Source organism: Musa acuminata, chromosome BXJ1-11 (assembly GCF_036884655.1).
Source record: "Musa acuminata AAA Group cultivar baxijiao chromosome BXJ1-11, Cavendish_Baxijiao_AAA, whole genome shotgun sequence".
Lineage (NCBI taxonomy): Eukaryota > Viridiplantae > Streptophyta > Magnoliopsida > Zingiberales > Musaceae > Musa > Musa acuminata.
The window spans coordinates 20,075,839-20,147,927 of record NC_088337.1 but is presented as its reverse complement, the minus strand read 5'-3'; the positions used below and the strand labels follow the sequence as shown (position 1 = coordinate 20,147,927).

At 36.0% G+C, this 72,089-nt stretch overlaps 4 protein-coding genes and 2 pseudogenes across 7 annotated transcripts in view; 2 read left to right on the top strand and 4 right to left on the bottom strand.

Annotated features, from left to right (window-relative positions):
* LOC135597251 (transcription initiation factor IIF subunit alpha-like) overlaps positions 1 to 9,132 on the bottom strand; it is a 10,378-nt gene extending 1,246 nt beyond the window's left edge. Inside the window, exons 1-8 of the mRNA XM_065089960.1 lie at positions 8,848 to 9,132; positions 6,541 to 6,696; positions 4,770 to 4,921; positions 4,080 to 4,450; positions 3,540 to 3,655; positions 1,673 to 1,798; positions 554 to 769; positions 218 to 421 (exon numbers count right to left, since the gene is read on the bottom strand). Of these exons, the coding sequence (XP_064946032.1) occupies positions 218 to 421; positions 554 to 769; positions 1,673 to 1,798; positions 3,540 to 3,655; positions 4,080 to 4,450; positions 4,770 to 4,921; positions 6,541 to 6,696; positions 8,848 to 9,018 (1,512 nt within the window). The 5' untranslated portion in view covers positions 9,019 to 9,132. The remainder of the gene's footprint in view (positions 1 to 217; positions 422 to 553; positions 770 to 1,672; positions 1,799 to 3,539; positions 3,656 to 4,079; positions 4,451 to 4,769; positions 4,922 to 6,540; positions 6,697 to 8,847) is intronic.
* Positions 9,133 to 18,327: 9,195 nt separating this feature from the next.
* LOC103971316 (eukaryotic translation initiation factor 3 subunit I-like) lies at positions 18,328 to 25,311 on the bottom strand (annotated as a pseudogene).
* Positions 25,312 to 26,208: 897 nt separating this feature from the next.
* Positions 26,209 to 27,003, top strand: LOC135596440 (NDR1/HIN1-like protein 13). The gene has a single exon (XM_065088485.1). The coding sequence runs from the start codon at positions 26,209 to 26,211 to the stop codon at positions 27,001 to 27,003; it is 795 nt and encodes a 264-aa protein (XP_064944557.1).
* Positions 27,004 to 36,061: 9,058 nt separating this feature from the next.
* LOC135597249 (uncharacterized) lies at positions 36,062 to 40,885 on the bottom strand. Of its 4 annotated transcripts, none has more exons than XM_065089957.1 (6): positions 38,800 to 40,885; positions 38,505 to 38,582; positions 38,397 to 38,419; positions 38,202 to 38,266; positions 37,273 to 37,479; positions 36,062 to 37,024 (listed from the first exon to the last, which is right to left on the bottom strand). In XM_065089957.1, exons 1-6 carry the CDS (start codon positions 39,785 to 39,787, stop codon positions 36,376 to 36,378), a joined length of 2,010 nt encoding a protein of 669 aa, XP_064946029.1. In that variant the 5' UTR covers positions 39,788 to 40,885; the 3' UTR covers positions 36,062 to 36,375. The 4 variants fall into 4 exon arrangements, with proteins under 4 accessions (XP_064946029.1, XP_064946026.1, XP_064946027.1 ...); XM_065089954.1 differs by having other exon boundaries at positions 37,273 to 37,496; positions 38,202 to 38,419; positions 38,800 to 40,266; positions 40,350 to 40,879; XM_065089955.1 differs by having other exon boundaries at positions 37,273 to 37,496; positions 38,202 to 38,419; positions 38,800 to 40,203; positions 40,350 to 40,879.
* Positions 40,886 to 41,323: 438 nt separating this feature from the next.
* On the bottom strand, positions 41,324 to 43,245 carry LOC135597250 (pollen-specific protein C13-like). Its single transcript, XM_065089958.1, has 2 exons — positions 43,004 to 43,245; positions 41,324 to 41,803 (listed from the first exon to the last, which is right to left on the bottom strand). Exons 1-2 carry the CDS (start codon positions 43,182 to 43,184, stop codon positions 41,475 to 41,477), a joined length of 510 nt encoding a protein of 169 aa, XP_064946030.1. The 5' UTR covers positions 43,185 to 43,245; the 3' UTR covers positions 41,324 to 41,474.
* Positions 43,246 to 47,673: 4,428 nt separating this feature from the next.
* LOC135596439 (uncharacterized) lies at positions 47,674 to 57,776 on the top strand (annotated as a pseudogene).
* Positions 57,777 to 72,089: the final 14,313 nt, after the last annotated feature.

The window sequence follows — 72,089 nt, the reverse complement described above, 5'->3', positions numbered from 1 at the left end:
ACAAATTACTGGGGCAAAGTACGTAACTATGCTAAGTTATAGATGTTGAGAAATCAAAGAACTTCAGAAACATGAAAACTGAAAGAGTGGCTTCCTTTGGTTGCACCTTTACCCTGAAAAATCTGGTGTTTGATTTAGGGACTAGAAAACTATATGCCAGAAACTGTGCAGCATTATCAACCTCAGAGAAAGTAAAACAATAACAATATCAACAAACCTCTTGAGATTTTAGCCTGGCTTTGAATTTTGCAACCAAGTCCTGTGTTGTCAAAGGAGTGGCAGAAAGGAGTACAGTTCGAATTTCATCCTCTGTTACTGGAGCTGTAGAAGGTGTTGACCCAGGTCTGGAAGTTGTAGCAGGAGATGATTTTGGAAGTACATTAGATTTAGATGAAGTGGGAAGCTCATCCTTAGCACTTGGCTGAAACAGAGAAAATTGATTTATCATAAATGCAAGACTGAATAACAGCAGTGCACTTGCTTCAGTATGCCATTGACAACAACAAGACTTATAAACCAAAGAATCCTAAGAATCATATAATGGAGTACATACATTATCCTTCATCTTCTTCACAGGTAAACCATTATTGCTCTTCACATCATCACTCCCAGGTTTCCTCTTTGCTTTAGATGATTTTGATGTAGTTGGAGTAGAACGGGCAGGTCCAGAGGGAGGTGCTGCTTTTGAGGGAGTGTTTTCTGTTGGTTCGTCTTTGGGGGCATCCTTTTGTTTTGGAGCCAGCACAGGAGACATGCCAATTTCTTCATCCTAGACATGAAATACAGAATATTAAGATTTATAGAAACAATCCAGTTTGATGATTTATAGAATATCTTGACAGCCCAATAAACTTGGTAACATGTCATAAATCCTAGCAACAGCTGGTAGTAAGATAATATAATAGAAAAGTACACATTCAGATTGTGAAGGTTCCAATATTCCAATTGTTGGAGACCTTCAGTACAACAGCATAGAAGAATCTCAGCTTCAACTTGGTGCCCAAATGGTCAAAACAATTCAAAAAATGTACTTTTAGCAAAAGCGAGGTGGCTCAAGGTTCATGACATGAGAAATTTAAACAATGAAAAGCTGAAAAGCTTAATCTGCAGTGAAGTAATTAGTGTATGCAAAAACACTAAATGTTATGCATATATATGTTGCAGCAACCATTTGAAATCATATATATACAGTGAAGAATATATTCATATACCGTTCTCAGTTTTATTGCAAGAATTTAGCATTTCAATGATTGTGGATATGATCTTTGATGGAGACACATATGACCAAAAATTTTAATGGAGTCTATGTGTGTCTTAAAAGAAAATATAGCTACAACATGAACATCTTAACAACTTGTGTTGTTGTAAATAAATAAATCCAAACACATATAAGCCAAATAATCTGTGAATAACATAATTATATATGTATATGTATTGCATTACCACACAATCTAGCAATTACTGACTCATACAGTCCAAAGGAAAGAAAGATGCTTGTCAAAAAGGCAATGCAAAATAAAAAAGGATCCTACATGTAATTATTACAGCATGCACAACCAGACTACCAGACTAATTATTACAGCATGCACATCCTATGATCCAGAGGACATGGAGAAACAACGAGAAAGAGTAGACAAACTCACAGATTGTGAAATGCCAAATAAACACTTACATCGTCATCATCATCTTCTTCTTCACCATCAGATTCGTTTAATCCAGCAGCTCGTCCAAGCAGTTTTTTCAACTCCTTTCCAGATTTACTCAACCCACCATCTTCTTCGTCTTCCTCCTCATCATCCTGTGCACATTACAAATAGTAAACCAGCATTATTGGCCAAGAAAACTTCCTAGAAGACCAAGTTAACATATAGACAACATATTAATCAAGTTTGATGAACAGAAAATGAATAAAGGCACAGCTTCTTAATTTTATAAACTAATTTAAAATATCAGAAACTGTTTTTTATAATTAGCAATAACTTCAATATTTACTAAAATTTGCATCATTATTAAATGTTGGAGAACAATGAAGGCTTCTCTGATATAGATAAGCAACTACTAGATGACGACAAGTTCTCAGCATCTATAACCGCTCAAAAATAAATCAATCAAAACACCAGCATCTATATAGATACAGTGCAGACAGTAGTACAAATAGAATGCATATGCATATTTATTTGCTTTATACATATAGATATAGCATCGCCATATCTAGACTTTGGGTGTTTGCCCTGTCGATCATATCCATGTCAACAAGTCTCTCAAGCCCATGACAATAATACTACGTGCTTTCTTCATATCTCAAGTTTCCATAAATTATGAAAGTCTTCTGAAAAAAGTAAATCAAAGAACCACTGATCATAGATGTGATGCAAGCAAAGCACCAAATCTCAGACCACATGGTGGTGCCTTCCATCATGAATATCTCAACTAATCAATTTGATCTCATCTTAAGATCTATGATCAGGACAGCAAATAGAATGCACATTAGAAGGTAGGGATCAAGGATAGTAGGAAGAAAATACTGCAGGGAAAGAAAGGGTTACTATAAGTGAGAAGAGAGCAACCAGGGCATGTCTGGCATACGAGGGATTCCTTTATTCCTTCATTCATAAAATGTAGACCATAGTACCATACATCATTATTTAAGGGCACGACTTTTCGGCTTAAATATATTAAAGCGACACAGTCAGAATGAGTCTCATAGGATGTAATAATCATTGTAAATAGCAATTATAAATTTCTTTCCAAGCACTGGATCCCAATTATATTTCTTCCAGGATTTAAAGAAAATTTGTGTTCTGTAGAAACCAGAAGGCAATTTCAGTTTCCAATCTGTTAAGTCGGTTCAAGAAAACCTATGACATTCGAACCAAAGAATATAATAAATTACCACCTACTTGAGTCCAAACAAGATTCTTAAAACACATATATGGTTGGTTGTTTAAGGGCCTAGCTGCCCACTCCTTTAGCGGTATGTCTCGTGGCCCTTTCCCAAATAATGATAATTTAAAACCAATTAGAAAAGGGACATGAACTGATCCAGAACTGAGACTGAATCCTACGAAGAATAACTATAAAATTGATTCAAACTATATCAAGAAACCTAAGCTCACTGGATCTGATCTTAATAAGTAACAAGCCTAAATGATTAACAACTCAACCCAAACCATGGATGCAACAAGATGTGAGGGTGACTAGTGAATTTATGCTCAGTAGCAGCAGAAGCGATCCACAAACTGATACAAAAGGATATAATGATTCAGAGTGCATCATGTCAGTATGCAGTTGATGAAATCAACTTATTGAATAATCTGAAGGCAGTTATACAAAGATGAAAGACCCAAAATCCCTAAAGAAACAATTAATCCTTTGTCCCTCAGAAACTATGTTTTGACAAAATCTAAGGCAGTGTCAAATCTTATGCAAAAAAAAGAAGAAAAAAAATCCAACAAATCAAATCTCATCCTAGCATTGCTGGAAGATGTAGTTGCCATAAGCCTAAAAAGTTTCATGCCATAAACTTCTGCAAAAGATACCTGTTTAATTTCAGGGGGAGCAGGAATCTCAGGAGCTAAATCTTCTCTTTCCTCTGGATCATTACCAACAGCTTCATCATCATCAGTAAAAGTTTCTTCATGCTCCCAGTCATCACCTAAAAGATGTAAAAAAATATGAACCGATCAGCAGATAAAAACACACATCAGATAGGTACTAAATTTGTTTAGTACAAATAAGGATGATAATAATCCCAATCAGATTTATGGCAGATATAGTGGTGAGTTTACATGGAATCAGATATCATCCACAAATAATTAACACATGTATGGTGTATCAATCCCCTAATCAGAATTCAACTTAGACCAACTCAGTTCATGTGTTCCTTTATCTCAGACAAACCTGAGCGCATGGTGACTTGGTTTAGCTTATTCAATGAACATCTGTAACTGGATATTCTATGATCATGAACTTATAGACAACTAGACAACACTATACATGATTTATTATACCACTATTGGAAGAGATATTCTGAAATTACAGGTATTAAAAACATCAACAACAGTAACACTGGGACCCACCTTTTTCAATGTCATCATCATCAAGATCAAATTCACCCCCTTTTGCACCTTCTTCATCATCATCAACACCCTTTTTGCTCAGTCCAAGCCTATTCTTTCTTGCCTCCTCTTCATCCTCATTTTCTTCACCCTTGTCAGAATGCTCTCCATCATCACTGTTCTTTCCTTTCTTAAGGCGACTGCTTCCATCAGCCTCACCTTTGCTTGCTTCCTCATTCTTCTTTACTTCACCAAAAGCAGCAGCCCCGTTAGTTGCTGCCTTCATCATCCACCTTTCATATCCAGTTGCATTATGTCTCCTCTTGTTCATTTTCTCTTCAGCCTCTTCCAAAGTTAATTGCTTGTATTGTGCAATTTTGCTAAAATTGTACCTGTAAAGCAACTTGGAATTATGAGACATAAGACCTCTTCACGATTGAGTATTGGCCAACAATTATGAGATGTAAAGCAACTTGGAATACATAGTATAGGCATCACGACAATAAATATGGATATAATTTATAACCTCATCTCATATAAATTTGCAACAATCCTCAAAAGGAGCAAACCAAGCAAATCAACAATCTTTTGTTATTTAGCCCACGAAAGATGGGGGAACAAAACAGAAACCAAGAGAAAACAAAAGGACAGCAAGGAGATTTCAGAAGTGACAAGGAAACAATACACATAACTCCACAAACAAACTTGTACCAGGAACCAGCAGGAAAAGCAAGGAACTCCTTCCCATGCATCATTAGCAAATAATAAGTAGCAGTTGTAGATTGTGAGCCCTCAATTTGACCTTGATACTGATGCTGGCCAGTCTCATCTTCCAATATCCATGGTTTATTCTTGTACTTCTCCTGCACCATTCCATTAAGTACATCTAAATTCAAGAAAGGTATACCAATACCAATAAGGGCAAACAGCCATACTGGCTAGACATTGATATTTAAATAAAAACATATGCAAAAAAACTAGCGTTGAGAGACTTCCACATAAATAACCTCAAGTCCTTTAAAATCTAAAACATGCAAAATCATCCAGAATGCTCATGTTCACAAAATCATATGTTGTTACAACAACTATCAGATTCCTGTTATGTTCCTATTAAGTACAGATTCTCGAAGAACAATGCATAATGCAGATGCAAGTCAAACTCATACATTGTCTCAAATAAGAACATGGGAGCCTTTGCTCCAATTTGATCATAGAGCTCCCACATTCTAAATATAGCAAATATATTTTTTAAAAAAACTAACTATACTGTTTGACAAGACAAAGATATTGTCATTTCTCAGTTACAAGAATGAGAAACAATAATTTCTTCAATTTCCTCCCAAAGACCTGCATGGAGCCATGGAGATCTATCCTTCCTCTTGTCTATGATTCTACTTAAACCATGAACTATTACAACGAATCCTCTTGTTTATCATTCTATTTTAAGCCATGAACTATTGCAACAAATCCTCTTGTTTATCATTCTACTTAAGGCATGAAATACTGCAACAAACAATAAAGGAACAACTTTGGAACCCTTAAGGTGATTAAGACACCTAAATAAATTAGATTGACAAATCAATTCAATAATTCTAAAGCCAAAGAACTATTCTATTGGTTGTCCTGTCCATGGATTGCAATTTCATGTCGGGTACTTCCTTGGTCAGACCAGTATGTACTGTCAGTACCGGTGGACTGACAAATGGTACACCAATATATACTGAGAGAAGAAGATGAGGAGGAGAAGAAGAGGAGGAAGAAGAGAAGGTGGTGGAGGAAGAGAGGAGGAAGAAGAAGAGAGAGGAAGGAGGAAAGGAAGGAAGAAAAGGAGGCAGTTGAGTAAAAGGAGGAAGGAGGAAAACGAAGAAGACAAGAAGGCGATGGAGGAAGCAGTGGAGGAAGGAGGAAGGCGAAGAAGAAGAGGAGGGGATGGAGGAAGTGGTGGAGGAAAGAGGAACAGGAAGGAAAAGGAGGAGAATGAGGCGGTGAAGGAGGAGGAAGAAGAGGAGAGAAGGATGCATACCTGAGATCAGCAGCGTCTGATGTGTGGCATGGAGGTTGGTGGCGAAAGGTGGTAAGTGACAGAAAAAACAGGGCGCAAAGTCCGTGCATACAGAGAGGGCTTGTGCTCACGAGCCCTAACTGAAAGAGTTCATTTTTGTTGATAGGTTGGACAGAATTGCTTGAAATAGGAGCAGTCCACATCTCGGTTTAGGCTCGGACCGTTAATATTCGTATGAACAAACCAAACAGATTATACTTGACTTCCTTGCATCTTGTCTATAGTTTATTGAACTAGCCTAACCAAAATTATACCTAAAATACACTACCTTGCATCATGTCCTTTTACTAATAAGCCATAATTCGTATTTGTAACCTTTTGCAAGAACACAATAGATAACCGGCCCAATCTTATATAAACTAATCATAAAGGAAACAAATACAAAGAAAGATCATAGAGCATGGTGATGATTGTGCATACCTTCAAAGTGTCAGTGAGTTGGCGTCCTTGAAGGCCTTCTTTGTGAAGAGACCACCTGTTCTCTGAACTCTTCTTCGAAAAAGGTGGCAAGCCAGTTACAAACCTACCGATATAGAAAGCTTTGTCTATGTTGGCACTTGCCCGTACATTATATTCCTATATAGGAAAGAAGAAGCAAAGTTACAACTAGATCAAGTAGACGCAACCATGAATTTTGTAAGTTCCAATGACAAGCTCTACCATTTTCTAATAGGAATCCATCTAGAGAATCTTCCATGGACAATACATATATGCAAGTATATAACAACAGAATGTAAATAACACACTAAAGAATATAACCATTTGGTGATTTGAAAAGGCAGTCTAGATAACAAATGTCAAAAAAAAATTTTGTTCTACTATGATAATACATGTCTACCGTAACATGCTGTGTATAGTAGCAAGTCATTCAGAGTTGTTCTGCATTGTTATCACAAATGCAGTTTTTTGTTGCAAGTAAATAATTAAAGAAAATATATTCTCTGAAAAGCCTCACTGGCTTTGGGACGTCGGGAGTTCGATTTGTTCGGAGTTTTTGACAGCTGTTGAATATAATCTAAACAGTAGCACAATAATAATTGTCTTAACAGCCACTGAATAATGAATTATAAACTATGGTTAGTTCTCAAAAGACTACATTCGATGGACCATTACAGAAATACCAAGAAGACAACTCTGACAACTCAAGAAATAATACTATGTATCCTCGTGCACATAGAACAACAAATTTCAGCAAATTCTGAATATAGCTTCATCCAGAGAGTATGAATCTTACAGAAATAAATAGAAAGTATGAGACAGTAGGCATATAATTGATATTGGCCTATAGATGCAAAATATTGAACATAAAATTGTATATTCTGTATATAAGAAAAGGAAAGCTAGAGATGACTAGTCAAAAACTCCACAATATGATATTAGAATTACAAAGTTTTAAGTGAACACTTTGAGTTAGGGAAAATAAAAAAATATCCGAGAAAAAAAATGAAAAATATCCAGTATCCTACTAGCTATTTTACAGGAAAAAAAATACTTAAATAATGTATTAAACAATCATCAATATCCCACACGTATGGATATCACTATTCACCAACTCTTTACTTGAATATCTATATCATGATCCTACACAACTCTTTACTTGAGTATATATATCATGATCCTATACAACTCTTTAACTTTGTTGAACCTGAACCACTAGCTCAAAATGCTTAAGTCAGAAGTAAACTTTACTGGTTAATTAAAAACTAAGCCACAGTAAGTTCATCTGCATTACAAAAAAGGAGATCCCAGATATATACCAAAGACAGCTAGTCTACCAAAGAGCTCTCTAGGAAGGTGAAGAGTGTTTGAAGCTGAAAATTGCTTTAAAACAGAAGCAATATTGGAGAAAATGGCTTCCAAAAACCAAGGAACAGGAGATGTGCCTTTGACAATCTAAGTCAAAGGAACAATAATAAACCCATTAGACCTTATGAATTAATCCAAGTCTTAACCTATTTCCGATGTGGAACTAAACTGGGATGTTATAATCTAATTATATTATCTATACCATTAAAATCTACATCCATCGTGAACCATTAAATACAATTCAAATATCAACTGATCAAACTATACACTCAAAGCGAATACATGATAATGCTTGGACAGAGTGCGTCTTGGCACGAGATCACATGTCATACACTTGGAAAGGCAACAAAGCAACCCGTTCTGGACCAGGAGAACAAAATTTGTGGTTTCCATTGGGTAGATTCTACGTCTCCTGCCTCAATTGTCCAAACACCAAATTTCACACACATCCGAATTAAGTAACCATAGAAGAGTCCTATAAATTTACCCACCACAAGTCCACCACAAATTAAGAAGGGAAATCGGACAACATCAAAAGAAACACTAATCTTCCGATGCAAAGAAAACCCTAACCTGAAAAAAAATAGAAATAGCATCTAGGATAAGGCATGTTGAGGAACAATTCTAGAGGTTATATGGTGACAAAGAAAGGAGGGAAAACCCCCTTCTGATCAGGAGAATTAAAAATCTTGCATCGAATTTGAACGAAATGTCTACTCCAGATCCTGCTCTTTACCAAAATACAAATCCATCGATATCAGAAAAGAAAAAAGAAATACCCCGATTCAGATCGACGAAACCCTAACCTTGAAACGTCTGCGAAAACCGACAAAATCCTAAAGAAGGAAAGGGAAAGAAAGCCCGAGGTCTGAACTGCAAGACTCGGATCCGATTGGGTTGACAGGGGGATCAAGCGCTCACCCGGATCAGTTTGGTGATGAAGGCGCCGCAGAGGTGGCAGCGGCCGCGATTGGCCGCCATGGTCTTGCCGCAGGAGAGGCAGAGCGTGGTGTGCTTGCAATTGCTCCCGTAGAGGTCGGACGTCGACCCGCACCCATCGCAGCACGGCTTCAGCACCAAGTCGAAGCTCATGGCGGCACACGATACGGTGGAGAGCGGTGAAGGAGGAGACGAAGAGCTGGAGGGCGAAGAAACGACGCCGTTGTCTTTTAACGGCAACAGTTTGGTTTTACACGTCTAACCTTCCGAGGTTTCAAAATAGGGGTATTTAACCCTATAAATTTTAAGAATATATATACACCGCCGTATCTGACGTCACTAAATTCCATCGAAAATACTGAAAATTTTATGAAACTAAAAATTTATCTGATGATAGTGTCGTAAATCCACTTACAAAATTTTAAGTTACATTTCGGTAAATTTATATCTACAATATCGATCTCACTCAGTCGAGAATTTGAATCCTGATAATTTTTTTTTATATCTATAATTAGACTATGAAGATGATGGATTACTGAAACATATAATTTGTAATCTTACTATATACATATAATCTTTATATACCTATATATATATATATATATATATATATATATATATATATATATGGACACTTATTTATTCTAACAACTGATTGCAGAGTCATGTTCCCTAATACTCATGAAGAAAAGAGGAATTGACTTGGACAAAAACAAACGAAATGAATTATCAAAAATAACTTTAATTTTTAAAAAAAAATAAATTATGATTTTTAATTAGAAATAAATATAAATTTAATATAATTTTAGTTAAAATAATTTAAAGTGGGAAAGAATAGTGACTTTTTTTTTGGATTTTATGGAGTAATTTTGTAGTATGTTTAGGATTTTTTTTCATTAATATTGAATTATCTACGAACAAATAATTTTAATTATTATATTATTTTTTAAATAACTTGATTTTAAATTTTAAATAATCAATCGATGAATATATATGATTCTACTAGTAAAAAATAATAATGGGACTCCATGTGCAATCGATTAAGGTTCTCGATTTTATATATATGTATATCAATTTGATATATTTGTCGAACACAATCCTTAAAATGATCACATGATATAATATATTGATACATTGTATGTCTTTAGTGTATCAATATATTGATTATCATAGTGTAATCATTGTGAATCACATGTGCCTGAGGTAGCTTATAAGGCAAGAACAATTGTGGCATATATTAGCATGGGGTATGGAGAATGTTAAAGCTTCTACTTTTATTATTCATTTATTGCTTCCTATTATAAGATTAATTATTATACTACTACTTAGAGAAGTATGACTAACTATAACTGTACTGTTGTTGGTCATAAGATTTTCTATAATACGATGGCTTTGAATACAATGAGCTTGTGTTTATGTCGTATAGGCTCTATTGCATCTACTCAAAATCATCAATTGTCTTTCCCTTTCCTTTTCATGTATAAACTTGATCAATATCTCGTTGACCTCATAATCTGAATCTCGAGTGACATATATAAAATACTATTTCTCGATCCATGCACCACCATCCAATTACGTAGATAGGACCATCGACTCTTCCACATTATCACTATTATCGGTCAAGGCACTACTATCCATGTTATTGTTATGTCTTTGGACCAAGTGGGTTATTGAATGTAATTGAGAAAACAATAGCAACTGTCGCATTATTGGAATGCGACTGTTGCTATTGTCTTCCCTTTGTCTTTGCACACTGAGCGAACAATTATGGTGGAGGAAATGGTTTAAAAATCTTTTTCTATAGTTCAAACGATCAAATTGATCATTTAAAATATGAAAATTTAAGTTTTTGATCGGTAATGATCGAAATTCGATCGTTATCGATAGATACAAATCCCATATAGCTCATTATATGATCATATAATATGTATTACCTGATAGAGGATGATCCGTATACTGATCCTCCTATCAGATCGATATGTATCGTCTTGTATTGAGCGATACAACTCGGTGCGATAAACCTTGCTTATAATGACAAAAAATATAACATATTATATTCCATGATCGAATATATCTATTGGTTTAATCTTGACTTACATTATTAGGAGTACTCATTAAATTTTTTTTTGAACTAATTAATTGGAAGTACAAATGAAAAATAATTATAATTAATTTATATAATTAACAATAAATAAATAAATAATTTAACACTGTTAATTTAACTAAAAACAACTTTTACAGCATTTCATCTCAAATAATTGAAACAGTACAACTTATTGTTGTTACACAAGCAAAAATAATAGATACTCGGTACAATACCCATCATTATTCCTGCCAATTATACAAGTAACAAAAGGTACGATGATGACAAAACCAATGAAGAAGCAATGTGATTGACACGTTAATCTAATTTCATTCCCATCAACTAGGATGGTAACCATTGATAACTTAGAACTCGTACAAAGTTACTTTTGATGACTTTGTTCTGTTTCCGAACCGCCGGATATAGAGCTCCTTGACATTATATTCTGCCTAATTACGTATTATCTTTAATATTTTAATTTTCATATTTTTAAAAATTATATTAAACTCTTTATACTTATGAAAATAAAATATTTAATATTATTTTTCCTCAGGCCATCAACTCTATTAACGAAAATCCGTTACATGTGAAAAATGACGTTAAAATAAGGTAAAAAGATAATTACATAAGTTATATCGATTAATTCCTCTCGCTTGCGATTCTGCTCATGGCTAACATTTATCCATCTTTGGCTCCTTAAGAAGAGAGCACAAGGCTTTGAACCTCGCTTCTCGTGAGCGCATTGCCATGTAGCATATGTCGCAACCACAACAACAACAACAATAGGGTGGGTCCCAGTTCAGTATTGATATGGACCCATACGTGTCATCCGGGGTCAGTCCCCAGCTCACGTGCTCCAAATCCTTGGCGTTAGGCCCCTCCATCTGTCGTAGTTGGTGGAGTTTGCACTAGTGTTTATTAGTCATTGGCCCTCAGCACCGATAGATGTAGCCAATTCCGATGAGTTGGATGAGGCCCTCACCGTCAGCTACGAGGCCGAGCATGGTAGCATGCTCGAGAGCTACTGGTTGTGGCAAGAGACACTTGTGTTGCTCAAGATCCACTTTGAGATGGACGTCACCTTTCGAGACGTCAGAGAGGGCCCTTAAAGGTGGCATCTATCTCAAAGTGGATCTTGAGCAGCGAGAGCGTCTCTTGGCATAACCAACGACTCTTGGGCCTCATCCAACTCATCGAAATTGGTTACATTTGTGAGTGTCAAGGGTTGATAACTGACGGGCACCGATGTGAACTCCACCAACTACAACGATGATTGCTATGACGGAAGGAGGGGATCGACGCCAGGGATGTGGAGCACGTGAGCTGGGGGACTAGCTTCGGAAGATGCGAATGGGGCTATATCAGCATCGAATTAGGACCTGCCCTACTGTTGCAATTGTAATGACAGCCCCGCCACAAAGCTCGCAACACTCAAGACGAAGCTCGCGAAGGAGGACAACATAAACGATGACTTAATTCCACGTGCTCCGCTCACGAGGAACACTTCTTCAAAGTTCAAAGTCTTGTGCTTCTTGAGAGGCCGAACAGAAGTGCAAACAAGAGAAATTAATCAAAATAACTTACAAAATTATCTTTTTAATCCTATTTTAATATCAATATGATATTTTCGTGAACAAGTACAACAACATGTGATAAAACAAGATTAAATATTGTTGGGTCCAGTCCATATGTGGGCTTAGATAATTTGGGCCATAAGCCCAAATCAACTAATTGGAGATTAGAGAGAACGAAATTAGGGTGAGATTAGAGTAAGAACATGCGGCGACGTGCAGAGAAAAGAGGAGAGAGAAATAGAAAGAGAAAGTAAGGTTTCTGAGTTTTTCTGCTTGACGATCGGTGGCCAAACGTTGTCAGTTTCGGCCCAAATTTTATGTGGAGAATCCTTGCAGCAAACTCTACAATCCTAACGGTGTTGATCTGCAGTTTACCCTCTCTAAGGTACTTTCCTGCGATATCCACTCTGTGAGACTTAGAATTCTCTTTTGAGGAGATCCATCCTATCCTATGTGATGAAGATATGCTATCCTTGAGCCAAGATCTATGATCTTGATGTTATTCTGATCCTCTAGTTATTCTAGAGAAGACCTACTGTAAACCTGTTATCATTATTATTGATAGTGGAAGTTTGAGGTGGACTACGGTCCCGTGGTTTTTCTCACATTGGGTTTTTCACGTTAAAAAGATTTGGTCTCACTATGTGATTGATTTATTGCTCTATTGTTTATGTTGTGCTGATTGATATTAGCATTTTGATATCAAGTTGGTATTTTGATGAGGAACCTATTTTGATACACAAAGAGGGAAAAAAATTATTCCGCATTAACAGGTTTCTTCCCAACAAGTGGTATCAGAGCATCAGGTTGTTTGGTGCTAGTTTTCTTGTGTGATTGAAATGGAGCAGTCAGATGGTATGATTAAATTGAACTCATCAAATTATTCCACTTGGAGGCGTCTGATGGAAGATTTGCTCTATTGCAAAGATTTGTATAAGCCTATCAAGATTAAAGATAAACCTTCTATTATGGACGATGAAGAATGAGAAGTTCAACATAGAAAAGCTATTGCCTATATTAGAAGATGGATGGATATAAACTTGCATGAGCATATTTCAGATGAAATCAGAGCTGATGTTGTTTGGCAAAGGTTAGAAAATCTCTTTGCGAAAAAGACAGTGGGAAATAGAATTTCTCTCCTCAGAAGGCTTGTAAATTTGAAGTATAAAGATGATGGTAACATTATTGAGCACATAAGCCTATTTCAGAGTCTTGCAAACAAGTTGGTTGCTATGAAAATGAATATAGATGATGAGATGCAGGGATTATTACTTCTCAGCTCTTTACCAGAAAGTTGGGAAACATATGTGGTGACTATTTGTAACTCCACGCCAGAGGGGATTCTAACCATAGATATGGTTAAAGATAGTTTGCTAAATGAAGATGCTAGAAGGAAAGAACAGGGTGAATCTTCTTCTGGTGTATTTGTTACTGAAAAACAAGAAAGACGTGGAAGAAGTCATAGCAGAAATCCACATGGTTATAGAGGAAGATCTAAGTCTAGAAGAGATATCAAATGTTTTCACTGTAATAGGCCAGGTCACATGAAGAGTGTAGGTTTTGGAAGCGAGAACAGAATGAAATAAAGAAAAATGAGAAAGAGACCAATACAATTGCTGCTGAAGGTAATATCACTATTGTCTGTGATGAAGGTTGTGTTAGCCTTGTAGCTCAGGACAGTAATTGGGTAATTGACTCTGGTGCTTCATTTCATGTCACTTCTCATGGTGATTTCTTTAGATCTTACACTGCTGGTGATTTTGGTAATGTCAGAATGGGAAACAACGGTACATCTAAGATTGTGGGTATTGGAGATATTTGCTTGGAGACCAGTATTTGGAGCAAATTGATACTCAAAGATGTAAGGCATGTTCCAGATATTCGTCTTAACTTGATATCTACAGGTAGACTTGATGATGAGGGCTTTGCACATTATTTTGATGAAAGTAAATGGAAACTCACTAAAGGTTCTCTAATTGTGGCAAAAGGAAAGAAGATTAACTCTTTTTATGTCATGGAAGCTAAGCTACACAAAGGAGAGATTAATGCAATTCGAAAAGGTGAAAGTATAGATCTTTGGCATAAGAGGCTTGGACATATCAGCGAGAAGGGACTTCAAACTCTTGCTAGAAAGCAGTTCTTACCAGAGTTGCAAGGTACATCTCTTAAATCTTGTGATCATTGCTTAGCTGGAAAAACACATAGAGTTGCATTTCAGACATATCCATCATCTAGAAGATCTGATGTTATTGATTTAGTTCATACTGATGTGTGTACTATGCAAACTAGAACTCTTGGAGGTGCTCTTTATTTTGTTACTTTTATTGACGACTATTCTAGAAAAGTTTGGGCTTTTGCTTTGAAATCTAAAGACCAGGTACTCGATGCTTTCAAGGAGTTTCATGTCAATGTTGAAAGAGAAACTGGCAGAAAGCTAAAGTGTGTTCGATCAGATAATGATGGCGAGTACAGGGGTCCTTTTGAGAATTATTGCAGGTTCCATGGTATCAGGCTTGAGAAAACAGTTCCTAAAACTCCTCAGCAGAATGGTGTGGCAGAAAGGATGAACAGAACCATTGAAGAAAGGATTAGGTGTATGCTTTCCCACGCCAAGTTACCAAAGTCATTTTGGGGGGAGGCTATGAGAACTACAGTTGACCTAATAAATCTTTCTCCATCAGTTCCTCTGCAATGTGATGTTCCAGAGAGAGTATGGAGAGGAAAAGATATATCTTATAATCATTTGAGAGTCTTTGGGTGTAAAGCATTTGTTCATATTCCCAAAGATGAGAGGTCCAAGCTTGATAATAAGGCAAAAGCATGTATCTTCTTGGGATATGGTCATGAAGAGTTTGGGTACAGATTATGAGATCCAGTGAACAAGAAGATTATTAGAAGCAGAGATGTTGTGTTTCTTGAAGACCAATTGTTTGATGATGGTGATAATGTTGAGAAGCCAGAAACCTCTGTTTATATTCCTTGGAGTTTGGGTCCAGTTCCTTCACCTGTAATTCATGATGATCATGGGGGAGATGAACAAGAAGATTATGGTGAGAATACTAGTGATGATACACCTACAGTTGATGATGCTGAACCAACTGAACAGGCACCTCCACCACCAGTTGAGATTCCATTGAGAAGATCCACTAGAGAGCGACAACCCTCTACCAGATATCCTCCACATGAGTATGTTATGCTTATTGACGGGGGAGAGCCAGAAACTTACCAAGAAGCTATTCTACATGAGAATAAGAGTGAGTGGGTTAAAGCCATGCAAGAAGAGATGAGATCCTTGCTTGAGAACCATACCTATGACTTGGTAAAGTTGCCCAAAGAGAAGAAAGCTCTCAAGAATAAGTGGGTTTATAAATTGAAGACTGAAAACAATAGCTCACAACAGAGATACAAGACACGACTAGTTGTGAAAGGATTCAGTCAGAAGAAAGGTATTGACTTTGAAGAAATATTTTCTCCGGTTGTGAAAATGTCCTCTATCCGAGTTGTTCTTGGTTTGGCTGCCCGCTTGAATTTAGAAGTTGAACAACTTGATGTAAAAACAGCATTTCTTCATGGTGACTTAGAAGAAGAAATTTACATGGAGCAACCAGAAGGTTTCAAAGTCAAGGGAAAAGAAAATCTGGTATGTAAGCTTAGGAAAAGCTTATATGGACTCAAACAGGCACCTAGACAGTGGTACAAGAAGTTTGATTCCTTTATGATGAGCCAAGGGAATGATAGAACCACATCTGATCATTGCGTGTTTATGAAGAAATTTTCAAATGATGATTTTATTATTTTACTACTATATGTTGATGATATGTTGATTGTTGGTCATGATGTTGGAAAAATTGAAAAGCTTAAAAGAGAGCTAAGTAAGTCTTTTGCCATGAAAGACTTAGGATCGGTGAGACAAATACTTGGCATGAAGATTCTTCGTGATAGGAAGAAAAGGAAGATTTGGCTATCTCAGGAGACTTACATTGAAAAGGTTCTTGAAAGATTCAACATGAGTAAAGCCAAAGCAGTTTGTTCTCCACTTGCAGGTCATTTCAAGCTGAGTTCAAAACAATGTCCTACGAGTGAGAAAGAAAAAGAAGAAATATCCAGAGTGCCTTACTCATCTGCAGTAGGCAGTTTGATGTATGCTATGGTTTGTACTAGGCCAGATATAGCTCATGCAGTTGGAGTTGTTAGCCGATTTCTCTCAAATCCTGGAAAGGAACATTGGGCAGTAGTGAAATGGATATTAAGATATCTAAGAGGTACTTCCAGGTTGTGTTTATGTTTTGGTGATGATGAACCTGTGTTAGAAGGTTACACAGATGCAGACATGACAGGTGATACTGATTCCAGGAAGTCCACTTCGGGATTCTTGATGACATTTGCAGGAGGAGCAGTCTCTTGGCAGTCTAAGTTACAGAAGCGTGTTGCTCTATCAACCATAGAAGCAGAATACATAGCAGTTACTAAAGCCTGCAAGGAAGCTTTATGGATGAAAAAGTTTCTAGAGGAATTGGGCTTGAAACATGAAGTATACACTGTTTACTATGACAGTCAGAGCGCCATTCACCTCTCTAAGAATTCAACATACCATTCTAGATCCAAGCATATTGATGTGAGATATCACTAGATTCGTGGTGTGCTTGAGATGAAAGAATTACAGTTGGAAAATGTATATACCAATGAGAATGGTTCAAATATGTTGACAAAGTCTTTGCCTAAGGAAAAGCTTGAAGCATGTAGGCGAAGAGCGGGCTTGGTACAACCCATCATATGAGCTAGAGGGGGAGAATTGTTGGTTCCAGTCCATATATGGGCTTGGACAATTTGGGCCATAAGCCCAAATCAACTAATTGGAGATTAGAGAGAACGAAATTAGGGTGAGATTAGAGTAAGAGCATGCGGCGTGCAGAGAAAAGAGGAGAGAGAAATAGAGAGAGAAAGTAAGGTTTCTGAGTTTTTCTGCTTGACGATCGGTGGCCAAACGTTGTCAGTTTCGGCCCAAATTTTATGTGGAGAATCCTTGCAGCAAACTCTACAATCCTAACGGTGTTGATCTGCAATTTACCCTCTCTAAGGTACTTTCCTGCGATATCCACTCTATGAGACCTAGAATTCTCTTTTGAGGAGATCCATCCTATGTGATGAAGATATGCTATCCTTGAGCCAAGATCTATGATCTTGATGTTATTCTGATCCTCTAGTTATTCTAGAGAAGACATACTGTAAACCTGTTATCATTATTATTGATAGTGAAAGTTTGAGGTGAACTACGGTCCCGTGGTTTTTCCCACATTAGGTTTTCCACGTTAAAAAGATTTGGTCTCACTGTGTGATTGATTTATTGCTCTATTGTTTATGCTGTGCTGATTGATATTAGCATTTTGATATCAAGTTGGTATTTTGATGAGAAACCTATTTTGATATACAAAGAGGGAAAAGAATTATTCCGCATTAACAGGTTTCTTCCCAACAAATATTTCACGAGATGAAACAAGATTAAATATTTCACTTTCGTAAATATACGAATCCCAATGTAATTTTTAAAAATATAAAGACCAAACTAGTAAAGATAATTAATTAAAAAGATAACCTATAACTAACCCCCCGTTCATTTTCCATCTGAATAGTAAACAAGACAAACCAGATTGAGAACCTAACACAATAAGTCCACTGCAAACGATCACAATGCATGCGATAAACCCACAAGGTTGCCCTGATGGAATAGCAGCAGTACTACGAAATGCCTTTGTAGCCAAAATGTCTGATGATGAAAGCAGTTGCAGATATAGATGCGCTAACTCGTTGAAAACTCGGTATAAACAAAATTTATTTGTTGATTAAACAGTAGTACCTACAGAAGCAACTCGTTGTCCCAAAAAAAGTCTTGATACTGTTATGATATTAGTAGTGCAAAACAAATGTCAGGGTCAATCCAAGGTTACAATGCACCATATAGAGTTACCAACAACAGAAGTCCCCACTCTTCATCATTCATACAAGTCACAAAGTCTGAAATCCCCCTCGCACGGTTGCATGACACCAAATCTGAAAGATAGAACATACCAATTGATGCAACAACAATGATATCTTTATCCTTTTTCACTTCATCCTTTCTATAAACAAAAACAGGGCAAGGGCAATAAGAGAGTACCTCATAATTCCATGTTCACATCTTAATGCTGAAGTAGTCTGGATCGAAGTGATGCAGTCTTACATAGCCATCTTCACCACCACTCGAGAAACTATTAAAAGCAATGGAATTGTAGAAGAAATAAGCTTGAGAACTTATAGATATTTATATGACTAGGAAGCACGTACAGAATGGACCAATTATCCAATCCCAAAAGGTATGGGTCCAAGGAAAATAAATCAGAAAATGAAATTGATTGAAGCCCACATGCTCGATTTAACAATGTTCATTACATTATGTAGAAGCAAAAAAGAAACATGGTAAAATCTGGGATATAAATTGCACAGCCAAGTCTGCTAAAAACCATCACAAATTCACTACCCTGTTCTAAAGGCCTCTGTAAGGAAGGCTCCTTTTCCCTTTTTCATGCTTCCATAATTCCACCAAATACAATACATTTAGGTCTATTATCAACCAATTACTGGCAGGCCATGATTATAGAACCTCTCCCTCCAATATTGGGTGCCAATTTCATTATTTCATATTCCATGTAGACAACAATTTGGAATAAAGAAAACAAACTCCAAGAGATCATATATATTTGACTGTACTGCAAGTAATTTGTCCTTAACACAAAGTGCATCAGGAGAACAAATAGAACTATTGGTTCTTTATGCAAAATTTTGCAAAGAACCAGAAGAGACATGGTTTCTCGTTCATTAAACATATTGCTCCCTTATATCTTCCCATATCTAAACTATGAGAACCTCCATGGATCCAATGGTACCAATAAAGTATCTAAAATTCATCACAAAAATTACATACAGAATGCTGTCAACAAAGTTCCAGGACAGCAGTTCCAGTATCCTCTCTTCTACTATCATCACCTATTCAACTGCATTACAAAAATTAGAAATGCAGCAAGATGGGAAAATTGAAGGGTGAAACAAAATGAATATTTTTTTGAAAAAAAAGAGAATTTATTAATGCTTAGGAACAGGAACAAGCAGATTTAGAGACATCAGAGCTCAAAATAGGCCTTAGTGAGGCACAGGGGAAATCCATGTCCCATGTAAAGCAAAGCAGAATTTCTTCCCTCATTGAGCAGCCAATCAGCCATCTGAGCATCCTCCCCTAAAATATAACTTTGCAGCTCTTGAAACAGAAACATAATCAAAGTCTATTCATAGATTATGGAACCGCTACCTATCTGATTGCCAAACCAATGTTTGGAACAACCAGGTCAACAGAAAAAGTATATTGAAAAAAGGAACATATAAGTGAATTTTGACAGGGACAGTGAATTTGCCACATTACATGTGCAGCCACATGGATACACTTGCAAATGCATGCACCTACACTATAGGCTAGGATCAAAGTAGATGGACCAAGGAAGAGTTAGATAACTCAATATAATCAACATACAATATCAATGGTTAGACCAGAAAATTCATTTAATCGCTCCTGATCTTTTCAAGAATAACAAATATATGTCCATTTTGAAATGCAACATGAGATGGAAAACTAACCTTCTCCCATCAGGGCTGAAAGCCAGAGCATTGATAGGTTCCAAAATGCCCTTTCACGCCCCGATTTCTTCTTGAAGAATCTATTCCAAAAACAACTATAGGATAAATAAACTCATGAAGAATTTAGTCAAATACAAACACTAAGATTCTTATCAATACAATGAAAATGAACTAGTTCACCTTGTGAAAGAATTTTGCCTCAAATTTTCCAGCACGATGATCAGTAGTCGTGACATGTACTGCCTCTTGCCCCGCAAAAGAAATTGGCAGATAACAAAAAAGCTATTGAGACCTGACGCCACGGTTTCAAATACCAGTCGGATCAGTACCTTCTGATCAGTATTCACTTAATACAACCAGAATGGTGCCAGTCCAACTGGTTGCCAAAACTAGTATTGGATCAAGAATAAAACCTTACATTAGCTAACCACTATGGTGTAAAATAAGATAAAGGACTATGGTATGCAACCAACTTTTACCACTGCATTAGAAATATCGCTTAGCAAACCCCAACTAGTTCCAAATATTTGGTTGAAATCCCAAAAGAACCCATTCATAGTACGGTTCCAACTCCAACTTGAGAAGCTGAAACAAAGCATCACACTATAGATACAAGCATTCCCTAGTTCATTATAAATTAAATGTTGTGGCTGTCAGTTAAAACTGTCCGCACATGGTCAACCATAGAAGCTCCAATGTCATGAGAAACATAATTGATATCAGTCAATTACAATATTCAAGGTTTGAGATACTATATCTAGTGTGGACTTTAGCCTATCCCTCAAAGTTACAGCAGTTTCTTTTTGTTTTGAACAAAACATTAGGTGACAAAGACAATGATTAAAATCTAAATAAGGTTAAAAAAACACTTTTTTTTTTGGAAAGTCGGTTAAAAAAACACTAGCTATACAACTATAAAAAGTGTCTTCTAAGAGACCGGTGTTAAGTTTTAGTTAGTACTACATCCATCCTATACTTACCAGCTAGTGGAATACGAGCCAAGAAAATGTCAACCAAACATACAATTTACTTGTTCGTCATCATCATATATTGTGAAGTTGTATCATTAGCTGCAAACAACCTCTTTTTAGAAACAAGTAGCAATAAGTTTATTTGCAGGAGAAATCAAGAATCTCAACAAAATATGATAAATGATTTAAGAATCATCTACACTGAAGAACACTTCTTATGGAAAACCATCAAGATAAGACTTAGATGAAACACATGCAAGGAACACGCAAGATAATGTACAACACAGACCTTCAGAACATCATAGATATATAAATAGAAAACATATGCAAAACTCTAACAATTGTGGGCCAGCTTCTTTGTCAATGTCAAATAACTAGAGAATTTCACACAGAATGCCATGCATGCTTTGGCTCACAAGTGAAAGCATAACTTAATGACAATGACAAGTAGAAGGCAGCTTTGCAAAGCAAAAAGTAAATTTACAGAGAATTGTTTACATACATGATCAAGAAGTGGAGAAATCGCGCAAGAATTGACAGGACGCTCCGTCACATATGTTTTGACAAGTGTCAGAGTTCTTATATCCCAGACTTAGAAAACAAGAAATCAGGAAAAATAAGAGATAGATAAATAAATCCTAGACTGAACATAATGGTGAGCATCATAGAGCAGCATTAAGGATAATGGTTGGCACCTTGGCAGATTTATCCAAGGAACCAGTCAAGAAATGGGAACCATCTGCAGATTTTGAGAGTGAGCTAATTGTTTTCTGATGACCAGTTTCTTTGTCAGATTCCTTCAAGAGCTGACCAGTCTGTAAAATTTACATACAAATGCACTGATAAATATAAAAGAAATAGGATGCAGAAAACAAAGGGATATATGCCAATGATTAACAGCAAGATTTATAAAGTCGATGTGTAAGTCAGGTATAGTAAGTTAAATTACATGATATTTCGTTGCTGTTACCTTTATTTTGATATATCTTGACAATACTCTAAGCCAATGCAATCCATAAGGTTAATGGATGAGTTACCAAACGGAAATCCTCAGTCAGATAAATGGGGAAACAATACATTACATGTAACTTAAGGTTGTCAACCATGGTTTGTTGCATCATCTACATCTTCCCATGGGCCAGCTACTTACTTTTGATATCCGACTCATGGTAACAGCATTGCCAAAACAGAAAAATGTTTCTAAAGAGGAAAACAAAAGACCCAACATGGACTGTCACATTCTGTGTAATGAAACTATGTTGTTCCAAGTATCATAGTTGACACTATGCAAAAAATATTTCTTAACATTAGAAGATGAATTTCCATATAATAATGTAAGCATCTAACTCCCTATCCATCACTTCCGCATAGTATAGCCAAAATAATCTACGATCAAAGTATACTTCACCTCCTGTACTACATTATGCTCAATAGAGGAAGCCAAAAACAAAAAGTTTAAAACAAAATCATTTCATGTGAATATCAACATGAATGTTATAAAATATGTGACCAAATAAAAGCATATGAAAGGAATGATGCAACCCACCTCAGTATCCCATACTCGGATTACTGCATCTTCACCAGCACTTATAATAGTCTTGTTTAGTGGTCCCCAAACAGCCCTATTTATAGGTCCCTGAGGCCCCTTGATTGTAAGGACTGATTCACTAGTCTCTGCATAAAAAAACATTTCACAAGTGAATAATTGACAATGTTAGAGAATAATCAGAAATGAAAAAATCAGGCATTATTAAGTAATAATAATACACATATAACATGAGAAAGAGGGTGAGCCTTGGAGCCAGTCATGCTACAGTAAATTTATTCATTTGTGACCTTGGATGACAGAGTTGAAGTCATAGCAACAACCTACTGAAAGCTACATATATCAACCCCTTACCAGATCGATCCTGCACACATGGGAGCCTCGTGCGCTGTGACGGTGCCATTGTTATACTTTCCAATTTCAGATGGCCATTGCAAGTGGAAAAATAAAATTAATGTGACAAGCCAACAGAGGAAGGATAGTGCTCAGTTGAGGAAAGGTGGAACAGTCAACGTCATTAATACTGTAACAGAGTTGGGATGAGCCCAATGATCTGAAAAGTTGTACCAACAGAACATGCTAAACAATTATCACTAAGAAGGTTCTAAATTCAAAATTTTGCTTATTTATCACTTTGTCATTCATACTTCAATCAACTAAAAGTTTATAGAAAACACTAAACAAGGTGTACCCAATACATGAAGCTCTTGCCAATGCAGGATCGGGAGAGGAGAGGGTCAATGTACACAGCCTTGCTTCTAAATATAGAATATAGAGAGGTTGTTTCCATGATAATACTATTAATGAAAAACACTCGCAGAAAATAAATTAATGGTATTATCAGTTTGTTGGTGAGCATCTAATAATGATAATATTAAAAAAGAGCACAAATCACAGTCAATTATAGAACATGGAAGGCTAATAGGTCTGAATATATAAGGATAAGATGGGACAGATCTTGATCTTTCTTTCTCTGCTTTCGTCGAAAAATTTTCTTGTTCTATATGTGTACTAACATAACCAAACATGCAACTTAACCATTGGTTCTCAAAGAAGTGTAAGAACTACAACTTGGTCATGTTCGGATCCAAACCTCTAATAATAAAAGTTTTAAAGTCTTATTGAACTTCGAGTTGATCAGAAGAGTCATAACAAAGAGCCATATAGGCGAGCTGTAGCGGCTATATCCTTTTAGGATTGTGTATCAGAGAAAGGCACGATGCATTTGTGATAAATTATTGGTATCTAAGAATAGAATCAGCTAATATTTGCAGGTTTCTTGTATCTTGCCTAGGTCTCTCTATAATATTAAATTCTGATAGTTCTACTTCTATCTTCTATTTTCTGGTCTACCTTAATACTGCATAGGATGTCAATAATATTTAGCTATATAGACAACAAAGAAGACTTCCTTCAGGGTGCGTATCAATTGTAGAACGAGATAATGTTAGACAGTCCCTACATTCATTAGGATCTCTGGAAATTCATTTCACTTGGATGGTGGATGGCAACCCCATAAACGGATCAATTGTGATTACAGCAAGTTTATCAGCAACAGAGAAATCCACAGATTTAGCAGGAGAATCAAAGTTGAAAGAGAAGAGTTGAGTTCCTGTCTGGACATTCCACAGCTTTACGGTCTGATCTGCACTTCCTGTAATTAGGCGCATAGAATCACCTAGATACATCACCAAAAGAATGTCAATTACACAATCATAAATACATAATCTCCAACGATAAAAGACTTGATCTCAAGTAGATAGTTATCCCAGACAACCATTCTGCTAATTTAATAATTCCTGTAGAAACAGACACAAACAATACATTGAGGCAGAATCAAACGCACCAAGATATATTTGTTCCTCAAATTTTCAATGGACATAAACCATTGGATATTTTTCTGACTTCAAAATGGAATATTGTCACAATTTTTTGCTTTCGGATGAAATATTAGATTTCTCACAAAGAAGCAAATCTTAAACAATTTACTTTAGCGATAGGAATACCAACTGCAAAGACAGCATGTGCAGCACAAGAACAATAGAGTTTCAAGAAAACAAGCAAACAAACACTAATTAGGTCCCACGAGTGGAAATGCAACCATCAAAAACATAATTTTCTTCCAAAACTCGATTAAATGACAACAGACCGACAACCATGATAGTTATCAAGTTCAAACAATGAAACAAAAGCAACAAAATCGAAACCTTTACATATATAAACCAGGAAAAAGAAACATTGGCAACATCCAAAACATTTCTTCAGAAGGCATCGCAGCCAAACAAAGAGAAAGCATGTCCCACGCAGAAGAACTCACGGGAGACGTCGCAGCACCATACGGCGCCATTGTGTCCACGGTAGGTGCCGAGCCTCTCGCCGTTATCGGCAAACCAGACGGTCGGCGTGTGGTCGGTCCTTGGCACGGGAGAAGAGCAAATCTCCCTCCCTGTTGTACTTGAGGAACGTCAGCGGCCGCTCATGGCCCTTCATCAAGATGGGCGTCATGGCTTCTCTCTCTCGACCTCTTCACTTAGCGTGGAAGAGAAACCCTTGTAATTCTCGATTTAAGAGGTCTGTCGGCCGGAGAAAATGGGGTTCACGTGGAGCCGAGCAGATATTATCTGTTGGGTTGCAATGATGAACATGCTATATATAAATCGGACCGAGTAGATGGGGTTCATGTCGAGCCGAACCAAACTGAACCAGTTCGGTTAGACCTGGCTGAACGCTGATTGGGTTCATGTTGAACCGAGCCAAACGAATCCGATTTCTATAATGGGCACGCCAATCCGGCTTACTATCCCATGCGCCGATATCAATGTGTGGCCCGGTTCTTATTAATTCAACAAAGTAAGAAGACTCGAGCAATATAGAAGAACAATAACAATATAACGGTAATGTATCAATTATCTTAGCGATATCTCAACACAATATCCTAGTAATTAATGTCTTATAATAGTATAGGTTATATAGGTTTGAGGTTCCAATGCATGTATAAAACATCTTATATATCATTTAATATAATAAAAATTTTAAATATTATATATAATGATGTAACAATTCATTTCACATTATCATTTTTTTATTTTTAATTAAAAAAAATAAGTAACAAAGATGATATTTAAATATTATATATATATATATATGTATTAATTATTACCTTGTCTTGTTTATGTCCTGGCCTCCACCCGGAATCCGGTTCAAGACAGTTAGGCCCGGTTGGTTGATGTTTGACCATTGAACAGGTCAATGGGTTGACAACAATAGGCTCTGTCGGTACCTGGGCTGGAGCTGTCGGCTACGTGTGCGGGTGTTCCTCACCTCCTCTCTCTCCTCCCTCCCAACCTCCCCCGTGCAACCCCCTCGCCTCCACCACTACCACCACCTCCTCCACCTCTTCTTCCTCCTCTTTTCTCTCCACCTACCGTCATCGCACCTCCCCCTTCCCCCTAACCCCCACCCCCCCGCCACCCACTCTGCGTCCCTCCCTTCGCTACCCACCCTCCCATGGCGGAGCGGGCGCCGCCCAGCACACCGCCTCAGCCGGCCGCCGATGCTCCCCCTGACCCTGCCACCGCCGCGGACCCCCCCGCCGATCCCAATCCCCATCCAGAATCCTATCCCCAGCTCGGCACCTACGTCGTCCAAGTCCCCAAGGACCAAGTCTACCGCGTGCCGCCGCCCGAGAACGCCTACCTGGCCGAGCGGTACCGCAACAAGGACAAAACCCGGCGAAAAAGCCCCTGCGTCGGCTTGCTGAAATGGATCCTCGGCGCCGCCCTCCTCATCTTTTTCCTCCTCATAGTGATCGTGGTCGTCTTCTTCGTCACTGTGAAACCTGCGACGCCCACGTTCGCCGTCGAACGCCTCTCCGTGAAGAGCTCCGGCACATCCGACCGGAAGCCGGAGTATGATCTCACGATGAGAGTCCACAACCCGAGCCAGAAGATGGGCTACGCCTACGAGGCCGGAGGGACGGCGGTCATGGCCCACAGCAACGTCGACATCGCAGCGGGGAAGACGCCGGGGCTCCACCAAGGCTACCAGAACACCACCACCTTCCGACTGGTTCTTCATGGCTCCAACACCGACGGGCTACCGAAGACGATCGATCGGAGTCTGAATGGATCGAAGGACGTTGTCCCGCTCGAGGTCACAGCTAGGTTCGTGGTGACGCCAAGAGCCATGGGGCTGGATCTGTGGACGACGAGCTTGGACTTGGCGTGTGCTGTTCGAGCAAGTGGACTGGGCAAAGAAGCTCGTATCGTATCTCAAGAATGTAAGTCCAACCTTAAGCTGTGACCGAGGTGATGATGGAAGGATGAACTGAAAAGAAATAAGCTATCCTCGAGCTTTTTGTTCTTGAAGGTGTTCCCTTTTTTTTTTTTTTTTGTTGTTGTTGTTTTACTGAAGGACTCGACCAATTTAGAGGTCGTTTGTAATATTGGTGTGTTAAGGGTTGTAAGATAGACATAATTGATTTGTTTTGGTGATTCATGCAGGGATGGATGGATCTCTGCAGTCAAGAAATAAAAATAATCTGTACTCAAATCTTTTCTTATAAAACCTCGTTTATTTATTATGTTATAATTTGTCGGTTTCTACCTATTACATTTCATTTCGAAGGTCAATTAACATAGATTAGGCATAAATTGTTCTTGCCATAGACTATATATATATATATATATATATATATATATATATATATATATATATATATATATATATATATATATATATGCATCCTGTAATTTTGATTTTTTTCTTTTTAGAACATCTTTACTTGAAAAATATACAAACAACATTCCTTGGTGAACTGTTTTATCCCTTGATAGCTAAGTCACTGTTTTTCATCCAAAATAGTGGTTTTTAGTTCTTGATGATATTGATAGACATACGAGACATCTAAGTTTGAATTTAAATCTTTTCTTCAATAACTTAAGTTTTGGGACTCTTTTTATAGATTTGAATGATCCATTTTATTATAATAAGGATGATGCTAGTGGTGATATTTTCAAAATTAAATTGACTGAAAAAAGATTAGAAATCAAAGGTAATACAACTCAAATATTTATGATGCATTAAATGTTATAGGTCAAGGAATTATTTTAAGTGAGGATATGCATAGTAATATTGAATAAGTACTTACGATTTTAGTTAAGATGATAGTCTGTTGTTAAACACACCAGTTCTTCCTGATTATCATTCATACAATATTCTATTTGTTGGTTGGTATGATATTTGAATAATATTAAAGTTATTTTATTATATTTTTTATATATATTATTTTTTAACTTAAATAATATTTTTGTATAGTTGTTTAGGGGATAGGGCTCAATTTTAAAAAGTGTTAAAAACTATGCTATTCATAGAAATTTTGAGATTAAACATGTTGTAAGTAGAAATTATAAGATAAAAATAAAATGTAAAGTTTTTTTTTATTACCAATGGATGATAGTAGCTCGTGGTAGAACCGATAGTTTTATAAAGAGTTTTAATTGTAATTGTAATTTATTAAGTTTCATAAAGAGTATAATTGTAATGTATCAAAATTGAATGGGGATCATAAGAAATGTAACAATACCTTTGTTACAGATTAAATTAAAATATCAAGTTTTAACAAATGTTGATTATACTTCAAAGATGGTTATTCCTAATATTAAAAAAAGATTTAAAGTTATTGTTTCAAGACTTATTTTGCATGAAAGATTATACTTAATAGGTTCGTGATGACTTTGATTAGTTAAATATTGATATGATTTTATTTTTAAGAGAGTTAAAAATATATAATTATGAGACTCGTGTCCAAATGATAGTTTCATCATAAAATCATTTTTAAATAATATGTTGAGCTTTAGAAGCTTAGCTTACTAAGTTTCAAATTACATATGCAATATGTTATTGGCATCGATATTGTATATCTCTCAAGCAAATCTCTCGGTGCTTTGATGATGGCTACAACTTTTAATAGATTGTTTTTAATTATATTTGTTTTGATGGAAATTGAGTGTAAGGATTCATGAGAGTAATTCTTGCATCAATTAAGAATATATATTATGAGATGCGGAAATTTGATTATTGTAAGTGATTGAAATCTAAAAATTATTTTAGCTATGAAAGAAATCTTCCCAGCATATCATCCTTATTGCATGGTTCATCTATTTAAAAATTTTACGAGCAATGTGTGAGATAGAGAGGCTATAAAATTATTTTAGGTTACTGTTAGATCTCCTATTATGTATAAGTTTAATGAATGCATACAAAAATTTAAAAAAAAGTTTCATATGGATATATGAAATTAAGGAGAAATGAGCTTTTGCATATTTTTTTAGCCGTTGTTATATAATGCTTACCACAAATACATCAGAAAGTATGAATTCATTATCGAAGAATGTTCGTACCTTGTATATTACTTTTATGATTGAAATGATTAAAAGGAAGGTCGCTTAATGTTCTACATCCGAAATAGCTAATAATTTAAAATCAATTTTTATAAGTATTATCAAGGATTAACTTGTCAAGGTGAAGAACCAGGGTCGATATTATGATGTTTTTCCTTATACTCGTATTGAATTATAACCATACACATCTTCTGAGATAAGATAGTCATAATGGATTTAGAGAAAAAAAATTTCTCATGTGAACATTTTAATATTTTAATATTTTAATATTTTCATATTCTCATACTATGCTTGCAATTTGGTATATGAATGATAATCCATATTCTTTTGGTAAAGATTATTATAGAGCTAACACATATAAAAACATCTAAAATGATAAAAATATTTCGTATGAGAAATGAACAATATTGAATACCATAAGAATATATATATATATATATATATATATATATATATATATATATATATATATATATGTATGTATATAAATTAAAATATCTTCTAGTTAATGCCTCTTCAGAATTATAATATTGGTAGTAGTTTAAATAAGTCCAAAGACTGCTGCTAACTACTAAGGCGATAGGAAGGTAATTTCAGAGTCTAGTGGGTCTTTGTTCATAAGAAATACGAACTTGACATACTGAGATGACAGCCATTGATTTAAGATAGTCAACTTTCAGAATCCAGTTACTAACTTGCAATGATTTATTAGATCTTCTCTGTCAGACAAAGTCGAGATATGCAGCCTAAGCAGACAAAGTATGTTCATGTAAACTTCCTTACTGTGTTATTGATTCATAGATCATGAAATGTGCAACTACGTACAAAGATCACCATCATGATCTATACAAGGAGGAGCAAAGAGCAACGAGACCAATCGGTAAGCCAAGCATAACCAGATTCAGATGCATCCTTTCGAGAAGGAGATGGCTGCAGAGGTTAGAACAACTTCATGGCTAATAAGGATTTGGAAAGAAAATGGGGAGAAAAGAATGAAGTGGAACAACGAGCGTTATGGCAACCAGTTTGATCTAAAACATTTGTTAGAGCTGGTCCCAGAAAATTTACCAAAGAGTAATTTTGACAATCCAACAAAGATAATAAAGCGGAGAGAATAAAAGTGACAAGAACACCATATTTATGTGGTTCGATCAATTAACCTACATCCACGGACGAAGGAGGAGAAGCAAATCACTACTATAATAAAGAGAGACTATTACAAATACCTTAGGAAGATGTTCCTAGGCCATAAAACACCCGAATCTATTAAACAAAAAAAATCTAAACTATAAGCCCATACTATTTAACTGAGTGTGGACTTAAACCCAAAGCAAACACTTAGGTTTTTCTTGTGGTGCATCTGACTTCAAAGCCCATACCCTTATTTATAATTCCAATAGGAGATAATAAGTCTGATTTTCCCGATGTGGGACTATGAGACTTGCCAAACTAACAAATCTTCACCTTAGCATGTCCCAACAAAACTTGTTTCACCTTCTTCATAAAAGCCCCAACGGGCAATCACCAACAATGAACACCAACCAAGTCTAAGCACTGCTTGAATTTGTAAATCGGAAGAGGCTTCGTAAGCATATCAATTGGATTGTCTTTCGTATGAATTTTCTGAACAAGGACCTTTCCCTCAGCAATGATATCTCATTTGCATCCAACAATTTTCTTACCCGAAGGCGGCTTCACAAGATCCCAAGTTCTATTCTGATGGAGAGATTCAATTTCTTCATTCATCGCGATCAACCACTTAGCGGAATTATCACAAGAAACTGTATCTGAGTAGGAAGTAGGCTCACCAACTTCACTTGTTTCTTTTGCAACAGACAAAGCATATGTAACCAAATTTGCATATCTTTGTGGTGGTCGAATATTTCTCCATGGTCTATCCTTGGCTATGGAATATTGCTCTTTCTCTAGATCATCTTCATTAGTAGACTCGGGACCATCTACCGACATTCTTTGAATAGAAGAGTTAGATTGAAAAGAATTAGAACTACCAATCTCAAGCTCCACATGCTTCTGCGCACTATCATTTGTACAACTAGTAGATTCCTCTTTGGAAGATAACATAGATAATTCATCAAAAGTAATATCTCTATTGATTACAAATTTTGGGAATTTGGGATCAGAACACCATAATCTATATCCTTTCACCCTAGAAGCATACCTAAAGAAAATATATTTTTTAGCTCGAGGCTCTAATTTTCCTTCATTTATATGCATGTATGTTGGATACCCAAAAAATTTTAAATCAGAGTAACCAGCAGGAGTACCTGACCAAACTTCATCTGGAGTTTTAAAGTTAAGTGCTGCAGACGGAACGCGGTTGATAACGTAACAGGCCATATTAATCGCCTTTGCCCAAAAGTCCTTTGTCAACCCTGCATTTGAGATCATACACCTTGCTCTCTCCAAGAGTGTTCTATTCATACGTTCGGCCACACCATTTTGTTGAGGCGTCATCCTAATAGTGTGATGCCGAACGATTCCTTCATTTTTGCATAATTCATCAAAGTCACCTTCACAAAATTCCATGCCATTATCTATTCGAAGTTGCTTAATCTGTTTACCTGTTTGCTTCTTAATCAAAGCCTTCTATTGTTTAAAGGTTAGAAAAACATCATTTTTATGCTTCAAAAAATAAACCCAAACTTTCTTGGAATAATCGTCAATGAAAGTCAACATATACCTAGCACCACCCTTAGACTGAACATGAGCTGGACCCCAAAGGTCTGAATGAATATAGTCAAGAGTACCTTTCGTTTTGTGAACTATCGGAGAATTGAAGCTAACTCTTTTCTGCTTTCTAAAAATGCAATGTTCACAAAAATCCAGTGGCCCAGTGCTCTGTCTGTAAAGTAGACCCCTTTTGCTCAATATGCTCAAACATTTTTCGCTCATATGATCTAAACGCATATGTCATAATTTGGTGATGTTAGAATTAGACAATGATGATGATAAGACTGCAACCGAGCCTGTGATAGTAGTTCCCTGCAAAATATATAAGCTACCAGACCTACAAGCTTTCATAACAACAAAAGCACTTCTAGAAACTTTCATAACTCCACCTTCAACTGTGTATTTATACCTAAGGGCCTCTAGGGTGCCTAAAGAGATGAGATTCTTTTTAAAATCAGGAACATGTCTAACATTAGTGAGCGTCCTTATAATACCATCATGCATTTTAATTCGGATTGTTCCTCTACCAACAACATCACATGTTGCATTATTGTCCATCAAAACAATTCCACCATTACAAGATTCATACGTGGAAAACAAATCTCTATTAGGACACATGTGATAAGAACAACCTGAATTTAAAATCCATTTATTTTTAGACCTCTTCCTGTCATAAGTAGCAAAGAAAATATTTTCATCATTCTCATCAGCTGCTACACTAGCTTCAGTAGACTCAGTAGTTTTCTCGATAATTTTTTCCTTTTGCTTTAATTTATTTTTCAATTTAAAGCAATCAGTCTTAACGTGCCCGACAATAACTACATTCCAAATTTCTATGTCTGGATTTAGATCTAGATTTAGATCTACTACTATTAAATTCTCTTTTATCCATTCTACCCCTGACAACTATATCCTCAGCCTGATTCCCTCTACTTTCCCTAGTGATATCCCTATCTATCTACTCTTTAGATTTTAGTGTAGATTTAATTTTCTAATACGAAATTATTTCTTTTCCATAAATTATAGTATCACGGAAATGCTTAAAAGATTGGGGAAGAGAACATAAAAATAATAGGGGCTTATCCTCATCATCAATTTTTGCATCTATATTCTCCGAATACATAACCAATGAGTCAAATTTATCAAGATATGAGAGTATAGATGTATCTTCAGTCATCCGAAGCATATACAAACTCTATTTTAAGTAGAGACGATTCTCTACTGTCCTCTTCATATACAAGGCTTTAAGCATATCCCACATACTCTTAGCCATAGTCTCCGTAACTACCTCCCGTAAAACCTCATCAGAGAGATTTAGAATAATGCTCGATCGGGCCTTCTTATCCATACCCGTAAGATCTTCCTTTGACGTACCATCTGGAATGTAGCTAGCTAGAAAATTTACCAAAGGATAATTTTGGCAACCCAACAAAGACAATAAAGCAGAAAGAATAAAAGCGACAAGAACACCAGATTTACGTGGTTCGATCAATTGACCTACATCCACGGACGAAGGAGGAGCAAATCACTACTATAAAAGAGGGACTATTACAAATGTTTTAGGAAGATGTTCCTAGGCCATAAGATACTCGAATCTATTAAACAAGAAAAATTTAAACTATAAGTCCAAACTATTTAACTGAGCGTGGATTTAAACCCAAAGCAAACACTTAGATTTTTCTTATGGTGTATCCGACTTATTTATAGTTTCAATAGGAGATAATAAGCTCGGGTAGCAAATAATAAATACACTTCCATATTTACTTACAAAACCTTGCTATTAGAAAGTGTTAAGAATCCAGTGGTTATAAATTAGCCAAACCATGAACTAGAACAGTCATTTTACTTTCATTCTTCCACGAGTGCTTTTTAAGTCCAGTAGCCACCCAAATTCACTTTGACACATGTAATGAACACATTTGTCCCATGAAGTCCAATCCTTTTTTGTTTTTATCCAAGTTCTGCTGCTGCCTGCAAGTATAAGTCAACCCACATGAGATCTTGCGTTACATTTCTGGCACTTGATTGACTTTTATAAACTCTCTGATAGGTTTGATGAAGACAAGACAGTTTCCCAGTAAGAAATGGATGTACTCTTTCTGATCTGTAAGCAACATCAACCGACTCAGCTATGGCTTATTTCCATTGCTGTAAAAAAAAAAAAAAATATATATATATATATATATATATATATATATATATATATATATATATTGAGGTAATTGCTACCGCCACTAACTAAAACATCTTGGAATGTTTGTATGTTCACAGAAAGCAGGATATGATAATTCAAAGGATGTGGGGTAAACATGGAGAGCACTTCTTCCACATGAAAATATTACACATTCAAGAACTGGATTTTATTTTATTTTATTTTTAGTTATTTTCATGTAATATTTATTACACATGAAAATATTATCGATCGGAAATGGAGAGCGATTTTCCAAAAAATGCCTTAGGTTAAAATGAGACCAATGAATTTTTGTTTTACTTTTAAAATAATAAAAATATCCTCATTGACAATTGTTGATTTTAATTTTGAATTTTCTGTCGAAACCTAACTAGACTATAGTAATTGATATTAAGTCGAATCAATTACGATATTTTTGAATAGGGTTATAGTGTTTTTTGTTCCACAATTATAATGTTTTTCTTAAATAGAGTTATCATGTTATTTTTGTTACTGAACCAAAAATACTCTTAACTTAGTCTTAATTGATTTAAATTCTCACAAACATTAATTATTAACCTTATTGTATGTATTAAGATTTCATAAAAAAATTTTATTTAAGAGTTCTTAAGTGATTTTGAATGACAATTCAAAATATTTTGACATATTTCAAAACAAAGGATGACAAGTTATTTTTTTTTATGTAACCAAAAAGTTAAGCCTATGATTTTTAAAAATCATATAAATTTTATTTTATTTAATAATACATAATTATGAATATATCTCAAATAAACTATGATAATTCTATTTTCTATTTTCTCTTTGTCTTAGATTTAGGCCTAAATATTTTTAGAAAACTTTATAATGTTGATAATTGTTTATTATGATGGAATGATAATAAAAAAATAATGAGACATTATCCAAGATTTTCAATGGACTTAAAAGTGTTTTTAGCTTAGTAATAAAAAAACACTGTAAACTAAAAACATTGTAATACTAAATCAGTTTAGGTAACATTGGATTATGATGAAAAACCATTTTTAAAGGGTATTTTGATCTTTTTATAAAGAAAATTAACTCTTTTTGATAATATAAAAATCAGAGGAGGCATGATCTGAGAAAAACCCAAAACCTAAATCTTTTCTTAGAAAATCTCCCTTATAAGAATTTAACAGATTAAATAATTATAAAAAAGACCTTACTACGATGACAATGATGTGTCTTTACGATTATGAAAATTAAGGTTTAGGTTTGAGTCAAAAAGTCTCAAAAGATAAGACCAATATATTTGTCAATTATCATACTCTCTGTATTAGCGGAAGCCTCCTACTTTTTTTTTTTTTCTTCTAATTAGAAGAAAACCTTTTTAGTAATAGGAATGCAACATAAAGTTCATCATCCATTTTTCGGTAAAACAAAGCGGACAAAAATGACTAGTCAACTTTGTTGACTAACAAAAAGAATTCAAGTTTTTGGCTTGGAAAAATCTTAATTGAAATAATAATAATAATAATAATAATAATAATCATTGATTTGATGCTATGTGAAGGTCCTGTCAAATATTAGAAGACAAGAAGGTTGTTAAGTTCACCATAGTTTAAAAGCCGAACGCAACATGGATCAAAGTACATGAGATGAGCTTATGTTTTTTCCTGCACAGATCTTCATGAATCAGGTGTTAGAACCCTTGCAGATTTTAAACTTGGGGTTGATCTCTTTAGAGAATCGGCCTCTTTGGAACTTTATAGGGGTTCCTCTCTCCAAGTTGATGCTCAAAGGCTGCAGAAAAAAATTCATCTATTGCTTAACAGAAAAAGATGAATACATGACTATTTATAGGGCTTCTAAACCCTAACTCATAATAGGACTTATACTCAAGACTCATACTAACAAACTCCTAATATGACTCATACTCAAGACTCCTATTCCTTTACAACTCTTAATTGTTCTTTAACAAACAACCTCCTAATCCTAGTCGATCTCTTCACCTCTTTAATAGGGATCGACATTGATAGATTTTACATGAATATCATTCTCTATTAGGACTCTCCTAGCTAGAATCATCCTAACACCATGCACAAGATGTAAAGCAACAAGATAACATATTAATCTCCATCTTTATTTAGTCAAATCAATGTCACATAGATCGAGCTGCACGAGATGACCGACACTGCAAGTTGTCAAATCTCTTCTGCAACACAAGAACTGCCTCTAACATAAACCCGCAATAAGATATTTCAGCTGATAACTCAGGTTAATTTGAAGCTTCCAAAGAAACAAGATTAGCTACCAGTAGGAGAATGCACCATCAAGTCATTCATCCTGCAATTGCTTTAGATCAAGTTTTATATGGCTCTGGCATACACAGTCATGACACATCTACAAAGCAGTGACTATGTAACATTTTACCAGCTAAACTACTATGTTTGCATAAGCAATGGAAGCTATCTCAATCCCCTGCTTCACATCTTCATGGACCTTCAGCGATGTCTCGGAGAACTTTGTCAGCCGATCAAAAAGCCTTGTCAATCCTGTCTTCAACTCATCCAAGTTCGAAGGTCTTCCACAGTCTCGCACTTGCTTGCCGTCAAATCCTCTGCTATTTTCTGGCTCGTCCGCCATTTTTCCAGCTTGTTCAGCTTCTGTTGGCTGCTCAAAGGAGTCATGTAGGATTGACATGATCTCTTCAATAGAATCACAGAGATCCTTGGAAGGAAGGGACTTGAGTCCAAGAAGCCAACCATTGCAGAGCACAAATATAGGCGGAGATAATGCTTGATGAGGAGGAAAGATGACCCGCCTTCCCTTCCTGCGTTCTTGGGGGTGCAAGACACACTTCTGAAGCCAGGTACTGAGAGCCTCTACATAGGATTTATAAGCACTGACCCAAATCGAAAAGGTATGGCTGAAGTAGCCCATCTCATTTATGAGGTGGCTTAAAGCCTGCCGATAGGGTTCGCCAAGTGCTGCTGCGGTTGAGCTCTTTGTTAGATATGCTAACGTTATCGTGATGAATTGTGCATGGTGGCATTCAAGCATAGCTTTCCACATCCTGATCAACCTACAGATAATCCAAATTGAAACATCACATCAAATTAAAAACTCGACATGAAACATGCAGTATGATGATAATAAATGCCTCATTTTTTTTAACAGAAACATGCAACAAAAAGTATTCAATGTAACTTCATCGATCTAAGTCAGTGTTGTTAAAATAACTTAAATATCATTCAAATTTGGGTTTGTGAATATCTTCGAAACATGAATTTTCTCAAGTAAACAAAATCAGAACAAGATTCATCAACATACCCTTGCATCAGTTCCACAAGTTGAGGCTGCAACTCATCGTCCCTCAACTTCTCAATTCTTTTCGAAATTGATTCAACTGACCAAATAGCCACTCCTAATCGAGAATGAAGATCCTTTACAACAGCCCGAGTTTTGTCAATCAATCCTGCATCTAGATCTCTTGCACATTGATGTCCGAGTTGCTTACATTTCTGATCATACACCTTCCTGATATACTCAATAGACTGTATGTCAGAAAAAAGGAACATTCAGATATACTGTGGCAGAGTGCAAGAACAATAAGTTTAACCAGAAAAGAAAATATCAATAAGTATTTCTCTTGTGCATATTTTGCTAGATTGCATAAGAGCAAACATTGTTAATAAGATTGTAAAATCATTAGACTAATTCAGGTAATTTTCGGTAGCGTGGAACTACAATAAGCTTGACAAGCAAAGAATCAAATAAATATTTTTCTTATGTTTATTTTGCTGGATTACATAAGAGCAAACACTGTTAATACAGGTTGCAAAAATTGTGTAGCACTCACTACATATCCAAGGATCAGGTTGAGCCTTGGCATCATGGTAGCTCCTTTACAACTTGGACAGATCTCGAGCCATGGAACTAGCTTTTCAAGATAAGACCACATACGTTAATCGTTCTTAAACAAAGCACTGATAGGAGCCTTGTGCACTGGGTCATCTTTTCTTTATTATAGATTCACTGCAAACATTATATAACAATACCTCTTCTATGATATCATGAAGATTTTATTATCAATCAAACTAAAGTTATGTAACCTATACATGTGTGAATGGAAAGAAAAGAAAAGAGAATATGAATAGGTAGCATGTCTCTTTACTAAGATTCATACTTTCATAACATGGAAGCCTATTTACTTGAATATGAAATTGTTTGTCATGCATGGAGTGATTAGATTAAACTACCTTGATGTCATCATATAGTTTGCGTTCCCATGCATATAGCCTGTCCAATGTGGATGAATGACTTCCTGAAATCATACAAAATTCTTCAGTAAAATCACTTTGCGTATTTTCCTCATCGTGTTTTGTTGCTGAGGTAAGAGGGATTTTTGATGATGATGATGACAGAGATGAGACTGAATGGTTCCATGTGATAACCTTTCTCAGATTCTGCATAGAATCTACAACCACAATTATCATCAGATATGAAAGCCAATAGTGATTCATCGGCTAAACTAATTTCTCATATATAGTTCTTATACCAACCTCCATGCTTTCGGAGAGGCTCTCCCTTGCACCAGATCCGATTAAAGACTGAAGTAATTTGAGAAGATGGTGATTTACCTGTGGAACAAATAATTCATTTGGCAAAAGTTTAACCAAAATTTCAATGTTCAAGGATCATGCCAAAGACACAAGATATATATATATATATATATATATATATATATATATATATATATATATATATATATATATATATATATGCATGTGTGTATATATATGTGTGTGTGTGTATACATATATATATACATATATATATATAATGTTATTAAACTACCTCTTCTGTCAGCATAGATGCCAAGCCTGATCTTATCTGTCTCCAGCATCCTAGACATCTCAGTGCCTGCTTCTGCTGCACGTAGAAATCGGTGCTCGATGTCCCTCATGCTGGACAAGAAGCATTTTGCTCGGTGTGTGATGAACTCAGATGTGTCCTCCCTTTCAGCATATATCTCTCTCTGCAGATCACTATTCTCCATATTTGATCCAGAAATATCAGATGAGGCAATTTTAATCATAGTTTTAATTGATCCTTTAACACTAAGGGACCCAGAATGCATACATCTGATGTTATCTATTTTATGTGCCAAGATTATAGATTTAACTTCCACATCGAATCCCTCCAAACAGACCTTGTTTCCTATTAATTGCTTCTCCTCGCATGATATCATCACTTGCTCTTCGCTCAAAGGAACCACTTCTGCTTCCTTTAACTGTCTCCTGCAAAAATTTATGCTTCCACTAGGTTCACCTTTATGCAATTCACAGTTAGCCACTGCATTAGCGGGATCAAAGTAGTCCCATGATGATCCAATTTCCAGGAGTGGTGGTGGTGGCAGAAGGGAAGAAGTAAGAGAATCTTCTGAGACAAAATGTGTTGCTGATGAATCAATTGTGACAGTCATAGCACTAGCCCCTGTTGCCCTCATGTAACTCATATTTGACAGTCGAGGCGACGACAATGGACTCCCACTTTGTGATGGTGAACTGACATGCTCAGCAAATTGGGAAGGCGATGGAGTAACACAAAAAGAATGCGATGGGGACTTGTTAACTTCGGAGGTAGAATATGATGGCTCTATCAAGAGCGCAGCCTCCACGAACTGCCTCAAAGCAGTTCCTATGCTACAAAGAGATTGGATGTAAGAGAGATGAGCTGCAGATAAAGCATATCTCGAATCAATAGCTTGACTAATGCATTTTACGCGCTCTCTCGATAGAAGCAAAGCATCCCCATTGGAAGGCTTGGAGCCTGAAGAACCCATCAAGCTCCTGAAACAACTGCTTCTCTACTGCAATATGATCACAACCCCTCAGTAATCATGCACTTTAAAGAAGTTTCTTTCCAAGAAACAGATACTGTTCCTAAATCTTCAGGATGACTAAAAAAGGTCTCTTGAAGGACATCCATGCCTGCTGCACCTCAATTCCAAATCACAAACTAAATCAAATGATGACCTTTTCACAGATGATCACAGGTCCTCAGTAATCATGCACTTCAAAAAAGGTTTCTTTTTTTTTGTTCTTCTTCCAAGCAACAGATACTGCTCCTAGATCTCCAGAATGACAAAAGAAGGTTTCTTCATGGACATCCAAACGTGATGCACCTCAACACCAAATCTTGAGCCAACCCTCCAAGATCTTTGTCTACTTGGACAACACCAATGCCAAAAAAGCAGCTCTATTTTGATCAATTAGGCAATTGGAAAACCAATAATTCAGTTCAAAGAAGAACAAAGAGAACCTATAGCGAACGAAGTTTAACAACAATTAAACTTCCCAAAGAACGAAGTTTAACAATAAGAAAATGGCAATGACAGGCCTGACCTTTTTGACTGCCCGAAACCAAAAGACTCGCACAAGATGACCAACACAGTCTTGGAACTGCAACAACTGATCGAGTTCTTCCCGCAAACCCAACTTCCCTCCGCCAAGCTAAAATCTTGTTCTGCCAAAACCCTCGCTTCCCTCAAACACCGGGAGCTCACATCAAAATCCAGGGTCCTTTAGCTAAAAAAGGGGACCAAAAAGATAGCTTTTCTACCCATGAAACCTTCTATAATCCGTCAACACCTCTTCTTTTCTCTCCTTAGTGGGAGCAGTTGGGTGGCGCCACAAGAACAGAGCCGAGTGCGCCGATGCAATGAAGCAAAGAAGACTCCTTTCCGAGAGAAAACGGAGGAGGTAACGCTGAGGGAAGATTAAGACAGGAAAAAGCGAGGATTCCGTCCTCGAGTCACGTGAAGTCGTAAAAGGAGGAGAGGAAGACAACAAAATTACAAAGAACGGCACAGAGATTTGCTGACCCCTCTGTGTTCTGCTGCCTTGTCTTTTGTTTAGATTAATGGTCTTGCGAGCTTGGAGGATTCTACTTGAGGCATGTGAATGGCAAGCATTTAATGGGCCACAGTTTGGAGCTCATACTTGACTGCTGTTGAAAACAACATTAGGAGGTAATGTTCAGTATCCATCAGTAGCAATGATTCATAAATCTTCATTGTTATTAGACTCTCTAGTAAACTTTAGATTTTAATGTTCATTATCCATCAACTTAAAAAAGACTCTCTTTAGTTCACTTAAGATTTTATTGTTCATTATCTATCAACTAAAAAAGGAAAAAAGAAGAAGAAGAAAATATCCTGTTTGTGAGGCATATCAAAACTTTTATTTCAGGGTGAGGATTTGTTTATCTATTTGCCTCCAGAAATACCTTCAAACACTAAATCAATGGATGAACTGAAGTACTGATTGCTATAATCAAGCAGCATATCAACCATCAGAAAGCAAAGCAGAAAGCACGCTGAGCAGAGTTGTAGCAGATATTAATCACCAGCAGTGACACGGCTAATACAGAATGTCACATAGATCCAATAGAGTACCATGAGAATTCAAATTCTTAAGGAACCATTAGCGCACCAAACGAAGTAGCACAGAGGTAAGCTAGATTTTCTATTAAACTTCGTATTGCTCATACTTCTTAAGCAGCTGGGTGCAGATCGACAAGGGAGTGTCCTTGGTGAAACCGAGCGAGTTTGCAAATCTGGTGTCTGATGCAATGCCATTGTTGCGGCTGAGGAACACGCGAGCCCTCTCACGACCTCGGAGGACAGTCTTGCATCCACTTTCTGGGCTGCTAACGAGCACAGATTCACAGATCTCATGGTCATCATACTCGTCTGCTATGAGGATGTTGTAGGTGCCAGTGTGATCGGTTGTGCCGTCGAAACTGCATGTCTTTGCACCGGTGATTCTCGATCGGCACTCAACGCTCACCTTTGCACCTGCAGAACCAATTAGTTTGACATCAGGAGTAAAAGGATTGACTGTGATAGTTTAGAAGGCTATCCAACACTACTATATGGTAAATAAACTTTCAAGTTATCGGGTCATTATTCCTATCAATGACCACGGCTAGTCTTGGCACAAACGAGGAACATTTCCAGCTCCAAAGCAAGTGTATAAAAATCTTAAATAAATTTCATATCATTATAAATTAGCAACATCAACAATAACCAAAATACTAAACCATCAAGAATATATTGACATTTCCTGCATGTTCATCAACACTAACCAAATACTCAGCCATCAAGAATATGTCGGCATTTCCTGCATGTTCATCATGTAACAGACTAAAGGAAGTTTTGAATGTCCAGATAAACATTTTGATCATTAACTAGAGTTTAAGCACCATTGTAGTGGTTTATAAGGCTTAAGCTTAAACATTTTAGGTCATATGTGGTTATAGACCTTCAAGATATTAGATCAGTACTCCTATCTGTGACAAGCACTGTGGCCAATCTTGGCACCAGTGAGTGACATTTGGTTCCCATCCCAAAGTTAATATGCAATAATCTTAAACAAAATCCATACTATTACACATATGATCAGCAACATCAAGAGTGACCAAATAAATAATCAACCATCAAGAATGTTGACTTTCCTGCATGTTGATCAACATGTAACATTCTAAATAAAGTTTTATATGCTCAGCTTAACATATTTTATTATTTGATTTGTATTGGATCAGGGACACTAAAATAACTTAATTTCATCGACGTTGTAGAAATTGGATTCTAAAACTACATGGTCTTCCCTATGTTTAACACACTTGTATTGCTTCCACCCAAGAAAAGGGACAAATAAGAAAAATGCATTTCTTTTCCTTTTTCCTTTTTCTTTTGTTATAGGCATTTTATGTACTAATATGAAACTTATTCACATTTTACCTAAAAATCGCATTTCGATCAAAAGAACTACACGTTGTCAAGCGGATTAAACAAAAGAATAACAGTAATCAGACCAAGCATGATCTGATTACCAAAAACAAGCAACAAGATCACAAAGTTCAGATGCCTCTCGCAGACTCCCGATCCTACGGGCGCAGATGCATCTGCATCCGGACCAGAGCAAGATCCGACGGCCTAAAATACAACAGAGGAGACAGATGGATAGGCTAGAACGCAGTGCGGGGAAACCCTCACCTCTGATGTAGGTCGACGCCGGCGTCTCGAACCCAGCGCGGCAAGTGTCGCAGAAGACGCGGCCCTGGACGACGAATCCCCGCTTGATGCCGGCGACGTCGCGCGCGGCAAGCGCGATGGCCGGGAGGATGAACGCCACGGCCAAGATGGCGGCGACCGCGTACGTCGAATGGTTCGCCATGACAGGAGCGGTGGGATGATAGCGAGCAGAAGTGTGTGAGTGAGTTCAGTGAGGAAAGGGACGGGTGGCTCTATAGCTGTCGCCGTGGTTATCGTCACACGCGGTGGAAATGGGAGTCCCCTTGCGAGCCCGTGAAGGGTGAGATATTGAAAATGTTGAACGTCGGTGGAACGCCGGTAACTTTAAGAGAAGGTGATGGGGATCCGAAGAAGATGTATGCTATACAACTGGCGTCGGTGGGTAAATCACATGGCAAGGTCGGAGATTCGAGTCGTGGGAGGTCGGACCTTTGGTTGAACCGAGAGTCCAAGACTCGGAGCTGAACTATTGATCCGATGAATTCTAAAGCTGAACTATTTGTTATTTCTCAAGAATAATAGAAAATATTCCTATCAGTATCCATTTTGATTGTCAATCCAACATATCAAACTCTCAATGCATCAAAATTAATCTAACTTGCATACTTTTTTGAATAGGAGATGAGAAATCTGGGTGATCCTCATCGATTCACGATAACTTTTTAACTTTGATCGAGTTATTCTGAGACTTTTTATCACGAGCGTGTACTGTTTATTATAAATGTATCCAGATGACCATAAAGACTTGTACTAGGAACATGCTTGAAAACTTGTACTATGAACTTGTCCAATGAATCACCTCTGAGATGATAAGAGAGTTAAAAAACACAAATAGAATCATAGACTATTTAATGTCCCAAGAGATCTCCATCTCGACCATAAACCATCAAATTAAATATTTTTCATTAGAATTAAAATTTATGTCCGTGTGGGGATCTATGCTCCATACTTGTTGATGTTTTCTTGATATCCATTCACAGGTCGGATGTTTTTACGCTACTATCTTTCTTTGTTTTTTTTTTTTTTTCTCTACTTCCTTTTGTTGGTACTTTTCATCGTCGTTACATATTCTTAAAATCATTCAATATCCTCTCCTCCAATATGTCTTATATATCTCTCAGGAGAAAGTAATCAAGGAGGTCGATCACATCGAAGCGATCAGTATCATTCCCCTTTCTCCCCTTTCTTCCACGATAAGACCTTAGGGTCTTATCAATTGGTATCAGAGCGACGATAAGACTTTAGGGTCTTATCATTTGATATCAGAGCGATGATAAGATTTTAGGATCTTATCACATCCGAAGATGAAGAATAAACCAACAAAAGCGAGGTGGTAAACTATACTTTAACGACTTTCGATGACGAGGTAATCAAAATCCTTTTGTCTCATTTCAAAATTACTTGATATTTTTTCATGAGTTATTTTTAAATTAGTTAGTAACTAAAAATATAGATATCATGCTTCTTTTTCTAGCTATTTTGAAAAAAGAAAATGATCATGACAATTACATGTTTTATGATAAAGGAACAAAATGTTAAATTTAAATCTAATGCTTGTATACCAAATAAGATTAATCCTATAAATGTTCTTAAGAAGCAATAATGTGCATTTTTTATGATCTCCATATAGCTTTTCGATTTTGATTAAAGATGTCTTATGTTCAATGAAACCATGCTTAATGAGTTTATAGCTTGAAATTATGCATGCTATGCCTTTAAAACTTGAAACTATGTTTTGATGTCATGCCTAATGTAATGATTCATAATGATCATGCTTAATAAGTTTATATTTTGAAATTATGTATGTTGATCTTTGTGATGTATGGCTTATTGATCTTATCGTAAAGAAAGTTTTTTTTCGATTTTAAACGTTGATGCATGTTTTTATTTGGCATAAAAATTTAGGCCTGCTTACATGAAATCAATCATATGAATTGAAACACTAAAAAGAGGAAAGCTTTCTCCTTTAAAAAAAAAATTTCTCTACTTTATCAATTTTTTAAAAAGAGATTAATGAATCTATTTATGAATTTCTTCAAAAGTGATTTTGATGATTTGATGATTTGAAATTGAATGAGGAATATTTTGATTTCATTAGAAGAGAATTAGGCATGCTAAATCTTCCAAATGTATGAATTCCTTTCTCGGATTTCTTGGTTTTTCATAACTTGAATTTTCTTTTTAAATCGAGATCATCTTTCTACTTGCAAAAGGAGAGCCTTGATTCATAAAATTTTTATCCTTCATTTAATGATAATTTCTCATGGTTTTTTCCTCAATCTTCTCAGGAAAGAAGAATTTTTATTCATGGACTTTTAGTATTTGATGATCATTTACGAGAATAAGGATTTGATTTTGTATGGACATCTTGATCCTTTTAATGAATCTTTTCTCTTTGCTAAAATAGAAGCTTGATTCAATGAAACTCATTTATTATAGATTTGACTTGGTTCAATTCTTTTTATGAAATTGGTTCTTGATTCTTTTTGGAGAATGAATTTCTCCCATACTCATCTTTCTCTTCTTTTTATCTTTTTATGACAAAGGAAGAAAGAAACTTGCTAAGAAGAACCAAAAAGCTTTTAAGCAAAAATGCTAGCTTCTCATTTTTCATGCAAAGTTTTTGCTTAACTTCTCATTTTTGCTAGCTTGGATAAATTAGTGTAAAACTTACTTGACATACTTTCAAACACTTGCATTGTTGAATGATTCTCCTTTTTGTAGATGACAAAGGGAGAGAAAATAAATAATGAATGTTTGGTACCAACAATCATAAAGTGATAAATGCTTAAAAAATATTGTTTTAATATTTGGTATCATAAATGCTTTAGTATCATATATGATATGTCTATAGTGATGATTGATTTGTATCATGCAAGGATGAAACGTAATGGTTTGAAATTATGCATGTTATATATTGAAGACTTGAAACCATGTTTTAGTATCATGTATACCCAAGTAATATTGATTTGAAAATTTATTAATTTAGTATCATGCACTTGACATTTCTTACAAGAAAACTTTATGGGGTAAGATTTATTTTTATTTATCCAAATCATGATCTTAATTTCTCGATATTTGATACATGAGATTTTTTTATGAATCAAGATGTTATTTTTGAACTCCTATGTTTCTTACTAAAAGGGTAAAGAATTATAACATTGTATTCTTCCCTTCTATTTGACAATGAAATAGGGGAAGAAGTTATATTGATAATCATGCATGGAATGATGAAAAAATTCTGCCAACTTTCATGTGTAAAATTTGCTAGCTTGCATATTTTAAAATTATGTAAAACTTACTAAATTTGCTAGCTTGCAAATTGTACCAAGAAAGAATTGCTAGAAACGTAAAAATGCTAGCTTGCATGTTTCAAGTAGATGCAAAAAAATTGCTATCTTGCATACATTAAAAGGCATAAAAATTTTGCAAAGAAAATTACTAGCTTGCAAGATGATAAAACTTAAGATTATGTTGCAATGATTTGAAATTGTATCTCAAAAAATTGAATAGTTGTACTTCTCCATTTTTTAGATGACAAAGAGGGAGAAGTTATGTTGATGATCATGCATGGAATGATATATTGAAATTTTGATTATGTATAATTTTATGATGCATGCCATGATGTGATAAATTGGTTATTTCAATACTCATGTTGTATGCAGTGGTAAAATACTTATATTTTTTTTATTCAAAGATTATAATCAATACGGCATATTAATAGAGGGAGTTTGTTTAAACTCCATCATTAATTGGTTGTTATCATAAAAAAATGAGAGATCGTTGAATCTCGAATTTTGATGATAAAACCAATTAATATTATTTATGAATTGATCTGCGTTTTGAGTGACATAGGAAGCTTCGATCAGGGAGAAGCAATTAAAGCAAGAAGAATCATGTTGGGCCAGAGAAAAATATGTCAAAAGATTGAACGTCGAGCTAAAGGATCGGTCGATGAATCAACAGAAAGCTTCAGGCCATGGATTTGGGCATTGGGCCAAGAAAAGTGAAAATTATGCTAAGGAAATCGAAGTTACGGTGGTCACCTAATCGATTGGGCAATAGGCTACAAGAGAGGATGATTCGTTGAAGAATCGGACGAGGCGTCGATGAACTAATAACATGACCGGATAACATTTGATTAGCTTTATAATAATTATCTAAATCGAAGTAGGTTTTAAGTGTGCAGGATTAACTATGATAGCGATCAAGACATAAAGCGAAATGAAGTCCCGGAGTCAAGAACGAGATTTTGTTGAGAGTTCGTTAGAAGTCCGGACGTTTGTCGGAAGTTCTACCAGAATTGACCAAGAAGTCTAGGAGCTTGCCAAAGAATCTCATCGAAACTCACCAAGAAGATCGTCGTGAACTCCAAGAGCTTGTTGAGAGTCTGCTGGAACATTTCCGAGAGATCATCGGAAGTTCGCTGGAAGATCGCTAGAAGAAACCTAGACTTATGAACTTATTTAGCTTAGTGAATATCTTAAAATTTATAATTAGCATATAATTGAGTTAAAATTAGGCCATTAATTGGGGGTCAATTTGGCCCAAGTTTAGGTTGTGTTGGGCTAAGTGAAAGGTCCAAATAGTGACCCAACAGGTAGAACCGTCGTGGCACAGTCTTCGAGACTATGTCAGGTTGTGGCACCGCCCATCTAGGTGGTGGTATCACCCAGACTCAGCCTCCGAAACTGTCAAGCAATGGTACCACCAATCTGGATACAAACATAGTCTCCCAAGTGGTAGTACCACTTAGTGTTAGGCTATAGGCGGTGGTACCGCCCGTACCCCAAAATCTTGGGGATTTAAATTTTAGCTCCAAATTTTGAAGTCATTTGGGGTCTATAAATACCCCAACTATTCCTGCATGGAGCAACATGAAAGGTGATAAAAAAACTCTATGTTTCTAAAGTTGAAAACCCTTGTAAAGTATAGAGTCTCTCCTCTTAAAATTTAGATACCATTCTAAGGGAGAGTGTGAGAGAAGCTTTGTAAAAATAAGTTATAAAGGTTCTCTCCTAAACATGTAAAAAGAAGAATCAAGTTGTAAGGGTAGTTAATCTCCAGTGGCCTCGACGGAAGAGGAATCGATGGAGTGGATATATATATATATATTCTCAACAAGAACTTTAAAATGGTTGATATGAATGAGGCAGCCTATGTTATTGGCATTAAGATATTCATGGATAGATCTCAAGGATTATTATGATTATCTTAAAAAGAATATATTAATTATATTTTGGAGAGATTTAATATACAGCTTTGCTTAGCCAATGAAAAATTCAATTAAAACTAGTACCCAAAAAATGACTTAGAAAAGAATCAAATAAAGAATATTTCTGATGGGTGCGCAATTGGAAGTCTATTATATGCTCAAACATATACAAGACCAGATATCAGTTTTGTAGTTGCAATGCTAGGAAGATACCAAAGCAACCCAGGAATGGAACATTAGAAAGCTGTAAAAAAAATAATGAGATATCTATAGGGGACGAAAGATTTTATGCTCACATATAAGAGATCAGATCAGCTCGAAGTGACAGGATATTCATATGCTGATTTTGTAAATTACCTCGACAGTAGGAAGTCCACTTCAGGATTTGTATTCATGTTAGTGCTAGTCATAGGTGCCCAGCAAACCAATCACGTGAGTGATGGCACGTGTGACTTGATACAGAATCTTTTTGCTTATTATATTTTGGCGTATATCACTTTATAACTATTGCATAAATGCATATATATATTATGATGTCCTTGGATTTGTGCAATGAGAATCGGATCGTGATGAGATCACGATAATGAGATCGATTCACCTTTAAACACATATCCTAAATAATCCCGGTCATAGGTTACTCGAGAGGGACATCGTGATAACCGGATAGACTGGTGTGCTGTATACCCGTCCATATGATGGATGCAGCTGGTCTCATAGCTGCTCGTGTAGGGACACTAGGGATACAGTACAGGTGCTCATTGGAGAATGAGTTCACTGATTGATCTGCTTACGGAATGCTGGATGGTTGATGATGCCTTATTGTTAGACAGCGCTTCCGTAGTCCTAGTGGTATATCTGGTCCTTAGACTTGAGACACCAAGGATGTCCTGTATGAGTGCTCCACTCTTTGATACCAGACTTATAGGTTTGGCTGTCCCCAGATCTAGTACAGCTGGTCATTGGGAGTGGTAGTCGACCTTACGAGGGCTATTGAGTGTCAATAGAGGATCATCCACTCTCGGCGTCATGAGAGGAATATCCTATGTGTTCTTGCTCAGACAAATCCCTGGCCAGGGTCATTCGGGTTGAGAGAGAAAGAGTTCTCCGGGAGAATCCGATTAGAGCGAGACTCGAGTAGAATCCGTATGGGTCTGACAGCACCATGCTCGATATACGGTCTCTAGGATATTAGATAGATGAGGGACTATAGGTACATGGTAACTGAGGACAGACAGGTCCAATGGATTGGATTCCCCTGTATCGTCTAGGGACTACGGCGTAGTGGCCTAGTACGTCCGTAATCGATGAGTCGAGTGAATTATTACACTGAGTTAGAAGGAGTTCTGACAGGTATGACTCACGGCCAGCTCGATATTGGGTCTAGAGGGTCACACGCATATGGTAGGCATTGCGATGAGTAGAGGTTCGGATATGAGATATCCGACGGAGCCCTTGTCTTATTGGATGCAGATCCAATACCCACTAGGGAAGGACCCATTAGGGTTTGACACGGGATCTCTATAAATAGGAGGGATTCACAGCCTCATAGGCTAGAGTCTTTGCTTGCCTTTCCTATTCTCCTCTCCCTCTCCACCTCAGAGTAGGCCTGGAGATTTGAGGAGCGTCGTCGCAACCCTACTGTGTGGATCACCGCTAGAGAGGAGGACGCTTGACCTCCTTCACCCTCTCCTAAAGATCTGCAAGGAAACAGGGATATACGATCTCCCTAGGTAACACAATCTCTATACGCAGTTTTGTGTTTTGCGGATTTTTGCGCACCAATCTTCGCACGACGACGAACATCTTTTTGGGAATCGGGGATTTTGTTTTCTTATTCTTCCGCTGCGCATATGATGTCGTCCCCCATGATTTCCCAACAGTGGTATCAGAGCCAGGTTGTTCGTGCGAATGATTGGTTTTGAACTGCGTGTATTGTGTTTAGGAAGAATTTTGACGTCAAAATCGTTGACGCAAAAGCGAGGAAGGGCAGCAACAGTTGCTGCCCTCGATCTGCATGCCTGCAGCCACCTGCAGCGGCAGCCGCAGCCGCAGCCAGGCAGCACAGCGCCGGCGCATGCGCAAGCGCTGTGCCTGCAGCAGCCGGCCGGTGGTCTGCTTGCAGCAGGCTTGCTGCTGGCGGGGCTGGCAGCCCACGGGCAGAGGCGCCGCAGGGCAGCGACGCATGCCGCCGCTGCTCCCGCGGGCGAAACCCCCCCCACAGGGGCGGCCGCCCGGCGGGACAGCACCGCCTGCGGAGGCAGCGGCGCCCGAAAGGGGAGCCCACCTGCAGCGGCAGCGCCGCCAGCGGGCGTGCCGCCTGCAGGCGAGGGCAGCGCCCTCGACCCGCCGCACAGGCCGCCGCCAGCCGGGTGGCGGCGGCGGCAGCGGCAGCAGAAAGAGGGCATTAGGGTTTTCTGGGAAAAAGACAATTTTACCCCTCGGAATTTGAGAAATTCCAGTTTCTGTTTTTTGTCCAAATTACGAAAATACCCTTAGGAATTGAGAAATTCCCTACCTGTCCCTGATTTCAGAAAAATATTAATTAATTAAAAGGTTTAGTTGATTATTATTTTTATTATTATCTAGTAGTCCTACATGATGATGATTATTTATACATGTGATGTATGATGTGTGGACGGATGATCATGGACCGTGTGATGTGTGTATTTGTGATTATTATTATTGAGGTCTGCGAACCTCCATTATATTTCTCGTTTATTGTCGGGCCTGCGTGCCTATGATTAAGTTGTAATCATATGAGGAGGTGCAGCGGGAGCGTGGATGCGATAGCGGGACCCACGAGACGGACGATCGTGATGCATGGAGATGCATCAAGATGTCGACGAAACTAACGAGGACGAGATGGACGATCACAGGGCATGGAGATGCACCGTTGCACACATAGATCTTGATGTGAGTGATTAGGCCTACTGGCTCGGGCCTAATCATATTAGGTTGTGGTCCATGATCATCTGATGTGATTGCTTATACACATACTAGATATGTATATATATTTGCATGCGATATAGATATATATTAAATATGTATATGTGTGACATGTCATATTAGGAGACCAAATCATAGAAACATCTCTCGATAATATTAAGTCGGTAAACGTGAGGCAATTAGATTGACCCACGTGGCCTTCCATCGTTATGAGTAGGAACCGATTCCCGGTATAGGTTGAGTTGGTCGAGTCCCTCGAGACTCACCTATATCACGATTCGCTATCTTGCTTATGACATAAAGATGTCACCGGTGACCTGAGGACATGGTATGCTTGGTCGAGTCCCTCGAGGGTATATCATCAAATCAGACTCATCTTGTAACGAAGGTGTTGACTTAACCAAGCATCATGGTTGGTCGAGTCCCTCGAGGCCATGGTGATTCGGAGGCCGAACAGGACGGGAATCACAAGGAGTTGTGATCGGCAAGAGTTGCCTACCTTTTAGGCTTAGTGTGATTGGTCGAGTCCCTCGAGGTTACACTAAGACGCTGATTGGATCCTGATCCCCACTAGAAGTCTGCCGGAGACTTCCGTTTTACATGCTGAGGGTGTCGCGTGACTTGATAGTAAAATAGTGGGAGCATATTAAGATAGAAGTCCATATCTTGATAGTTTATTTCTTGCAAAATCTGCATGTTATTCATTTCTGCTACATCTTTATTTTCAGAAAATGTCGCTTTCAAATCCCTTACGTGGCATACTTGATGTCAACCGCCTCACTGGTCCAAATTATACGGATTGGCTCCGTAACTTGAGAATTGTTCTCACAGCGGAGAAAATCGTGTACGTCCTTGATACAGTGATGCCTACACTCGAAGAAGTGGCAAGCGAGGATGAGATCGCTCGCTACGTGAAGTACATTGATGACTCCACTCTTGCTCAGTGCTATATGTTGGGCTCTATGACTCCAGAGTTACAGAGACAACATGAAAAGATGGATGCCAAATCCATTCTCCTACATGTCCGTAAATTGTTTGAGGAACAGGGAAGGACTCAACGATATGAGATATCCAAGAGCCTTTTCCATGCTAGGATGACTGAGGGGACACCGGTTCAGAACCATGTCCTAAAGATGATTGAGTGGATAAAGAAACTCACAGGTCTAGGAATGGTCCTAGAGGATAACTTGTGTGTGGACATTGTGCTTCAGTCCCTACCAGATTTCTTTTCACAGTTCATAATGAATTTTAATATGAACAAGCTTGAGGTGACTCTCCCAGAGCTCCTCAATATGTTGAGGGAGGCAGAGAGTACTATTAAGAAAGAGAAGCCAGTTCTCTACACTGGTGAGTCCAGAAAGAAAAGGAAAGCAGAAAGGTCCCTTAAGAAGGGAAAGGGCAAGGGCAAACAAGGTAAAGCAAAGGTTGCTAAGAAAGACCCAGCAAAAGACAAAGGCCAGTGCTTCCACTGTGGTAAAGATGGGCATTGGAAGAGAAACTGCAAAGAGTATCTTGCAAAAAGGGCGAAACAAAAGCTTGATGAAGCTTCAAGTACATTCATGATCAGTCTCCATTTGTCAGACTCTTATGATAACACTTGGGTATTGGATACCGGTAGTGCTTATCATATATGCAATTCGTTGCAGGTTCTGGCAAGACCTAGGAGACTAGAGAGAGGCGAGATGGACCTCAAGATGGGTAATGGAGCAAAAGTTGCTGTATTAGCTGTTGGCGAGGTCGCCCTACATCTGCCTAGTGGAGCTTTTATTGCATTAGATGCATGTTATTTTGTTCCTTCTATTATCAAAAACATTATCTCCATTTCATGTTTAATAGTTAGTGGATATAAATTTGTTTTTGAGAACAATGGTTGTTCAATATTATTAGATGATAAGATCATCATGAAAGGAACATTGCATAATGGTTTATTTATGTTAGACACTACTCCACATATCATGAATGTAAATGTGTCCAAAAGGAAATGAGATGAGTTGAACAGTGTATACCTGTGGCATAGTAGGCTAGGTCACATCCATGAAAGAAGGATTCAAAAGTTGCTAAATGATGGATATCTAGATCCATTCGACTATATGTCTTATGCAACTTGTGAGCCTTGCATTCGTGGAAAATTAACCAACTCTCCATTTAGTGGAACTGGAGAGAGAGCCACTGAGTTGTTGGAACTCATACATAGTGATGTATGTGGACCCATGTCAACTCATGCCATTGGAGGTTACTCCTACTTCATTACATTTACTAATGATTTCTCAAGGTATGGATATGTGTACTTAATGAAGTACAAGTCCGAGGCCTTTGAGAAATTCGGAGAGTATAAGAATGAGGTGGAGAACCAGACTGGAAAGAGTATCAAAACTCTTCGATCAGATCGAGGAGGTGAGTACTTAAGTACAGAGTTTACTCAGTTCCTCAAGGACCATGGGATATTATCCCAATGAACACCTCCTTACACACCTCAGCTCAATGGTGTCTCTGAAAGGAGAAATCGTACTTTATTAGATATGGTACGGCCCATGATGAGTTTCGCTGACCTACCCATCTCATTATGGGGATATGCCCTAGAAACCGCAGCTTACCTTCTGAACAGAGTTCCAACTAAGTCGGTAGTGTCTACATCATATGAGATATGGAAAGGGAAGAAGCCTGATCTTAAGGTTGTTAAGATTTGGGGCTGCCCTGCCCACGTTAAAAGACACAACCCCGATAAGTTAGAATCAAGGACAGAGCGATGCATATTTGTGGGATACCCCAAGGAAACTTGTGGGTATTATTTTTATCATCTCGAGGACCAAAAGGTCTTTGTAGCTAAGAGAGCAGTGTTCCTCGAGAAGGAACACATTCTTGGCAGAGACAGTGGGAGAATGATAGAGTTGAGCGAAGTTAGAGAACCAAGCTCAAGCACCACTCTACAGCCCGAGTCTGTTCAGGTACCTAATACACAAGTTTCAACTTTACGCAGGTCTGATAGAGTATCTCATCCTCCTGAGAGATATGTGGGACATATTAGAGGAGAGGATGCTGAGAATATTGATCCTCAGACCTACGAGGAGGCTATTATGAGTATAGACTCCGGGAAGTGGCAAGAAGCCATGAATTCTGAGATGGATTCTATGTACTCCAATAAGATTTGGAACCTAGTTGATGCGCCCGAAGGTATTGTACCCATCGGTTGCAAATGGATCTTTAAGAAAAAGATCGGAGTAGATGGAAAGGTAGAGACCTATAAAGCAAGGCTATTGGCTAAAGGGTATCGTCAAAGGCAAGGTGTTGACTACGACGAAACCTTCTCACCCGTAGTAATGCTAAAATCCATCAGAATTCCATTGGCTATTGCAGCACACTATGATTATGAGATCTAGTAGATGGATGTAAAAATCGCATTCCTCAATGGGAGCCTCGAGGAGGAGGTGTATATGATACAACCTGAGGGATTCGTGTCCAAGAACTGCCCAGATAAAGTGTGTAGGTTGCTTAAATCCATTTATGGACTAAAGCAAGCTTCCCGAAGTTGGAACATAAGATTTGATGAGTCAATCAGATCTTATGATTTCGTTAAGAATGAAGATGAGCCTTGTGTGTACAAGAAGGTAAGTGGGAGCGCTATCACCTTTTTTGGTGTTATATGTGGATGACATCCTCATCATTGGGAATGACGTAGGAATGCTATCCACAGTAAAGACTTGGTTATCTAGACACTTCTCCATAAAGGACTTAGGGGAAGCATCCTATATCTTGGGGATTAGAATCTATAGAGATAGATCCAAGAGGATGCTTGGCTTGTCCCAGTCCAGGTACATAGAAACCATTGTCAAAAGGTTTGGCATGGAAAATTCCAAAGGACAAACATGAATATGATACATTATGCCTCAACAATAGGGTCTATCATGTATGCCATGCTATGTACTAGGCCTGATATAGCGCATGCTCTGAGTGTTACGAGCAGGTATCAGGCGGATCTAGGCTTGGAGCACTGGAAAGCAGTAAAGCGTATCCTTAAGTACTTGAGAAGGACTAAGGATCTTTTACTAGTATATGGAAGTAATAGCCTTAAGGTTGAAAGCTTCACTGACTCAAGTTTTCAGTCTGATGTCGATGATAGCAAGTCGAATTCAGGGTATGTGTACACCTTGAATGGAGGAGCAGTGTGCTGGAAGAGTTCCAAGCAAGATACCACTGCTGACTCGACCACAGAGGCGGAGTACATTGCTGCATCGGATGCAGCAAAGGAGGGAGTCTGGGTAAGAAGTTCATCACAGATTTGGGAGTCGATACAGATAGCGACAAGTCGACTTCCTTATATTGCGACAACTATGGGGTGATTACTCAAATAAGGGAACCCGGGTCTCATCAGAAGTGTTCTGAGGAGGTTCCAGCTTATAAGAGAGATCGTAACCCGAGGAGATGTAGTAGTGGAAAGAGTTCCATCCGAAGATAACATTGCAGATCCACTGACAAAGCCGTTGTCTCAGATTGTCTTTGAGCGTCACAGGAGTCTGATGGGGATCAGACACATAGGTGATTGGCTTTAGGTCAAGTGGGAGATTGCTAGTCATAGGTGCCCAGCAAGCCAATCACGTGAGTGATGGCACATGTGACTTGATACAGAATCTTTTTGCTTATTATATTTTGGCGTATATCACTTTATAACTATTGCATAAATGCATATATATATTGTGATGTCCTTGGATTTGTGCAATGGGAATCGGATCGTGATGAGATCACGATAATGAGATCGATTCACCTTTAAACACATATCCTAAATAATCCCGGTCATAGGTTACTCGAGAGGGACATCGTGATAACCGGATAGACTGGTGTGCTGTATACCCGTCCATATGATAGATGCAGCTGGTCTCATAGCTGCTCGTGTAGGGACATTAGGGATACAATACAGGTGCTCATTGGAGAATGAGTTCACCGATTGATCCGCTTACGGAATGCTAGAGGTTGATGATGCCTTATTGTCAGACAGCGATTCCGTAGTCCTAGTGGTATATCTGGTCCTTAGACTTGAGACACCAAGGATGTCCTGTATGAGTGCTCCGCTTTTTGATACCAAACTTATAGGTTTGGCTGTCCCCAGATCTAGTACAGTTGGTCATTGGGAGTGGTAGTCGACCTTACGAGGGCTATTGAGTGTCAATAGAGGATCATCCACTCTCGGCGTCATGAGAGGAATATCCTATGTGTTCTTGCTCAGACAAATCCCTAGCCAGGGTCATTCGGGTTGAGAGAGAAAGAGTTCTCCGGGAGAATCCGATTAGAGCGAGACTCGAGTAGAAACCGTATGGGTCTGACAGCACCATGCTCGATATACGGTCTCTAGGATATTAGATAGATGAGGGACTATAGGTACATGGTAACTGAGGATAGACAGGTCCAATGGATTGGATTCCCCTGTATCGTCTGGGGACTACGGCGTAGTGGCCTAGTACGTCCGTAGTCGATGAGTCGAGTGAATTATTACAGAGATAATAATTCACTGAGTTAGAAGGAGTTCTGACAGGTATGACTCACGGCCAGCTCAATATTGGGTCTAGAGGGTCACACGCATATGGTAGGCATTGCGATGAGTAGAGGTTCGGATATGAGATATCCGACGGAGCCCTTGTCTTATTGGATGCAGATCCAATACCCACTAGGGAAGGACCCATTAGGGTTTGACACGGGATCTCTATAAATAGGAGGGATTCACAGTCTCATAGGCTAGAGTCTTTGCTTGCCTTTCCTATTCTCCTCTCCCTCTCCACCTCAGTGTAGGCCTGAAGATTTGAGGAGCGTCGTCGCAACCCTACTGTGTGGATCACCGCTAGAGAGGAGGACGCTTGACCTCCTTCACCCTCTCCTAAAGATCTGCAAGGAAACAGGGATATACGATCTCCCTAGGTAACACAATCTCTATACGCAGTTTTGTGTTTTGCGGATTTTTGCGCACCAATCTTCGCACGACGACGAACATCTTTTTGGGAATCAGGGATTTTGTTTTCTTATTCTTCCGCTGCGCATATGATGTCGCCCCCCATGATTTCCCAACAGTTAGCTGGTGGGGTAATTTCTTGAAAAAGTGTAAAGCAATCGCTTATTACATCATCAATCATGGAAGCTAAATTTGTGACATGTTTTGAGGCTACAAATCAAGCTTTATGGCTACGAATTTCATCTCAGGATTTGGTGTGGTCGACTCAATTGCCAGGCCACTAAAAATATTTTGTGAAGATATTTTGTGATAACATTGCAGCAATTTTCTTCTCTAAGAATGGAAAATACTCTAGTGATTCCAAGCACATCGAGATAAAGTACTTGATGGTTAGATAAAAGTCCAGAAATAACAAATGTCAATTAAGAACCTAAGCACCACTATGATGATAGCTAATCCATTGACAAAAGCTTTATAATGTAAAATGTTAGAATGAGACTTGTGAACAAGTCATAAAAGATAAAAGATATGGTAATGCATGTTTATGTGGATACTATTATTGTTATTTTTCTTGTTTAATTAAAGTTATTTGTTTCTGTTATCCTATTTACGTTTATGTTTATGCATATTATAGTTGAATGTAATAATAGGATTGTCTTAATAAGATAAATTACAGGGGTCATTATAGACTATATTAGGAAAGATTAACAATGTTGTGATACATAGAAGGGAGTATGACATTGATTATATATAACCGCTATGACTCGCATTGATAGTTAGCCTTAATATAGTATTATTATGTTTATTAGACTTATTGGCTTGTTTTAAAATTCATGATCATGTATAAAATACTTTTAAAAAATTCTTTAGAATCCAATTATGTAAAATTATTTTTAAATAATTTTTTATTTTATTTATTTTGATTTTGAATTTTTTTATATCTTATCAATTGATAGGCTAAGTGGGAGAATATTAGATTTTCTGGCACATTATAATTGGATAAGATATATATATATATATATATATATATATATATATATATATATATATATAATATAACTAATTAAATTTTGATTAAATATATTGATCAATAGAAAAGAAGTCCACTTAAAGTAGGATTCCTTAGGAGATAAACTTGATGGAAAAAACTCTCCCTATTATTTATCCTAGACCATATGAGGATCTCTAGGTACTAAACATGAGAAATAAAAAAAAATAGAGAGGTTATCTCAGTTGAGGGATTACCGTCTTTCCATGACTCTTCTTCCTGATTGGTCATGTGAAAAAATAGGAAGAAAGGAAAAGGATTAAATATTGTATCTTTGCCGTTCAAATAGAGATCTCTTTTAAGATGACATCAAAAGTTATGCATCATTAAATCAGATCTAATTATTTGATTTTAATCCTAATATAAAATATTATTTTTATATTTAATATAATATATTATAGATTTTATGCACTGCTAACTCAAAGAAAGGTGAAAAGTCCAAAATATTAAAAGGACAGCGGAGGTGAAGAAATGAAATATCAACTATTAAATAACCATTTTTTGAGCCAATTTAATTATCTACAGAACAGCCCATCTACATTGATTGTTCTGTTCAATCCATCAAGCCCTCTATCATATTTTATTCTTCCATCCATCCATCCATCCATCCATCATCATGTCAAAAGTAATGAAGCAGCTACATTTCACAAGTAATTTTAATAGTGGCCCTTTAAACTTCTAGTCAAGCAAGAGATTCATTCTAACTTTGGTTTAGAGCACATAACTGTAATTCACTACAAAGAAAAAAAACCCATTCAATGCTGCTGAATAATGAAAATGTCCCAAAAATGTAAACTTATCTACCATAGTGATGCTCTCAAGAGCCAGCATTAGATGAGTGATTAGGGCAAAGTGAAGTCACCAACTTTCATCAAATTAAAATATTTTCTTCTAACAGGAAAGCCAAAAAACATATCATTAATATTTAACAAATGAGAATCACTTTAACACTACATACATTTTTGCATGTGAAACACTGATTTTCCTTTCAAAAAATATAGGAATGTGAAAAATCTTATTTTTACTTTCTTTTCATTCATCATGATATGCCCTAAATAACAAAGGTTAGAGGCTAAATTCCTCTTATCGAAAATTATTAACGAACAAATGGATAATGTTTGACACTAATATTCTAAGTATTAAACCAACATTCGAATGTAAGAATAGTATTAAGACGAAATCCTATCATATTACTGCAAAGAAAATAAGAATATCACCATTGATTAAGAACTAAAATTGATACAAAGATTTCATATCGATCAACAATAAATAAATAAATAACGCTGCAACTACATCTAGAAATAGCCTTAGATTGTTAGATCAATGATTAAAAAAAAAAGAATATTTATGAGTAAAAAAAAATAACATAATTAAAATTAAAAGAAAAAAAACTAAAAGGATATTTATGAGTAAAACTCGAAAGCACGTTATGAACTTAAAAAAGTAATATTAGGCAATGAACTAACTACATGTGACTTCATATCTTTATCTTTTTCTTCAATAACATTAAGAAAAACAGGTAGCTCATTATAAAAAAATATCATGTTATCTTTTTGTGTTTTGGACCAAAAAGTAAGCATAGAGTTAAGGTCATATACTTAAACAACAAAACAAGAATGAAGACACTAAGTTTATTTGGCATTCCATCTGCATTTTGTACATCAATCTAATTCATAAAGTATGAAAAATATGAACAAATTTAACATGATATTTTTTTCAAATATGTCGGCATAAATGCAATAGTTTCGTTCTATCTATCTTTTTCTTTCATAAGACTAATCCATGATGTTTCCTTGAATGGTAGACTCAACCTTGAAATGTGAGGGACATAGTACACAAAAGTTAATATTTATTTTTCATGATAAAGTATTATACACATGTGAAGTTAATGATGAATATGATGCATATATAAATCATGAAAATGTTATGACACTCGAAATTGGTAGTAAAACTACCAAGAGTTTTATGTTAACCTTGATGTTAATTTTCTTGAGTTGTGGGACTTCAATTCATGTTAACGATAATATTTATGCTATTTAATAATTTCATAATAATTATGAAAAAAATGACAATTTGCATGTGCAATATCATGAGCATATTATTAATTCTTTTATATTAAATTTTATTAGAAATATGAGAGCCTTACATATCTTATCAATATTTTGATTTATATTTTGAGTATATATGTTAATTAATTAAATACATGATCTAGAAAACATACGTTTATTCTCTTCGTGGATTCCAACATAAAAAATTGATATAATTATATAATTTATCATAATAGTCTTAATAAAGATATAAGTGAAAGGATTATTATCCTAGTATGATAGGTTAGCCTATAAAATATTTTCCAACTCTGAGGACCTAACTTTTGTGATGGGAGATCTCTGGAAAGAGGTTCAATGTGATAATAATAAATTAATTTATTAGTCAAGGAGAATATTAAAAAATAAAAAAAAAATATATTAGTGCATAAATGGAGCTTAATTATAATCACTATCCTTATGATGAATTTTTATTGCTTCTCTATAGAGGCATCAGAAGAATTTTAACTCTAAAAGATATTTGAAACGATATTTTTTTAAGAGATATGACTCTACACATATCTCAGATAAGAATTTTTCTATAGCTAAGGATCTAAATAATTCTTAGAATCTCTTATGAATAAATAAATTACTTATGCATGACTGTTATCAAGCAAATTTACAAAAAAATATATTTTAACTAATTTAGTTAAAAAGAAAAAAAAAAACGTAGTTGAAGACATGATTTGAAGTCCTTGAAAAGAAACCTTATTAACTGCATAATATATGCATCAGCAATTTTTATTTTAGTTTTTTGCTATTGTTTTATTATTTTGTTTGTCTCATTTCACTTATTTGCTTACTTGTTCTAATTATTTATTTTTTAAAAGAAAATTTGAGTTTTTTTTTTTTTTTTTTTTTAATGTTGGAACCTATGGTGGAAAAAAAGCCAAACTCCCTTTAGTCCCACATCGCCTGTTTAGAATTTTCTAAGTCTACTCTCACCTATATATATATTCACCAAACCTGAAACTTGTACCGGATGAAGAGAATTGTATTATCTCTTTGCCTTTTAAATTTAAAGTTTTATATATGGTGGCTGCGTTTATTAGCCTAAACGTCCTTTGTGTTTTCACGAGGACTACTACTACTCTCATTTGGTGGATTTGAAATAACCAGTCGATAGCGTATGACACAATAATAATATCCTTAGTTTTATTTCTGTTTCTCACTTCTTTTTATATTTTATCATGATAAATCCTATACTAGATCTTATTGAGAGTTAAAGTTGTATTTATTGTATATAATTTATCAAACTTATTAGTGATTTATTATTTTTAAACTCAAATTTTTATTCTTCTTAAATTCTAGAGATTATAATTATTTTTTTCTCGAAAGGTTTCGATCCACTCTTTTAATTAAGTTTAATTTTTTTAATATAATATTTTATAGAAGATGAATATAACATTTCACTAGAAGCAATCATACACACATGATGTTCACAACCACCTAATCTCTCCCTATCGAAATGTGTTGAGATTGATGTGAACACCTAATGGGTGATACAGATGTTTGAGGGAGGTAAGAAAATCCCTTTTTTTTTTTTTTTTTTGTTCTCCTATAAATAAATAAATGTGTCTGTCTCTCCCCCTTTCCCCCACCACACTTGCTATCTATTCCCATCTCTTATTCATCCCTTGCTTTATACTTACTTGGTAAGGAAGACATGGCTTTGGGTATATGCATTATTATGATTGGACTCCCAACTTGTGAATGTTCGACTGCTCTCCCTACTTTTTCTGGATGTTAAACTCCCTTTGTTGTGACCACGCCCATGCTTCTTTTGTCGTTGTTCATTGCCTTTTTTTTTTATTTCTCTCCATCTCCTCTCATGGGCGCTGTCTCCCATTGGCCACGCTAGGTCACATAATCGAGCTTACAGTAAGATGGTCACAATCCCTAGCTCTCGTGACCTTCTTATCTTTGGCTTTCTCTTTACTTGGAGCAGCAACCTTTCTGTCTTTATATAGTGGTTATTCTATATATATATATATACATCGAAGGTTATATCTATCGTTCTAGCAAATGAGGAGGAATCTTTGTACTCTTTATAAATCACCTCTAACTTTCTATAGTTTTTTTATGAGTCAAACAAATATAAGGTATAATCTTTATTTACTTAAAATATATTTTTATGTTTAAGAGAAATACAAGATGGATTAAATCTTAAAGGTACTCACTCCTCTAGCAACCAACCCATTCTCAAGCTAATTTTGTTTCCTTTTGAATTAGTGATGTTCTTAGTAACGTACGTAACAAGCATTAAATCATCAGGGAAATCTTGTAAAAACACATTTTAGTTATTGTGTTATCAAGTTCTTCTAGCTATTTGCACAATTATAACTATGACTAATTCAATAATAATTGTGTGTCTACTTTCTCAGATTATTAGCTCAATAATTACAAAAATCTAACACAATTAAAATAAAAGGGCTAAAAGACTAAAAGAAAGATTATGAGTAAAATCCGAAAACACGTTATACGTTGTCATAAGGTCATTTCTTAATCCTCTACGAGTTCAAGAAAGAATGTGGAGATATTGAAAATGATCCACACACAAATAAATTTTTATTTTTTAAGAAAAGGAGATAATAAAATTCTCGATTGGGACTTTTAAAAAAATAAAAGTGGGTGGGATCACACTTGGAATGTATTAACTCAAGAATACTTGACACCAGTGTTATGAGGTCCCCCCTCCCCTCCCCTTTGGTTACCCTGGTGTTATGGGAAGGACATAAGATAGATAGAAAGAAAGATAGATAGATAGATACCCTGCTGTTCCAAAGACATAAGATAAGTGTGATTATAAAAGTTGTATGGTGTGTGACTATTGTTATGGCGTCCACTGCCAAATGATGTTAGCAGTATGGCATCGCTGTTACGTTAGATGAAAGCCATCACTGTCGTCCAAATGAAACTCACATGCCATCACACGACTGCAGCAGCATGGCCATTTACATTTAGTGTGATGGACCGGGCATTTAATTTACCGACTGCAGTACAATAGGATTGGCTGGCTTTCTTTTAGTCTGCTATACACCCACCCAAGCCATGGAGTTGTCATGCAATCTGAGTTGTTATGTCCACACCATTATATTGTGTTGTGGTGTGACTCTATAGCCAGTTATTATTATCTAACGTAACAAACAGTATATGGGTTCGATATGGTTTTGTTAGATAACTGTGCTTGGCATTTGGCGACGAAGTTGATCCATATATTACTCGCTTGCTATTACATCAACATGTTTATGGCTATCCATAAACAATCAGTTTTAGGATCTAATTGGGTGGTTTTGTTAGGTCCTTTTGTTTCAGTGCGTTCGTTATACGCACTAAGCGTTTTCCTTAGCATTGCTGTTTTAGTGTAAGATAAGATAGGATGCTCTAACTATCTTTTTTTTTCATTTTTTTTCCTTTAAAAAAAAAAATTAAAAATCACACGAGGGATATCTATCTCTAGAGGTACAATTTTGATTGGCTTGCAAAAATGAAATAACTTTTTGATGTATTTAGAATAATCAAAGACGAGGAGATTGTTGTTTTGAGCGATCCTATAGCGAGCTTGATCGTGTAACCAAATAAGACCATCAAAAAATAAATACCCACGAGAGGAAAACAAAGACAACAAATAACGTCGAAAGAAGCATGAGCATGTCACAACGATATACGGTGGGTGGGGAAAGGAAGAGAGGCACATTATTATTTATATGAGAAGAAAGGGGGGCCCTTTTTAGCTCCCATCTGCATCGTCCATCGAGTGGTCGCATGAATCTTGACACATTTCAAGAGACATTGATCACGTGATCGTAAACGTCAAGTCTAGTGTGTGTGGGGTTGCTTCTAGCAAAATGTTTTATTCGACCATAATAAAATATGATGTTAAGAGAATTATATTTAATTGTAAACGTTGCTTCTAGCAAAATGTTTTATTCGTCCTTAATAAAATATATGATGTTAAGAGAATTATATTTAATTAAAAGAGATGACCGAATGATCGATCATATAGGTGAAAACAATTATAACATCTAAATTTTTTTTATGAATTAGAGTAAAATTCAGTGAGAATAAAGAGTTTACGCAATTACAAAGATCAACATGAAAAAGAAGATTATAAAAATAATGAACCACTAATAAATTTGATAGTACTACTTAATGTAACCTTGATAATTGTGTCTTTTTGTAACTATCATTTTATGATCCTATAAATAGATAAAATTTATCATGATAAATTATTAATAAATAAATTTATAGTGACTTATCTGTAAGGAAATAAAATTTTATTTATCCCTTGCATCATTCCCGATCATGTCGTAGACAATCATATATAACGAATGAACGAACATGCCTCATATTTCCTTGCAATTCTCATTAACAATATGCCAAACTTTGAATATTTACTGCTCTACTTAAACATATCTTGATATGAATAAAACCCAAAAGTACGTTATAAGCTATGTCATGAACATGAACATGAGACATCGAATATGATCCATTCATCAATCATAAATAAAATTTAAGAGGAAAAGAAATAGTAATATTCTCTTCTATCCTTAAACATACCAATCTCAAATCTAGTGTGTATATATATATATATATATGAGTAGAGTGAGAAATTTCTAAACATGCAGTGTGGGACTAAAGAAAATTCGAGTTTTTTTTTTTTTACTTTACGTTCCAACAATCCTCACAAAAACCTTAAATTTTTCTTCAAACAAATAAATAATTAGAACAATTAAACAAATAAGTGAAATGAGACAAACAAAATAAAAATAAAAGTGAAAGTAAAAAAATAAAATAAAAAAATAAAGTAAAACTGCTAATGCATAAACTATATCTTTTTAGAGACTTAACCTAATCTAATAAAATAAGTATTCATATGAAGAAAACGAGATTAACCTAATCTTTTTAGAGACTTAACCTAATCTAATAAAATAAAATAAGCATTCTTTTGACCCAAACTTCAACTAACTCACACCATATAGATAATATTTTTACAAATTTATGCATCAATCGTCAATATTTTATTATTCATGATAGATTGTAAGGATTGCCCAAATCCCTAACCTTATAGTCTATCAATTCTCTTATATAAAAAATTTCCTATTAAGGACAGAGTCACAATTCAAAGAAAATATTACTTCCGGTCTGTCAAAACTCTTTCTATACTTCTATATACGAGCAATAAATATTTATGCACTAATGTGGGTTGTGTTTTTTATTTTTTAATATGTTTCTTAGCCAATCTATCCTAGTGGATTAGGACAATATTACTTTTATTTTTATACATTTATTAAGACTATAAGGACAAATTAAGTATGTTTTGTATTGGTATCTATGATGAGAAGAACCATGCAATTCTTTTTCAAGCATGATATAAATCATATTTAGTTAAATATCAAACATAAGCGTAAACAAATTTAAATACATAATGTTAGAATTTTAAGCATCAACATATGTATAATTAAATATATTAAATTATTATTTTGATTAATCAAAATTAAAGTGATCTAATTAAAGTAAAGTTATTTAGATAAGGGATATAATTATTATGAAAATTAATTGTGTAGATACCATCAATTACATTCCTGACTTAATGACGAGATAAGTTAGGAATATGAAATATGCTGACTTAATACCGAAACAAGTTAGGAATATGAAACTCTTAGAGCATTTCTATAAATAAGATTATCTTTCCCGATTGCAGTATTGATTCATCATATTTCTCTTTATTTGTCAAAGAGAAACAAAATTGTTCTTAGAAATACTCAGCAATTAGAAGATTAATTCACCAATTAAACTAAAATACTCAGATAGATTTATGCTTTCGTGTTAATATGTTTTGTAATTATCATAGAATTTCATGTATATTATTATGGATCTAATAAGTTTTTATAGAAACGTTCTAAAATTTGATTTTGTTTCTATAAAATATGTTTAATCTATATTTGATGTGTTAAATAACTAACACTTGGTTACAAAGCTCTCTACAATGATTATTGAATATCTAGGTTTATTTTATTTTATATATTTGAATGGTATTTTTCATCAATATTTTAACGTGATTGGTTCTCGTGGGGAAAATGATGATTTTATGTAATTATGCTACATAATACTTCACAATTTGAGATGCTTTTTTTTTTTTCTTTTCCTATTCACAGTGTGCACAACATATGATATTACAGCTCCTATTATTGTTCATTTCACGCTGCAATACATTGAACCTCCTCACTGCAATTTGTCTTTCAATTTATTTTTAAACGCTTTTGGATTTTATCTAATTAATTTTTAATTAATAATAGTTGGTTTAAACATAATATTGGTTCTATAAAGTTAATTGTTGGCGTAAATCGAATATTAGGAAATGTTTGAATCAACAAATTAAGGTTAAACCAATTTAATTAATATGGTTCAAATTCAATTAGTGATTATATAGTTATTTAATATTGTATTGAATAATCTGATGCATGAAGTTACCAAAGTAACCTCTCATGTGTGACAATTCTCATGAAAATAAAAATATTATATGTAGTATGTATTTATATCCATGCAGTAATTATCCGGCCGGTTAATGACTGACAAGATTCTGTACACACCTGTAATGGTAAACACATGACAATTATAAAGTTATACATATAAATAATAAATCAATTCAAAGATGGATTTATCATTTCATATGCCTTATTGTCAATGTTTGATCATTATAACAAGACTACTACTACTAATTAATATTAAAATCCAAAGATAAGATATTAATATTGCACTTGATATCTTGAGATTGGTTATATCATTATTTGAATTTACTTATCTTTATGATAATATATATAAGCATAATTTATGATCGTCTATTGTTCTCTTATTTAGGTTCTCTTACAACAATATATGGTAACTTTAGTTCTGTACTGGTTCTAAACGGAACCAACTTTAAGGATTAGAAGGAAAATATTCTGATTGTTTTGGGCTACATGGATCTGAACATTGCACTAAGGGAAGACCAACCCACTTCTCTTATGGAAAATAGTACTCACGATGATATGAGACTATATGAGAAGTGAGATAGGTCTAATCGTATGAGTCTCATGATTGTTAAGAGTGGCATTCTAGAAACCTTTAGTGGTGCGGTATCCAAAGGGATTACCAAGGACAAAGATTTTCTTACAGAAATAGAAAAGTATTTTCTTAAAAATGATAAGGCGAAAACAAGCACTCTACTTCAAAGCTTGTTTTTCCATGAGATACAACAGCAAAAGAAATATGAGGGAGTACATCATGGAAATGTCTAATCTTGCTTTAAACCTTAAAGCATTAAAGCTTAGCCTATCAGAAGACTTACTTGTCCATTTGATTTTGATATCTCTCCCTACACAATTCAATTAGTTTAAGATCAGTTATAATTATCAAAAGGATAAATGGTCTCTTAACGAGCTCATTTCATATTGTGTACAAAAAGAAGAAAGGCTGAAGCAAGAAAAGAACAACTTAGCCAACACCTCTAAGGACAAGGGCAAGAAAAAAAAATACAAATCTAAAAATAATGAGACTGATAAGGGAACAATATAGAAGAAACAAAATAAGGATAATACTTGTTTCTTTTGTAAAAATCTGGGCATTTGAAGAAGGACTTTGTCAAATATCATGCTTGGTGTGCTAAAAAAGGTACGTTCCTTACTTTGGTTTATGGTTTATTCTGAAATCAATTTAACTTCAGTACCTAGAAACACTTGGTGGTTAGACTCCGGTGCAACTTCTAACATTAGTGTTTTAATACAGGGTAGCTTGAGCTACCGAAGGCCCAATGATACTAAGAGATTCATTTATGTAGGGACGAAAAATCTATAAATATGAAAGTTATAGATATATTTAGATTATTATTATATACTGGATAGGATTTAAAAGACACTTTTGTTGTATCGTCATTTAGACGGAATTTAATTTCTATTTCTTATTTTGGATAAATCTGGTTATTCTTGTTCATTTGGAAATAATCAGTTTATTTTATCTTTAAATTCAAATATGATTGGAACTGGTTCACTTATAGCTTATGACAATCTATATTTACTGAATATTATAACATCAAATCATGAATCCCTGAATGAGGAATTGCGAGATACAAAACATAAAATTAAAAATTCAGGTGTATTATGACACAAACATGTGGGTCATATCTTTAGAAATACAGTTGAAAGACTTACGTCAGAAGGGATTCTTGATCCAATTAACTTATCAGGTTTAGATATTTGTATTGAATGCATTAAAGGTAAATAAACTAAACCTAAGAGATTAGGTACATATAGAACAACAGACGTCTTAGAATTGATACGTACTGTGAGTCATTTCCAACACCTTCGTGGAATGCTCCACAATACTTTATATCATTCATAGACGATTACTCTAGATATGGATATTTATATCTAATACATGAAAAATCTCAGTCTTTAGATGTGTTCAAATCATTTAAAGCTGAAGTTAAAAATCAACTCAATAAAATGATAAAAAGTGTTAGATCTGATCATGGAGGGGAATATTACGACAGAAATGATGACTCGGGTGAATAACGTCCAGAACTATTTGCTCTATACCTAGAGAAGTGTGGAATTGTCCCTTTGTATACAATTCTAAGGTCACCTAGCATGAATGGTGTAGCTGAAAGACGAAACCGCACACTTAAGGACATGGTAAGAAGTATGATTTCTCAATCGATTTTGCCAAAGTCACTTTGGAGAGAAGCAGTAAAGACTGCAGCTTACATTCTTAATAGAGTACCATCTAAAGCAACTGCAAAAACACCTTATGAGCTTTGGACTGGGAGAAAGCCTAGTCTAAGATACTTTCGTGTATGGGTTGTTCAGTTGAGGCAACGCCTTACAGGCCTAATAAAAAGAAATTGAAACCCCAAACAGTGAGCAATTACTTTATTAGTTATTCTGAGCTATCTAAGGGGTATAAATTTTATAATCTCAAATCAAAAAATATTTTTGAGACGGGTATTGCTATATTCTTTGAGGACATTGAGTTTGGAATGGATAATTGGAAGATAGCTAAAAAAAGTCTTGAGATATTTAAAGAGGATAAAAGATCATATGCTCACATATAGGTGATCAAAGCATTTGGAGATCATTGGCTATTCTAACTCTGATTTTACTAGATGCTAAGACAATAGGAAATCCACTTCGGCTACAATTATATATTGGCTAGTGGGGTGATTTCTTGGTGTAGTTCCAAGCAATCTCTTATTACTTTTTTGTTGGGTCCAGCCCATATGTGGGCTTGGACAATTGGGCTCATTGAGCCCAAATCAGCAAATGAAAGAAATTAAAAAGAGAAGAGAGAAGGTGAGGAAAATAGATCAGATTGCAGCATGCAGCGTGCGGCGTACAGAGAAAAGAGGAGAGAGAAATAGAGAGAGAAAGTAAGGTTTCTGAGTTTTTTGCTTGACGATCGGTGGTCAAACGTTGTCAGTTTCGGCCCAAATTTTATGTGGAGAATCCTTGCAGCAAACTCTACAATCCTAACGGTGTTGATCTACAGTTTACCCTCTCTAAGGTACTTTCCTGTGATATCCACTTTGTGAGACCTAGAATTCTCTTTTGAGGAGATCCATCCTATATGATGAAGATATGTTATTCTTGAGCCAAGATCTATGATCTTGATGTTATTCTGATCCTCTAGTTATTCTAAAGAAGACCTACTGTAAACCTGTTATCATTATTATTGATAGTGGAAGTTTGAGGTGGACTACGGTCCCGTGGTTTTTCCCATATTGGGTTTTTCACGTTAAAAAGATTTGGTCTTGTGATTGATTTTTGCTCTATTGTTTATGCTGTGCTGGTTGATATTTTCATTTGGATATCAAGTTGGTATTTTGATGAGGAACCTATTTTAATACACAAAGAGGGAAAGAATTATTCCGCTTTAACAGGTTTCTTCCCAACAACTGGTATCAGAGCAACAGGTTGTTTGGTGCTAGTTTTTCTTGTGTGATTGAAATGGAGCAGTCAGATGGTATGATTAAATTGAACTCATCAAATTATTCCACTTGGAGGCGTCTGATGGAAGATTTGCTATATTGCAAAGATTTGTATAAGTCTATCAAGGTTAAAGATAAACCTTCTACTATAGACGATGAAGAATTGGAAGTTCAACATAGAAAAGCTATTGCCTATATTAGAAGATGGATGGATATAAACTTGCATGAGCATATTTCAGATGAAACCAAAGCTGATGTTGTTTGGCAAAGGTTAGAAAACCTCTTTGCGAAAAAGACAGTGGGAAATAAAATTTCTCTCCTCAGAAGGCTTGTAAATTTGAAGTATAAAGATGGTGGTAACATTGTTGAGCATATAAGCCTATTTCAGAGTCTTGTAAACAAGTTGGTTGCTATGAAAATGAATATAGATGATGAGATGCAAGGATTATTACTTCTCAGCTCTTTACCAGAAAGTTGGGAAACGTATGTGGTGACTATTTGTAACTCCACGCTAGAGGGGACTCTAACCATAGATATGGTTAAAGACAGTTTGTTAAATGAAGATGCCAGAAGGAAAGAACAGGGTGAATCTTCTTCTGGGGCATTTGTTACTGAAAAACAAGAAAGACGTAGAAGAAGTCATAGCATAAATCCACATGGTTATAGAGGAAGATCCAAGTCTAGAAGAGATATAAAATGTTTTCACTGTAATAGGCCAGGTCACATGAAGAAAGAGTGTAGATTTTGGAAGCGAGAACAGAATGAAATGAAGAAAAATGAGAAAGAGACCAATACAATTGCTGTTGAAGGTAATATCACTATTGTCTGTGATGAAGGTTGTGTTAGCCTTGTAGCTCAGGACAGTAATTGGGTAATTGACTCTGGTGCTTCATTTCATGTCACTTCTCATGGTGATTTCTTTAGATCTTACACTGTTGGTGATTTTGGTAATGTCAGAATGGGAAACAGTGATACATCTAAGATTGTGGGTATTGGAGATATTTGCTTGGAGACTAGTATTGGGAGCAAATTGATACTCAAAGATATAAGGCATGTTCTAGATATTCGTCTTAACTTGATATCTACAGGTAGACTTGATGATGAGGGCTTTTCACATTATTTTGGTGAAAGTAAATGGAAACTCACTAAATGTTCTCTAATTGTGGCAAAAGGAAAGAAGATTAATTCTTTTTATGTCATGGAAGCTAAGCTACACAAAGGAGAGATTAATGCAATTCAAAAAGGTGAAAGTATAGATCTTTGGCATAAGAGGCTTGGACATATCAGCGAGAAAGGACTTCAAACTCTTGCTAGAAAGCAGTTCTTACCAGAGTTGCAAGGTACATCTCTTAAATCTTGTGATCATTGCTTAGCTGGAAAAACACATAGAGTTGCATTTCAGACATATCCATCATCTAGAAGATCAGATATTATTGATTTAGTTCATACTGATGTTTGTACTATGCAAACTAGAACTCTTGGAGGTGCTCTTTATTTTGTTACTTTTATTGATGACCATTCTAGAAAAGTGTGGGCTTTTGCTTTGAAATCTAAAGACCAGGTACTCGATGCTTTCAAGGAGTTTCATGTCAGTGTTGAAAGAGAAACTGGCAGAAAACTAAAGTATATTCGATCAGATAATGGTGGCGAGTACAGGGGTCCTTTTGAGAATTATTGCAGGTTTCATGGTATCAGGCTTGAGAAAACAGTTCCTAAAACTCCTCAACAGAACGGTGTGGCAAAAAGGCTGAACAGAACCGTTGAAGAAAGGATTAGGTGTATGCTTTCTCACGCTAAGTTACCAAAGTCATTTTGGGAGGAGGCTATGAGAACTACAGTTGACCTCATAAATCTT

Coding starts and splice junctions, on each gene's coding strand:
- LOC135597250 (XM_065089958.1), bottom strand. CDS start 43,184: ATGGCGAACCATTCGACGTACGCGGTCGCCGCCATCTTGGCCGTGGCG. Junction 41,804..43,003: donor GGCGTCGACCTACATCAGAG/GTGAGGGTTTCC, acceptor TTGGTTCTGCAG/GTGCAAAGGTGAGCGTTGAG.
- LOC135597249 (XM_065089954.1), bottom strand. CDS start 39,787: ATGGGTTCTTCAGGCTCCAAGCCTTCCAATGGGGATGCTTTGCTTCTA. Junction 38,420..38,504: donor GCCTCTCCGAAAGCATGGAG/GTTGGTATAAGA, acceptor TTGTGGTTGTAG/ATTCTATGCAGAATCTGAGA. Junction 37,497..38,201: donor AACTATATGATGACATCAAG/GTAGTTTAATCT, acceptor TCTGACATACAG/TCTATTGAGTATATCAGGAA.
- LOC135596440 (XM_065088485.1), top strand. CDS start 26,209: ATGGCGGAGCGGGCGCCGCCCAGCACACCGCCTCAGCCGGCCGCCGAT.